The 72,089-nt window shown below is 37.6% G+C and overlaps 1 protein-coding gene across 1 annotated transcript; it reads right to left on the bottom strand.

The window, feature by feature from the left end:
- Positions 1-21,923: 21,923 nt before the first annotated feature.
- Positions 21,924-45,575, bottom strand: LOC129775539 (platelet-activating factor acetylhydrolase IB subunit beta homolog). The gene is made up of 3 exons (XM_055780388.1): positions 45,439-45,575; positions 44,944-45,363; positions 21,924-25,129 (listed from the first exon to the last, which is right to left on the bottom strand). Exons 2-3 carry the CDS (start codon positions 45,337-45,339, stop codon positions 24,848-24,850), a joined length of 678 nt encoding a protein of 225 aa, XP_055636363.1. The 5' UTR covers positions 45,340-45,363; positions 45,439-45,575; the 3' UTR covers positions 21,924-24,847.
- Between the last annotated feature and the right edge of the window lie 26,514 nt (positions 45,576-72,089).

The following is a 72,089-nucleotide window of genomic DNA, read 5'->3' as shown; positions in this document are numbered from 1 at the left end:
AGCTTATCATACGTCAAATTATGTAATATTAAGTTGGGGAAAAAGTAATCCATTATTTTTGGGTAAAATTATTTTTTTTTAATTTGCTTCGGATTGTCCGATTTTGGTCAAATATACACCGTCTTGTTGGAAAATTTGTTACCATTTCAAAGGTAGCCTCTCTGATAGAAATGCTGGTCCTTATTGGCGATAAATTCTAGCAACAGATTTTCACAAACTTCTCTTAATCCCAATTTCTTATCACTCAGGATGTTTTTCAATGGGGCAAAAGGGTGGTAATCGCTTGGTCCAGGTCCGGACTGTATATTTTTTTTCTTTCTTTATTAAAGAGATTTTCAGCCAAAGGCTGGTTCATCTCTAAGACCGGACTATATGGTGCATACATTGAAACATCCCAATCAAGCTAAAGAAAAAAAATGGGTGGGTTATATCTATGATATAACCGCAAAGTTGACGTGGGACTAGCTTAGCTTAGCTTAGCAATCATTTGTTTGTATTGATTAAATTTTTGATTGAATGAAACATTTTCCGGATTCAATCGAATTCAATATATTTGCTTTGTGAGTGAAGATTGAAGATTGAAGATTGAATGAATGCCATGTAAGGTCAATTCATGCATTGTGATAGATTATGTTCTTCGTTACGAGTAAATTTAATAACAGTCCTTTTTCGTTTTGTATGATGCCACGGACAAAATATGTGAACGGAAGAATTATCAAACGATTATTTCATTTTACATTTCCATCTGAATTTTGCATCTCTCAAGTATACGTTCTTCTCGAACCGCGAATTTACTTGATTTGATGAACTTCAGGCACTCAGTGCCAGAAATTTAGTGAGCAGAAGATATGAAGGCATATCCTTCAATGCTATCTTGAATAACCGAACCGAAACGTTGTGTTCGTACCCGTTTTTGTAATCCGTGTTAGGAAAACACTTTTCGGAGTGCACAATAACATGCGGGTGCAAAATTACCCCCGGCTTGCATGAATCAACAACTTCAACTTATACTTTTTATATTATAGGGCCTTTGAATTTGAATGTTCATTCGCCTCTAAAGTCTGCCAGATTTTCCTAGGTTCCTAAGTTTAGAAGACCATGTTGAGGAAACATATTCTAGTCTACACAAAGGCAAGCGAGTTCGAAAGTACTGGAAGTTTGAATTTATTTGCAATGTTGATTTTCCCTGACACCTTGGTTTAGAAGTCTGTTTACCTAAACACATTTCACTCGAAACAAAAATACCCCAGACGTGCATGAATTTGCAATGCCAATTCCCCAAGACACCTTGGTTCTGAAGTCTGTGTTGGGGAAACACATTTCAGTCGGAACAAAAATACCCCCGATTTGCATGAATTTGCAATGTCAATTTCCCCACGCTCCATGGATTTGAAGTCTGTGTTGGGGTAAAAACATTTCAGTCGAAACAGAAATGCACCCGACTTGCATGAATTTACAATGCCAATTTCCCCAACACTGCTTGGTTTTGAAGTCTGTGTTAGGGAAAAAATTTCGGTGAGAACAAACATCCCCACACTTTCATGTATTGACGTAGGACTACGTCTTTCATTTCTATACCGGGGTGTAAAATCAAAGTTTCGAAAACGAAAGCGTTACGCCGGAGACCGAGATTTTGAGCGTTAATAGCTCCTAAACAACTGAACGAAATGGTATGATAAACACTTCATTCGAAGGATAAAATGTCTACGCGTTATATACTTGTTACTTTTTGATCCAAAAACTTGTTTCAATAGTCTTAAAATTGCTTTCAAAACAGGCTATTGAAATCACCAATCGGTATATAAGCGAGCGGAGCTCGGAAATCCACTCAGTTCTAATTGAACAGCGATTGGAGCATGTTGTCGCTGTTGCGGTGAAGCTCTTTATTTATCATGAAAGCGCGGATGAACGGTGTCACCAAGAGCCTGTTTGTGCACCCTAGGCCAGAAGGGAATCTATCAGGAGGAGAGTGATGCCACAAACGGTTCCCTGGGAAGACATCGCTACACACACATACACGCGCGGCTATTAACAGGTGGTTATCGAGTTGGCATTAACCACTGGTGGGCTTCCAGTATCGAGGAAAATGTGGAAATAACTAATCGTTACTGAAAATAATCTGCCAGTTCCTCTGGGAATTTTCAAAATATATTCATGTGAAAGAGTTTAATTGAATGTTTTCTATCCATGTAACACTGTGACCAAATATGTTTCTATCAAGTGCTATTAACAGGTGGTTATCGAGTTGGCATTAACCACTGATGGGCTTCCAGTATCGAGGAAAATGTGGAAATATCTAATCGTTACTGAAAATAATCTGCCAGTTCCTTTGGGAATTTTCAAAATATATTCATGTTTAAGAGTTTATTTGAATGTTTTCTTTCCATGTAACACTGTGATCAAATACATTTGGTTTTGTGGTTTTTCAATCAATCGCAATTAACAGGATAGCTTCAGAAGATTATTCTTCCCCATCAGTAGGATATTTCCGTATCCAATATTGTATGCGCCCGCAATCGATTATTGCTCAGTCGCCGAAAGTTCCGAGCTCAGAGAGTTCATTCCCCTCTAGTTTGCCTTCCAAATTGCCATCGTAAACCACACCTTCTCTCGATTCAATCACACACAAAAAGCATACTTAAGCGATATTCTGGTGGTGAGACACATTCATTTTTCGTGAGGACATCGACAAGACAACATCGTTGCCTAACGTGCTGGAGGAGGTGGACGGCGAAGGATCGACACATACACGCGCAGAACTCTTTCCGTTTGGATGCCATTCAGCATCGAGAAAGTTCCGTAAAGATCTAATCATTGCTGGAAAATAATCTGCCAGTTCCTTTGGGCATTTTCAAAATATATTCATGTGAATGAGTTTATTTGAATGTTTTCTTTCCATGTAACACTGTGACCAAATATGTTTCAATCAAGTGCTATTAACAGGTGGTTATCGAGTTGGCATTAACCACTGGTGGGCTTCCAGTATCGAGGAAAATGTGGAAATAACTAATCGTTACTTAAAATAATCTGCCAGTTCCTCTGGGAATTTTCAAAATATATTCATGTGAAAGAGTTTAATTGAATGTTTTCTATCCATGTAACACTGTGACCAAATATGTTTCAATCAAGTGCTATTAACAGGTGGTTATCGAGTTGGCATTAACCACTGATGGGCTTCCAGTATCGAGGAAAATGTGGAAATATCTAATCGTTACTGAAAATAATCTGCCAGTTCCTTTGGGCATTTTCAAAATATATTCATGTGAATGAGTTTATTTGAATGTTTTCTTTCCATGTAACACTGTGATCAAATACATTTGGTTTTGTGGTTTTTCAATCAATCGCAATTAACAGGATAGCTTCAGAAGATTATTCTTCCCCATCAGTAGGATATTTCCGTATCCAATATTGTATGCGCCCGCAATCGATTATTGCTCAGTCGCCGAAAGTTCCGAGCTCAGAGAGTTCATTCCCCTCTAGTTTGCCTTCCAAATTGCCATCGTAAACCACACCTTCTCTCGATTCAATCACACACAAAAAGCATACTTAAGCGATATTCTGGTGGTGAGACACATTCATTTTTCGTGAGAACATCGACAAGACAACATCGTTGCCTAACGTGCTGGAGGAGGTGGACGGCGAAGGATCGACACATACACGCGCAGAACTCTTTCCGTTTGGATGCCATTCAGCATCGAGAAAGTTCCGGAAAGATCTAATCATTGCTGGAAAATAATCTGCCAGTTCCTTTGGGAATTTTCAAAATATATTCATGTGAAAGAGTTTAATTGAATGTTTTCTATCCATGTAACACTGTGACCAAATATGTTTCAATCAAGTGCTATTAACAGGTGGTTATCGAGTTGGCATTAACCACTGGTGGGCTTCCAGTATCGAGGAAAATGTGGAAATATCTAATCGTTACTGAAAATAATCTGCCAGTTCCTTTGGGAATTTTCAAAATATATTCATGTTAAAGAGTTTATTTGAATGTTTTCTTTCCATGTAACACTGTGATCAAATACATTTGGGTTTGTGATTTGTCAATCAAGTACAGTTAGCATGTTAGCTTCTGAAGATTATTCTTCAGAACAAGGTTTTTCGTATCCTATTTTGGATGCATAAAACCTTGTGCCTCCAACGTTACGCTCTCGTTTTCGAAGTCTCCCAAATATTCATTCATTCATTCATTCAGAATGGATTTAGATTCAACTTCACATAATGATCTCTAAATCAACGATAGTCCTACGTCACCCTTGCGATTATACCATAGATATAACCCACTTCCTGTTTTTGCATTGCCGATTTCCCCAAGGCTGCTTGATTATGATGGCTGTGTTGGGGAAACCGCAAATCGGGCCAAACAAAACGAGGCAGTTAGGGCGATCCAGTAAGAAATGTTCGAGTTATAAGCATTCGGAATCTTTAATTTTTTCCTGCATGTTCTGTGTTTAGGTTTTCATTTTGCCCCCCATATACTTCGGTTAGACGTAGTCCCACGTAAAAAGAAAAATTGTAAAATGTATCAAATTTTCTCTTTGTTGACATTCATTGTTAACACCCTGTAACTCACAACTGAATGGAACAAACGAAAAACAGCAATAGCCACTTTTTTTAGTGTGAAATGTCATCTTTACATCGATCCTAAACATGAAATTGTATGATCGATATTACGCGAGATATTGATCACTGAAGCCATCAACTGAGAAAATAATGGATTACATTTTCACCAATCTAATATTTTACCAGAAAGCGTGTTAAAATTGCAAGAAATCATCGCATCATTAAGAGGCAGCTAGTGACATTTTTATTCATCTGTGGATACCATGTCAGCAGGGTTGCCAACTATTATTTTTAAAAATCAGGAAGAAATCAGGATAGCTCATATTTGGTTGTCCGGAAAATTCGTGCCGATTTTTTTGGGAAAACAAAAACATAAATTTTATAGGCAGATATACATTTAATCAATTACATATGTACAGTTTTGTTCCACAATCTTCAAAACAGTCAAAAGCAGTTTAAAAATTCGATCCTCCCAAAACAAGTTTGTTTTCTTGTCTAAACACGTTCTAGATATTTTGAATGCCGTCCATAGAGAATTTTGCAGAGATCGATCGGAGAGAGATGAAAAATCCTTGGCCTATCTGAACAAGAAAAAATCGCAAAACCCAATCGATAGGTCCTGGAGAACTCGTATCGAACGATAGAGTTGAGTTGACTTAACACCACCAAACCAACCACACGGAATTCAGGACCCAGGCTCACCGAACAAGTTTATTCCTTCATGAATTAATTGTTCTTTGTTGTAAATAGTTTGCTAAATGTTAAATGTAAAATTAAATGTTAATGATAACAATAAATAGTTTGTAAATAAAATGTAATACTGTGTAACAATAAGTAGTGTGTGAGAATCAGTAAAAATTGCGGAGGAGTCCTATTATCAATCCCCATCTAAAGCCTCCCAACTTCTCCACAGATTCTCATGTATAAAAACGCACTTTTAAAATGCAAATATAAGTGAGATTTTAAAGGAACACAGGTTTTCGCGAATAGTGACAAATATCAATTAACCCTCCACCGCCCATGTTTTTTATTTATCTAAAAAACCTACTCCACTTTTATCTCGAATTTCCGACTTTCAACATAAAATACTCCTAGCAGAAAGCTGCCAGCATAAAAACAATTTGTATGTGTGATAGATGAAAATATTCTAAAGACGTTCTAGTGGGGGTGAACATAGAAAATAATGTCTGAATAATTTTAAAAGAGAATCCGTGAAGCCAGTCTAAAGGCGGGCTTGGGCTGTAGAGGGTTAAAGACTGTATCGGATAAGATCATGTTATATTACAACGATAAGTTTTTGAGAACATATCGGGGAATGTATAGACAAATAGATGAGTAAGAGTTAGGACTACGTGTTTCAAATTTTGAAAAACTTGAAGTTTTTTGAATGCTTAAAACTGGCTTCGGACATGCTAGTCTGATACAACATCTTTCTTTGACTTCAAGCTTTGATAAATGTCGACAGTTCTTCTATAACGTGGATCGCTTCGGAATAGATGGATAATAAACGAAAAAAAAACATAAACATTATACGAGTGCTGGCTGGAGAGCTTTTTATGTAAGTTATTATAACAATTCTCATTACTAACTACGAAAAACGTTGTACAATCACAATTTCAGATTATTTTCATTCTGGAAAAGAAAAAAATACAAACATCAGGAAAAATCAGGATCATTTCAGAAAAATCAAGCAAAACAGAGTGTTTGTAAAGACATCAGGGAACGTACCAAAAAATCTGGGAAATCCTGAAAAATCAGGAAAGCTAGCATCTCTGCATGTCAGTAAAAATATTTCGCTGTGACCCACTCATCGAACCATATTTCCACATCTTCGTACCTAAGTACTGCTCAATAAATGCATGAGCCATCGAAGCCGAAAAGTCGATTTATCTGGCGAGTAACAATATGGAATGGAGTTTACCTAATCTATGCTTCCAACTTCGTGAACTGGTTTAGTCGTATGTGATGCAGCATTTCCATGAAAAAAACGTCATAGAAGGGTTATGTCCGAGACATGACCGCATAGTTGACCGGTTGACATAGGATTACGTCAGGCTATCTGTTGCATGCTGATTTTAAATATGTTTGAAAAATTACATTGTTAAACTCTTTGATAATGTTTTTATGGCCCTGAAAAGGGCCGTGTCACGACAGAAGATTCCCACAGATAGCTTGTATCTTCAGTAACAATTGCATTTCGTGGTAACATCCATAACTATCACGCAAAGGTCATGAGATCAATTCTCACTCCCGACATTCTTCCAAAAATGGAAGTAAAGTGACGAACCAGCCAAAAGTGTTGAAATTCACCATAATAGAGGAAAAAAATTGCATTTCGTTGCCTAATTTTCAAAACACGCAAAGCGGGATGCACACGGGTACGATAAATCATATTCTTGACTTGATTTCTAAGCTTCCATTCTTTATTTTATTTTATTACTAGCTAGTTTGCCGGGTCAACTTCGTTCCGTCCAAAATTCATTTTTTTTGTTATCAATACTTTCAAACATTCACGTTTTCTTGCTAAGCGAACGTTCATTGGTGTTATCACAGAACTTTTGATTGATTGATCTTATAATTGACCCTTTACAATTTCCTTTGACTGGAAATTTCCTAGTACTTCTACCAAAACTCGTCATTGTAATATCACATTATTTTTATACAAAATTCTCGTTTAAGATTTTTCAATCACTTGCAAATAACACGTTTCTCCCTTACCTGGAATAAATTGATACAAAAAATATAATAAAATTAGGACATTTCAGATATGACGATTCCTTCCTCAAGTTTTGTGCTTACCACTTGTGTGGCGCTTCTAGATTATATTGATAACCTTGTCGATAACACCCGTTATGCTTCATTGAAGCATCCCACCTTGTAGGCACATACTTGGTGCGTCACTATCACCGGGCCCGCAGCGACATTCAGTGTCACAGAGCGCGGTGGGTGAGTCCTCGTTTTTAGGAACCACACATTTTGGCGATCCTGCCACACTGCTGATTTTATAGTAGGAAATACGTCATTTACTAAGGAATCACCCACAGCGCAAGTGAGTAAATATGTGTGTGTTATAAATGTGAAGTGTTGTGAAGAGATCGGATATAAAACATTAACGAAAGGAATGGCTGCTGACCAGCCGTGGTATGTGCATTTACAATCAATCCGAGGAAGTTGACAGTTCACTGCAGCGGCGGATAGAGACGTCGGTCAATCGTTCGATTAATTAAAATAATCGAATATTTGCAATTTTAATCGAGTAATTTTGCATCGGATAGTGAAAAATAAAAATATGAATATATCGAATAATTATCACAGTAATCGTGATGAATGAAATAAGGAATCATTTTTTCTAAAGGTACAGTGCAAAATTTGTTCAGCCGTTATCGTGTTTTGACGAAATACATCGAATATGCCAAATCATTTACGGTTGAAGCATGGAAATAATACCCTGGTGGTGAAGCAGACTGGGAAGAGTAATTCAGCGTCTACAGGAGTAAAATGCGGAATTGAAGGAGGTGATCTAAGTACCCGTACTAAAGTGATAGCATTCTAATTCAGAGTGCTATGGAAAATCTACCCTATTTATGGTCAATGATTCTATGAATATACTTCTTTTAAACTAGTAGATATAGAGAACAAGCTGAAATTTTCAAACTAATCTGCTATTTGAACAACATTCGAAGATCAGGTAATTTTGAACAGAAAAAATTGTAAATATTGTGCATCATTTTCATGATCTGCTTTTTTTTCAATCGTCCGCGATCATCATAAGGTAATTTATCAATATTTCCCGTTTGTTTCTGCTTCGCTCGCATAATCTCCAAACATTGTGGTTTTGAAGATGGTTTGGTTTTTTTTCCGAATGTCTTCCTCGAAGAAGAAACTGAGTTGGATGCTTCTCCACAGTGCCAAGTGTTGGTTCCCCCATATTTCACGTTTCTTTGTTTTTAAGAGGCTTTAAACTTTGAAGTTCATTCGCCTCCATCCCCCATATGACAGTCGTTTGTCATCGTTTAGTGGACTGAAGAGTTTGGTCTGAAAATTATTCGTTAATTAATTTTCTGAAGAGTTTGGTCGACTCGATTCCGATCCGACAAATTTTAGTAGAGTTGAAGTGTACAGTTTGAACATGCTTGTGCTTGTGAATGAAACAACATCAGCGGGGTGTAAGCAAGGTAACACGAAAATCCTGTCTGTAGCGATAGAATGACTTCATCGAATATAAGTAGTGGGGGTCAACAAAAAATGGGGAGGCATGTAATTTTTCAACAACATCCACAGCATTCAGAAATTGGTCTATCTATAACAATGAGAATGGAAGGCCAGATGTATTGGTAATCGCAAAACTCGAGGAAGGAATTGTCCGATTTGAGCTGTCTTTAACTTATAATCGAACACGTATTCCATGAAACGGAGAAAAATGTTATTTGCAAGAGATAGAAAAATCTTGAATGTCAATTGTGTCTGAAAATAATTTTATATTATAATGACGAATTTTGCTGGAAGTACTAGGAAATTTATAGTAAAAAGGAATTGAAAAGGGTCAAAAGGTCATCAATCAATTGAGAGTTCTGCGATTAGACTTATAAACGTTCACCTATTAAGAAAACGAGAATATTTGGAAGTATTTATGTTAAAAAAATTTTTGAGCGGGACGAACTTCGTCGGGTCAGCTAGTATATAATATTTTCACTGTTCAGAATTGGTTGTATGATGCCGACGTAGGATTGTCTAGGTAGCGGCTCAGGACGACCGTATAAAAAAAATATAATGATGAGGATGCGGATCGGGACGACCGTGCTGTGTAAAAATAGAAGTAAAATTATTAGCGGATCGGAACGACCGCACAGAACAGGCACGGCTCAGGAAGACCGTACAAAAAAAAGGTAATGATGAGAGTGCGGATCGAGACGACCGTGCTGTGTGAAATATTTGCGGATCGGGACGACCATGCTGTGTAAAATTGGAAGTAAAAATATTTGCGAATCGGGACGACCGTATGAAAAAAATTATAATCAAAAGAGTGCGAATCGGAACGACCATGCTGTGTAAAATTGGAAGTAAAAGTATTTGCGGATCGGGACGACCGTATGAAAAAAAATAAATGAAAAGAGTGCGGATCGAGACGACCGTGCTGTGTAAAATGAAAGTAAAAGTATTTGCGGATCGAGATGACCACATGAAAAAAAAATATAATGTAAGAGTGCGGATCGGGACGACCGTGTTGTGTAAAAATAGAAGTAAAAATATTTGCGGATCGGGACGACCGTGCTGTGTTAAAATGGAAGTAAAAATATTTGCAGATCGGGACGACCGCATGAAACAAATTATAATGAAAAGAGTGCGGATCAGGACGACCGTGCTCTGTAAAATGGAAGTAAAGTATTTGTGGATCGGGTCGACTGCATGAAAAAAATTATAATGAAAAGAGTGCGGATCGGGACGACCGTGCTGTGTAAAAATAGATGTAAAAATATTTGCGTATGAAAAAAGTTATAATGAAAAGAATGCGGTTCGGGGCGACCGTGCTGTGTAAAAATGGAAGTAAAAATATTTACGGATCGGGATGACCGTGCAAAACAAGTACGGGCTCGAGTAAACCAATGAAGAACACAACATGAAAATCCACATGCATTTGTTCTTTTCGTCTTTTCTTTTTATTCAATTCTTTCGTCAGTTTAGTGATCAAGTGAGTTGGGAACTTATTAGCAGGCAGTCACCGTTCGGCTTCGGGCGGTTTCCGATTATCCCACGGACAAACACACTTAAGTACTCTTGCAATCAAAAATGGTGCATGCTGTCAGAATGCCTGGGAACATTTTATGTGAAATCGTGATCTTCAAACGAATAATTATGGTAACTGTGTTTTACGTATGACGTCTTTCTTCTATTTTGGGAAGGAGGAGGATGTGTGGCGCTTCTAGATTATATTGATAATCTTGTCGATAACACCCGTTATGCTTCATTAAAGCATCCCACCTTGTAGACACATACTTGGTGCGTCACTATCTCCGGGCCTGCAGCGACATTCAGTGTCACAGAGCGCGGTGGGTGATTCCTCGTTTTTAGGAGAAACACACCCCTTTGCTTGATTATTTCTCGAGGTATGCAGAAATTTGTGTTTCATTTGTACCACAATGAAAACATTCCTTGCCCCTTAAATCCTCCATATACCAAATTCGGCTCCGTTTGCTTGCTTAGTTTTCGTGTTATGCAGAAACTTGTGTTTCATTTGTATGACAGCCTCCCCTTAGAGAGGGGGGAAGAAAGTCGTATCACAATAAAAACATTTCTTGTCCCCTAAAACCTCTACATGCCAAATTTAATTCCGTTTGCTTGATTCCTTCTTAGGTTATGCAAAAGTTTGTGTTTCATTTGTATGGCAACCTCATTTCCCTTAGTGAGGGGGTCGGTGTGTTAAACCACCATAGAAACATTTTGTGCCCTCTAAAACCATCACATGCTGAATTTGGTTTCGTTTGTTTGATTGATTCTCAAGGTATGCAGCCATAGAATCCCCCACCCCCTCCCCTTATAGCGGAAGTAGGAGTGTCAAACCACCATAGAAACATTTATTGCCCCCTAAAACCTCCATATACCAAATTTGGTTCCATTTGCTTGATCAATTCTTGAATTATGCAGAAATTTGTGTTTCATTTGTACCACAATGAAAACATTCCTTGCCCCTTCAAACCTCCATATACCAAATTTGGTTCCATTTGCTTAATCAGTTCTTGAATTATGCAGAAATTTGTGCTTCATTTGTATGACAGCCCCCCTTAGAAAGGGAGGAGGAGTATCGAACCACCTTAGATACGTTTAATGATCCCTAAAACGCCTATATGCTAAGTTTGATTCCATTTGCCTGATTAGCTCTCGAGCTACTCACTCCTATCCCCTTCAGAAAGGGGGGAGGAGAGACAAACCATCATAGAAACAGAAACAAACATCTTGAGTTATGCAGACATTTGTTACACTGCTAGATTTTCATGTTCGTTTATGCACAATAGATTGTACGTGAAATAATGTTATTTCATCTGAATTCAAAAGACGCCTGAGCTTCCGTTCTTCAAAATTCAAAATTTCTTTCTCGAAGCTTTATGCTTCACGGTTAGTCAAGAAATACTAAAATAATTATTTTTCATCCTTCTGCTACTTAAAAGCTGACCATTTTCGCTTAAGGAATATTGAATGATCAAAGTTTAAAAGCAAAGATTTCAGCAGATCTTCGTTTGAGTTGACTTGGGATGATTCCCTCGTAATTTAAACGGAGTTTCTGATGGTTTTATAGTTTTATAGATGGTTATTAGACTAATGTTGACACAGCGGATCGAAAGCTTGTGTACGGTCAAAGGCATGTTGTACCAGCTATCAAGAGCTAAGTGGAGTTGCCTTGTTGAGAAGTTAGCAATAAGTGCTTAACGCCTGCTCAAGTACTGATTCTTTTTGTAGACCTTGATCTGACGGACCGAAAATATATTGCGCTTTGAGAGGAGTTGAACAATTTACATAAAACTTACTACTACTTGCTACTTACTAGCTGGATTTATTCACGAAGCCTCATCAGTTCTTTACAATTAGTTCTTAAACACCAAAGATTTCGAATTGCAGTTTTTCGACTGAAAGTTTGTTTTGAAAAACACAAACTCTTTTTAAGAAATATTATTAGCCTCAAATTGAAATTTATCAAAGTATTCATCATTTCTCTGTAGATAAGTCCAAAATCCAAATCAAAACCACAACTAATCCCACTGTGGCCCACCTAAAGTCAATAAAATCACAGCGGAAATGAAAACATAAATAAAAAATCCGATCCGAAAACCTCCGCCATATCTTCGCCTGGCTTTGTTACCTAGAACAGCAACACAATGTAACACAACCAGTCCAAGTAGTAACACCCCGTGGGGCGAATGGACGACCACGGACGACCGGCAACCGACGGAGTGGAAAATAATTTACTCGTGTTTATTTCTCCAGCCGAAAGATTTATTCACTCGCTTGGGCTCACACCTGGGGAGGGGATGGAGGCTGTTGTGCCTAAGAAATATGTACTGTTAAAATACCTGTATCATTCACCACAAGACGTAACTTATTGGACCGAGAGCGGTGTTGGAGCGGGAAAACATGCTTTTATTAATTTGATAATTGGTTCACTGGCTTCGTGCGTCTAGGGTAGGCGTATGGTGAGGGCCATTTCTCAAGATGGATGACCAAAGTTGCTTATGTAATCTATTATTCGTAGTACAGAGATTAACAGTGTCTAACAGTGCGAAACGTCAATTGTTGTAATTTGATGTTATCACTCTCGACAATACGAACGCCATTCAACAGCCATCGGAATTGGGTCTAAGCCCACTAAGAGAAAATACGTTACAACAACCTGAAAAGGATAAATCGATGATAGCTCCGGTAGCCATACCTAAGATTGAAAGCCAAACATGGTTTCGTTGCAATCTCTGGGAATTAAGAGACAATATAAGTTGTGATGAATAATCTTGTTACTCTGAATAATTTTCAGTAAGTATTTGATCAAGATAGTTTAACAAGTTGAGCCCATCATCGGTCCCTTGGGGACTGATACTGAATCTTCCGTCTTTCGACGTAGATCTACGTCTTTCAGGAAGGGTGCCAAATCAAAAAACAGGTCACGTTTTTATGAAATAAAGGTAATGTTAATAACTATTTTCACTGTGAACGAATTCTCATGATTTGCATACTAATCGAATCGGAAATTCTATAAGATTTGTTTGATATGCTATACATTACAATTCACTAATCTCTAAATGGTTTAAATTCATGAAAACTGGAAGAACTTCATTTTTTCCCATATATTTGTTCTGCCTAATTGTTTGCTAACCCTATCCGTATTTCGAATGCTTATAATTCGAACATTCCTTAGCAGATCGGAAAGATGTTTGAATCAATTGATATGAAATATTTATACGCGTCTATCACAATTAATTAAATATTATTTTTCATGAGATGAACAATTGAATAACTGTAAAATATCAAGCGTTATTTAAACGCCCTAACTACCAAGTTTGATTGGCCCGATTTACGGTTTCCCCAACACAGATTTCAAAATCGATGTACCTGTGGAAATCCGATCGGCAAATATACATGCAAGTCGGGGGTATTTTTGTTTTCCACCTAGGTGTGTTTCCCTAACACGGACTTCAAAATCAATGTGACTGGGGGAATCTTCTTTGTCGAAACATGCAAGTCGGGGGTATTTTTCGTGTTGAGTAGAGATGGGCAAATCAGCTCATCATGGTGAGCGGCTCAGAGCCGTTCAGCTCATACAAGTGAGCTGCTCATTTGGAACAGCTCTTCAGCTCAGTTGAATTTTGCAGTTGTCCACACAATTGCATATGAAACGTAATAATATCTTCAAAACAAAAACCTTTTTCCTATCTGGCATCTCTGCTGAAGCTAAAGTACGAAGAGGGATACACGAAAACAAACTGACGTCATGCCATGAAGCGCGGGAGACAAAAAATCCTTTCGCGTCTCACAATTCACACTCTCTGCTGCTTTTGCGCTCCACAGCTATGCAGCTCAACAGCTCATCAGCTCATCAGATCAGCAACTCATCAGCTCATCAGCTCCAGCTCCGTAATGAGCTAATGAGCTGCGTTTTTTTGATTGCGAGCCGATCCGTATCCGCTAACTATGATGAAGCAATTCGAATGAACAGCTCATGAGAGGATGGCACATCTCTAGCGTTGAGTACTTTTGTACTCACTTGTCGTTGTGCAGACCGGAATATGTTTTTTTCTGACAAGTGTTTACTAAACAATGTTTTTATGTTTATGTCTAAAAAAATATTTGTTATAATTTTTCTTCGTGTGATATCTCTTGCATTTGTCACAAAAATAATAAGTTTTCCGTCTTTCGCCTTTTATCTTTCTGTTTAAACACACAATACCACAATGCTCTTTACTTCTACACAATGCCACAAAACATGGAGTTTTCCATTAATACTTTCCTCAAGCATGGATGACACCCTTTTTTTCTACTGAGTACTGTTAACTATTATTCATAGTGGCACTGTTTTGGTTCGCGAATAAGTTCACAACAAATCAAAATTCGTTTTAGAAAGGGTGGAATGATACATTGTTGAATAATTTTAAGTCATTATATCCGACTTTTGACGTAGGACTACGTCTAACCGGAAGATATACGGGGTGAAATGGAAATCTAGGCACTGAACAAGTAGGAAAAATGCAAGATTTGGAACGCTTATAACTCGAGCATTTCTCAATAGATCGCAAAGGTTTTTGCATCAATTGATAGGAAATATATCTACGCATCTATCATAACGAATAACATTTCATTTTTCTTGAGATAAATAATTGAATAATTGTGAATTATCAAGCATTGTCAAAATGCACTATGTGCCCATTTTTGATTGGTCCATTTTGTGCTCCTCAAATCGTACCGACCAAAACGGGCAACCAGAGCAGCAGCGAAATAGAATGAAGCACGATTGGAAAGGAAAAAGAAAGAAATTAACGAAACATTGGTCGCAGTCTCACACATGCGTAATTCTCGAGCCAGCCAGTCAGCTTAAAAATCCCCGCTCCGCTGCCGTAACGATCATTCTCATTCAAACCGTACACCACATCGGTTCGCATCACAACACATCAACAAACCAACCCAAACAGGCTTGCAAAGCTGCAGCTTCGGTTCGGCGCTCATCAAGGCAACAATTAGTTTCAGTGAGTGGCAAAGTGTTTCTCCGGCACGTCGCATTAAATGTAATTTACTGAACAACATGTCACAAGCTGGATGGGAAGAAATTTTTCAACTGTGAAAGCTTTGGCGAGTGGCAAACGCAATAGCTAAACAGGAAGGTTTAACCGAACAAGATGGGAATATCGAGTGATAACAAAAACACAACACCAAAGGTTCTTTTCAGAACCATCAACATGTTCATAAAGAGTAAACAGTAAACTAATCCATTTTTCAGGTAGATAGGTAGGTATTCACGTTGGAGAAGAAAATAAAACAATATATTTAAAATATATATTTAACAAAAGCTGTCCCCTTTGTATAGTCCTACGTCACTCCGGTTATGTCCCCGACATTACTCACCCGTCTTTTTTACATAGAATTTTTAATGAAACCAAACTTCGTTGTGTAATTACGTCATAATACGCGGTTGATCAATATGAACGGAGTAATAGTAAACGGATTCTACCGTATACTTCTTTGCTGTGGTGGCTGAGAGCAGATAAACGACCGCAAAGGGTTGATACAAATTTCGTTACAGATTTTCTTGAGCTTGAGCTTGAGCTTGGGTAGACTGTACAAGGCGTAGTTGCTCTCCGTGATTCACATGAACCAACGAAATTGCACAAAGAACACACAGAATTACGCTTGGGACTAGCAAATCATTCTCGTTGTGCAATTTTCGGTGATTCGAGCTTTAGATGGTCAATAACGATGCCGGCCACGGCCTTGCAGTCACCAGGGGAAGGGAAGGAATGTTAGTATGATAATCGCCGCCCGAAGGCCAGAAGAGTCGCCTCTATAGCGTGGTTCCCTAGCGATATTCATGGGAGGGATGATTGTTAGTGGGCAGGGGTAAGAATTAGAATTCACTGTGGTAAGTGATGTGATTATTTAAACGCGCACTGTCGACCACTCGACGAAACAAAAATCTGAAAATCTCATTTACGATAAAAAAAAATCTCAACACACGGCAAAGATTATCTTTGGGTATCCTGAGAAGGAAAACCTGTAAAATTAAAACGCGTCGACGATAAGTTAGCTGTGGGAAATCTGACAAGGTAATCGCCGGAACTCATCTAAAGGCAATCATGTCGACGAAATGTTCCGTTATTTTTTTGGTAAACCTGAGAAGGTCACCGAGAAAACTTCCCTAGAAACAATCATACTCTGTATCGAACTTCAATCGCGGCGACGGAGAACTATCTTTGGGAAACCTGAGAAGGTCACCGAAAAAAACTTCTCCGGAAACCCTCGTCCAGGTGATGCCGGTTCGATTGGTCCCAGAGGAGCTCTCTCAGCAACCCTCCCCCTGACCATCGAAAAACAACTCTGCGGCGTTGCGATTAGAAATCTAATTGCGATGACGAAAAGCCATTCTCGGGTTACCCGAGAAAGCAACCAGGAGAACCCCTCCAAAACCAATCATTCTGACGATATATTCCGTTAAATTGAACCATATGATTTGTGATTTCAAATTTTAATTTTTATTATCTATCATTGCATGGTACATCCTATGCTGTTCTTCTCTTTCTCATATTCTCTCCGGGAAAGCTACCGGTCCTTTCTCCAGAGGAAGACATCACCTCTAACATCTGGCATCATGCACTCAACACAAAAACACTTGTATATAATCTATAATTCAAAATATGAAACTAAATATGGATTCAAAATATAAAATATAAACACTGTCATAAAAACTCCAAATTTCGAATAATGAATTTAAAAATTCCTAATTTCATATGTTTTATTTGAAACTTTAAACTTTGTATTTCAAATCTTAGTTTTCATTTCGAAATGATAAATACCAATTTCCAAAATTTCAATTTCACATTTGATTCTTGCTTATCTTTCTAGTCATTCTGCACGCGAATTCTTATTGGAGCTCTGATGGAGCCGGAGGGAAGATGATAAACGGAAAAACCCGTGTGCGAGCAACCGTGGTATTCGATCCTGAATTTCAGAAAACTTATTTATGAGTAATGTAATGAGTAATGAGTTGAAAAACAGAACTTGGCCTTTAGTGTTGCCAATTTATCGTTTCTGCGATCCTTCCTAAAGTGATATCTGCACTACCGAACGCACACAATTACGTTATTCGCACTGACGATGAAGCAAAAATACACACGTCACAAAAAGCAGAAATGCTTTCTTGAGAGAAAACATACAACTTAAAAATAACTAAAACTTGAACTTATTGAACTAAATTACTTCGCATTAAATATTTTCATTACCATATAACGCACAAACTTTCCACTTGATCAACACATCGCAGCGGGCAGAAAAAAAAGATATTTGTATCGCGAAGACTGAACACTCGCAGAGACAACATGAAACTCACAGATTTTGATACAGATTTTCTGAGCCTCAGCCAAAAAAAATTGTTGAAACCAAAAACCTTGATTTTTTTGTGGCAACCCTGGCTGCCATACAAATGAAACATAAATTTCTGCATAACTCGAGAACTAATTAAGCAAATGAAACAAAATTTGGTATATGGAGGTTTTAGGGTGCAATAAATGTTTTTATGGTGGTTTGACACTACTTTCCCCTCTCTAAAGAGGGGGGAATGGTGCTGAACAACTCAAGAACTAATCAATTAAATGGAATCAAACGTAGCATATAGAGGTTTTAGGGATCGATAGATGTTTCTATGGCAGTTCGACACTCCTCCCCTCTCTAAAGGGAGGCTCCCATACAAATGAAACACAAATTTCTGCATAACTCGAGATCTAATCAAGCAAATTGAGCCATATTTGGCATTTGGAGGTTTTAGGGGGCACGAAACGATTCTATGGTGGTGAAACACAAACTTCTGCATAACTCGAGATCTAATCAAGCAAATGGAGCCAAATTTGGGATGTGAGTGTTTTTGGGTACGATAAATGTTTCTATGATGGTATGACCCCCCTTCCTCCTCTGGAAAGGAGTGGGGGTCCTATTAAAATCATGCACATATTTCAACCAAACATAAAAATTCGGAAAATTCAATTGTTCTACAATTACATATTGACAAGCGCTGTTAGTCCATTTGATGTTTGCGCTAACGAAATTGATCGTTGTTCGAAAGTGGAAATGGATTTTAATGTGATAAAACGCACTCCTATATCGTCTCCTATCTATATAAATAAAAATGAATCGCCGAATGTGTTGATAAGAGCAAAACTCGAGAAAGGAATTGTCCGATTTAGGGCTGTTTACATTTACATCATATTTCCTGTATTAAACATTTATTCCATGTAACGGAGAAACATGTTATTTGCAAGTGGATGAAAAATCTTGCACGAGAATTGTGTCTGAAAATAATCTGATATTATAATGTCGAGTTTTGGTAGAAGTACTGATTTTATAGTAAAAAATAATGTTAAAGGGTAGATTAGAAGATCAATCAATGAACAGCTCTGCGATTGGACCCATGAACGTGCGCTTAGTAAGAAAACGTGGATTTAATAAATTTTGGGCGGGACGAAGTTTGCCGGGTCAGCTAGTAGATACATAAAAATCCAACAAAGATTAAGCATTACAGAAGTGCGGGCCGAATGGATTATTTCCTGTAAGCTGTTAAGACAATTCTCAATTCCAACATTTCCAGTGTATTTATTACGGATAATGTTTTATTCTAATGAAGTAAAAACTACAAAAATCAGGAAAAATAGGGATCATTTCAGTAAAATCAGGGAAAATCGAGTGTTTGTCAGAAAATCAGGGAGTGTACCAAAAAGTCTGGGAAATCCTGAAAAATCAGGAAAGTTGGCATCTCTGGCTATAGCTTCTCCACGCTGTTTCAGCTGTATGCACAGAATGCGTTTTTATGATGCAGCTTAAGCAGTAACTGTAAAACATCGCATATCATGGAGAGGCGCCCATGCATACGAAGCGGAAAAACCAAAAGGGTATTGGTGTATTGTGATATTGGGTGTTACAATTTTGCGAAATCAAAGAAAGGTTCTAAGTTTCATATACGGACAGAAGCAATTACTCATGATGGATGTTTCTTTACTCAATTGAAAGATGAAATATAATACGGGCAAAAATAACCATAACAAAAAGGCTAGACTAAAATCCTAGGGATTGTAATTTTTCTCATTTTTTATGTCTTAAATAGCTTCCGGCATTCGGAATGATAAATTCGGCTTGCGTTTTAAAAACCGCTCTGCTGATTCGTCCATGATATGTGGTTGCACTTGCAAACGTAGTTAGTGAACATCTGTTAACAAAAGAAGGAGATAATCAAATTGATTTCAAAACAAAATGTTTGTCTTTTGTCGGTGGAGTGTCCGTCTTACCCGACTTGATTAGTATTTTATTTTCGTCAATATTTCTGGAGTAAAAATGAGAAAACTTCACCGCTGATTCGGTAAGCTGAAAGAGAAGTGACGGTAAAACATTCATGTAACTCAAAAGCTCAAAACTCAAAAAAAAGTGCGTCTCTCTCGACTCGAGGAAACCAGGATAGAATGGTCACTAGCCGGCGCAATCATCAGTTCGTGTAGAGTTGTAGAGTTGAGCGGTACAACCTTTGGCTCTTGTTGAATGATCAGTGGACTGCACAACCTTCGACCTGTGTATCTGTAAAGAGTATGTGTATGTATTGCCGCGACTAAGTAAAAGTTTATAGATCGGATAGGAGGGATATGAAACGGGGACACAACGAAGGAAACATCATTAAACGTTGACATCGGCGTTTCTGAGGAACAGGTATAGATGAAGCAGAAGATCAGGATCCCGGCTACCTAAGATATCCCGGACGGGGATATCCGATTGTCTGCCTTGTGCTCTCAGTGCTCTAGAGAGCTGAGAGCGAGCAGCATGGAACCGGATACACGACCAGACAACATGCTCGATGTCGATGTCGCCACAATCACAAAGATTGTTTGCTGCGAGCCCAATGCGATAGAGATGCGCGTTTAGGTTGTAGTGATTGGACATAAACCCAGATATCACGCGAATGAAATCACGACCTACATTCAATCCCTTGAACCATGCACTCGTCGAGACCTTAGGGATAATCGTATGTAACCAACGACCGAACTCATCTTCGCTCCACATGCGCTGCCAACTTACGAGCGTGTGCTGACGAGGAATGTGAAAAAAAATCGTTATAAGCAATTTGCCTTTCAAAAAGTGTGCCATCTGAAGCACCCACCTTAGCTAGCGAGTCCGCCTTCTCATTCCCCGGAATCGAGCAATGAGAGGGAACCCATGCTAAGGTAATCTTGAATAATTTTTCGACCAAAACACTCAATAGTTGTCTTATTCTTGTTAGGAAATAAGATGAGCGTTTATCAACTTTCATTGAGCGGATTGCCTCTATTGAGCTGAGACTGTCTGAAAAAATAAAATAGTGGTCGATGGGCAATGTTTCAATGATCCCTAATGCGTAATATATCGCACCCAGTTCAGCGACATACACGGAACAAGGATCTTTGAGTTTGAAAGAGGCACTGGAATTTTAATTGAAGATGCCGAAGCCAGTGGACCCGTTTATGAATGAACCGTCAGTAAAGAACATTTTATCAGATCTAACTTTACGTCATTTATTGACGATTATCATAACTTACGACAATAATAGAACAACAGAATATTTGATGATAAAAATAATAACATCAGAACAGATATGTTGGAGCAGTGAGTGTTCGCATACTACTGTGTAGTAGTTGAGGTGGAAACAAAATAAAAAAAAATTGCGCAAGTATCATGTCCATTATTGTTTACCATTGACTTGTAGCATTTAGCATGTTGAATAGATGGAATACCGCCTTTAGCCCACCTTCTTGTGCCTCCTTCAATTTATTTCAGAAAAATAGCCACTTCTGCTCTCTACACGATGGTTTCTATGTTTGTTCTACAAATAACCGGAATCGATATGTATATTTTCCTATGCTATACGAATAGATGTTTTCGTTGTCAACTAGCAGTTTATTCTCATACCGCGAGTAATATTAATTATCTCGCAATCAACCCCCAGCAACGAATTGGATCTAATGAATGTAATCTGACTGATTCAATTAAAACCGCATAAATGCAAAACGTATATTTACCGAATAAATTATATCTTAGCGAAAGTTCTGTGATAATGAAACAAAACATGCACAAACAAGAGTGCTTGCGTGTGCGACGAAGAACTCTACCGCTGCTCCAGATGACAATCCCCAATCAGAGGAGACAAAACAGCGCACGAGCTGCGAATCGAAATCATATGCATGCGCTTCTGTGAATTTTGAAAGGAGTACAGAGGCATCCGTTTTCCATATCATTCGCGCGGATCGCGCAAAGGATGATACAATTGTTCTTCTGTTTGGTGTCAACCGATATCTTGTGCGCATTGGGAAGCAGGAAGTGCATGCACGATTGAGACAAGCGTATCCACATGCTCCACGCAGCAAAGGCAAGGCATCATCTGCAGATCTAAAATGTGCATTTCAACGAATTAAAATGCATGAATCTCTCTACACCCCTTCCCCCTCCTCCCCCTTTGTTCTGTGTTTCAAATGCAATGAATTTCTTTGAAGCTAACAGGAAGCCGCAACACTCCCCCTTCCCCAGTTCGAAGCTTTGTCTTCTTTGTCCGATGCAATGAAGGGCTTTTTCGGATCAAACAGGAAGCGGAACGGAAGAAGCCAAGCTCGGAAGCACACACATTCGTTTCAAATGGCCTTTATTTGCCCTCGAATACGCCTCGAATAAACCGTAATTCTTGCTTATAATCCTAGCACACATTTGATTTGTTTTATTTTTTCCCGTTTCTCTGCTCCAAACCGAACCGAATGTTTAATTCGTCTTTGGAAAACTTACGCTCACACAGTTGCTGGAATGTAATGTGATGTTAATTGGAACGAGCGAAAACAGATGAAGTAAGGTTCGATTGAAGCGTTCTCCATTGGAATGCGAAAGCTATGGACGAATTTCGCGCCAACTCGACCAGATGTTGGCATGACCCTCTCAGAACTTAATGAAACTTTCTGGCCGTGAAGACCTTACCTAATTAAGCAACTTGGTATACTTAGTTTTCCGAAAATTTATCTAGACTAACATATGGAAAGGGCTGAATATTTTTGATCATTTTTTCATAAAACGATTTAAGTCGAAAATAGTAGGTCCTACAAAAAAGTGATCTACGGAAGATTTATAGAAAAATAATTGAATTTTCAGAAAAAAAACATTTTTTGAAATCCTACACTGAAAAAAACCATTTCAAAAACTTAAAGTCGATTTCAAAATGGTCATCTCAGAATTTGATGAAATGATAGATAAATATGTGCCCTACAACTCTCACATACATCGCAACTTGTGCATATTTAAGGCAAAAGAGTTTTTCTAACAAAAACTTTTTCATTATTTTTTCTCAAAAATTTTTTTTTTGGTTTACAGTTATAGAAAAAAACAATAACAGGTAAAAACTCAGCTTCTTCGATGCAGTTCAGTATTTTTTTATATTTCTGTTGATGTTAACCGACGTAGTTTATTGCGGTTACACTAGAAGTTGTTAATACCAGCACTCCATTTGTAATCCTTGCAAATCCTGGAGATCACGACTCATGTTGCTAAGTAATGTCACACTTTTCTTTGTTGAATTCTGATGATTACACAAGAACAAAAAAATGCTATTTTTTCCGCCACTTTACATTTGCTGCTGGTCACGACTGGAAATTTTCAAACCGCAGAACCATTTTATTCATCCTTTAGGCATCTATACAATCCATTTATTAGTATCATACCTACAGTGACTCTTAACAGATACCTAAATCTACAATATACCGATACCGATCAAGAGATTTTTGGCAGATGGCTATTGTTTGAGAGCTGTCGTTGCTCTCTGAAATGAAATATATTGTATTTGACTGCAAAAACAAAACAAAAACAAAAGTTCAAAACTGAAAACTTTAGCATCTTCTTTCTTCTTTAATGGCACTAACGTTCCTAGAGGAACTTCGCCGTCTCAACGTAGTATTACTTGCGTCATTTTTATTAGTACTTAGTTGAGATTTCTATGCCAAATGACACGCCTTGCAATGCATTCTGAGTGGCAAGCTCTAGAATACGCGTGATCACAGTGCAAGTCGGAGGAAATTTCTTTGACGAAAAATTCCCCCAACCAGAACGGGAATCGAACCCGAACACCCGGCATGTTAGTTATGACGCTAACCACTCGGCCACGGGAGCACAACATCAACAACTTTAGCATCTAAGGGTCACCATAAAACTATTTTGTACCTGTTATTGATTTTTTCTATAACTGTACACCCAAAAAAAAAAATAGAAAATTTTCGAGAAAAAATCTTGAAAAAGTTTTTGTTAGTAAAACTCTTTTGCATTAAATACGCACAAGTTGCAAAATCGTCGTTTAATTTTTGAAATCGATTTTTTTCAGTGTAGGATTTCAAAAACTATTATATATTTTCAGTATTTTTTTCTGAAAATTCAATTATTTTCCTGTAACCATAGATCACTTTTTTGTAGGACTTACTATTTTCGAGTAAAAAAAAAATATAAAAAAATGATCAATATTTAGCCCTTTCCATATGTTAGTCTAGATAAATTTTCGCAAAACTAAGTATGCCAAGTTGCTTAATATTAGGTAAGGTCCTCACGCCCAGAAAGTTCTGAGGGGGTCATGCCAATCCCATAGACGAGTTGGCGCGAAATCCGTCTATGTTAAAATCCGCTTCTGCACGCCTAATGTCCAATGTCCAATGGTGTAAATCGTATTTTTGTCGTTTCTCACTTGTTGGTTAATGTTAAATATTCCATTATGTGTAAGGTAAATCGTGTTTGCATTAGAAAAATATAAGTTTTTTTTGTGTTTGGGATTCGTTAATTCGCCATTGGCAATGATAGATTTCCTTTTTTTTTGTGTTTGTTCCTTTTATCGTCCAATTTGAGATCATATTAAGTCTAGTCTTTTTAGAAGACAGTATATTTAGTATATTTGTAATATACGTGAGGTAAAAGGTGAAATAGTTTATAGATCACTACTTCAGAAACATTACTACAGAATAACTCACTCTAAGTTCTAGTCTAGTACGATATTTCACAGGAAACTACGAGTGAAGTAACGCTGGAAATAATATTTGGTAATGCAAAGCGTTGGAAGAAAGGAGGCACAGCGTTTTTTAGAACCATTTCAAGGGACTTTCCAATTGACACACTGCCAAAAATATCGAAAAGGCATCCTGGGTGGCAAAAATAGAGTCAATCTCACGTTCATAATTATCAAATATACCAGGCGTAAGCTATGTTTATACTTAATAAATAATACATACTTCAAGTAATAAATAATATCAATACGAATCATAATTAACATAAATAGTATTAATCAAACCACAATCAGAACTTTATAAAATTTGTTCGTTTCACTTGCAAAAAAAAAATGGAATGTTGTATTTTTTACTTACAGCTAGATAGCAAACAAAACAAACAAGATTAATCCAATATCAAAAACTACTATCATGACGAATGTGTATGTGTATATGTACGTAAGTAAATATGAGTGACTCCAAACAAAACTTCCCCAATGGTTGGAAATGAGTGTTTGTTTGCGGAGCGCCGCTCACTCCGAGGGCGTGAGGTCACGCTCTTTCTCGTTTTCGGTCAGAATCTGATGCAGCAGATCCCAGACCGGTTCGAAGACCTTTTTGCAGCCCACGTTTGTTAGATTCAGATAGTCGAACATATCGTGATGGCTGATGCTTCCGTCGCTCTGGATCAACCCGCCGTCCACGCATACGGTCTGTACCTTGTCCTTGCCAATGCAGCGCTCCTTCAGCAGGCGGTTGACGGCGGCGTTTTTGTCGCGGAGTGCGTTCGGTTGATTGCCGCGGGGAAGAAGTGTCTAAAAGAGAAGCATAGATATATCTATAAAATAAAACTATTTAATGTAATATAGTATATTGTTGTGGTTTAAGTCATCTTGGTGTCTGTTCTATAGAGTATCGAAGGTCATGAACGCAGCTGAAAAAAAAACAAGAAGTGGGTTATATCTTTGATATAACCGCAAGGTTGACGTAGTACTAACGTTGACTTGAGCTTGAGCTTGAGCTTGGGTAGACTGTACAATTCGTAGTTGCTCTCCGTGATTGACCTGAACCAACCAAATTGCACAAAGAACACACAGAATGACGCTTGGGACTAGCAAATCATTCTCGTTGTGCAATTTTCGGTGATTCGAGATTTAAATAGTCGATAACGACGCCGGCCACGTCCTTACCGTCACCAGGGGAAGGGAAGGAATGTTAGTATGATATTCGCCGCCAGAAGGCCAGAAGGTTCGCCTCTATAGCGTGGTTCCCTAGCGTTTATCATGGAAGGGATAGAACGTAGTACTAACGTTGACTTAGCAATAAATAAGTAACAAGCATATAAATCTTAGACACTTCATCTCTCGAATAAAGTGATTATCATACCACTTATTAACGCTCAAAGGAAGAATCGATTCCTCCTCGGGAATACCCAGCGCAAATAGTACCCATTCCCCAAGCCCTGACGATTGGAATCATCGTTGATCCGGGGCAGGATTATTAACACTTGAGAAGGAATGGATTCCTCCTCGGAATTACACAGTAAAAAAGACCCCCTTCCCAACAATTCCAACTTCCCAATAACGACGATCGATTGCAGCATTCATATAAAAATATTGATATGTAATATAATATCTACTTCGATAATATCCTCTACACCATATCATATCGTGTTCTTCACTATCAAATACATAGTCAATGGCACCCATCGGTATCGAATTATCATCGACATCACGATCTCCGCTAAATGCTTCTTTCAGTTCGGCCTGCAAAAACTTTTCTTAACTCTAATCTATCAAATTTGGTGTCTCTGAAAAAGGCCGATGATTATATGCTAAGGTAATAGCACGCTCTCCTCGGATACGACGGGCCAGCTGGACAGGGATACAACGAAAGAAACATCATTATATGTTGACATCGGCGTTTCTGAGGAACAGGTATAGATGAAGCAAAAGATCAGAATCACGGCTACTTAAGATATCCCGGACGGGGATATTCGATTGTCTGCCTTGTGCTCTCAATGCTCTGGAGAGCTGGGAACGGGCAGCATGGAACCGGATACACGACCAGACAACATGCTCGATGTCGATGTCGATGTCGATGTCGCCACAATCACAAAGATTGTTTGCTGCGAGTCCAATGCGATAAAGATGTGCGTTTAGGTTGTAGTGATTGGACATAAACCCAGATATCACGCGAATGAAATCACGACCTACATTCAATCCCTTGAACCATGCACTCTTCGAGACCTTAGGGATAATCGTTTGTAACCAACGACCGAATTCATCTTCACTCCACATGCGCTGCCAACTAACGAGTGTGACTTGACGAGGAATCTGAAAAAATTCGTTATAAGCAATTTATCTTTCAAAAAGTGTGCCTTCTGAAGCGCCCACCTTAGCTAGCGAGTCCGCTTTCTCATTCCCCGGAATCGAGCAATGAGAGGGAACCCATGCTAAGGTAATCTTGAATAATTTTTCGACCAAAACACTCAATAGATGTATTATTCTTGTTAGGAAATAAGATGAGCGTTTATCAAGTTTCACTGAGCGGATTGCCTCTATTGAGCTGAAACTGTCTGACAAAATAAAATAGTGGTCGATGGGCAGTCTTTCAATGATCCCTAGAGCATAGTATATCGCACCCATTTCAGCGACATACACAGAACAAGGATCTTTGAGTTTGAAAGCGGCACTGGAATTTTCATTGATGATGTCGAAGCCAGTGGACCCGTTTATGAATGAACCGTCAGTAAAGAACATTTTATCAGATCTAACTTTCCCATATTTTTCCGAGAATATCGACCGAATAGCATTGGGTTGAAGATGATCTGGGATTCCATGGATTTTTTGTCGCATGGACAGATCAAAAATGACAGAGGAATTGCAAAAGTATGGGAAGCAAACTTGGTTGGAGATGCCTGGTGAAGGGTGCACGCCGTGGGTAAGGTACTCAGGAGTGAGTTCGAGTATATTTTCGAAGTTTTCAATCACCAATGGATTCATGATCTTGCAATGGATGAGAAATCTGTAAGATAATTCTGTGAAACGAAGAGTAAGCGGGGATCCTGTCAGGATTTCGAGACTCATCGTGTATGTCGAATGCAAACACCACATGGCTATACGCAGGCAACGATACTGTATCCTCTGCAGCTTGAGAATATGAATCTTGGCAGCTGATCGGAAGCAAAAACTGCCATATTATAACACTGATGAAATCGTTGTTTTGTACAACTTAATGAGGTCTCCTGAATGGGCACCTCACCATGTTCCGGTTATTATTTGGAGAAAATTGATTCTTTGATGGCATTTCTGTTTCAGATACGCAATGTGTCTTCCCCAGGTACATTTAGAATCAAAATATACACCCAGGTATTTGAAAAACATAGAGTGCCTGATCATTTTGCCGGATAGGCGAAGCTGGAACTGGGCGGGTTCGTGCTTCCTAGAAAATACGACCATTTCGGTTTTCTCCGTAGAGAATTCGATACCCAGCTTCAGAGCCCACGTGAACAGGTGGGCTGCGTTCAGTGTATCTTGCAAGGACTTTTGCAGGACGACGGGATTAACACCCGTTATGGAAATAACTCCATCGTCTGCAAGTTGTCTCAGCGTGCAATCTCTAGTTAGACAATCACGCATATCATTGACGTAAAAACTGTACAAGAAGCCTTGCGGTAGGCCCATAAAACTGTAACGAGAAGATTTCGAACTGCCATGAGAGAAAATCATGTGCTTTTCTGACAGTAAATTGTACAGGAAATTATTCAGAATTGGTGAAAGTCCACGATTATGAAGCTTATCTGAGAGAATTTCCATTGAAGCTGAATCAAATGCCCCTTTGATATCTAGAAAAATAGAAGTCATTCGTTATTTACGAGCAAATGCAATTTGAATTTCAGAGGATAGCAACGCGAGACAATCATTCGTCCCTTTATTCCGGTGGAAGCCAAATTGCGTATTTGACAGCAAATTGTTCGTTTCAACCCACTTGTCCAAACGTAGTAGAATCATTTTCTCTAACAATTTACAGATACGGGATAACATTGCAATCGGGCTATATGAATTATGATCGCAAGCCAGCTTGTTGGGTTTCCGTATGGCTATCACTCTCACTTGTTTCCAGTCATGCGGGACAATATTCAGCTCCAGAAACATGTTGAACAAGTTCAGCAAACGCTGTTTTGCCAAGTCGGGATAATTCTTCAACAGGTTAAATTTAATCTTTAATTTAATCTTGCTGAATTGTTACATGAGGGGAGGGCAACTCCTCCTGATGTTATTCGCCAAATCGACGCCGTCTGCCATTGTCACCAACTTCGATAAGGTTTGACAATTTGGATGACCTAGTCGTTTGTGTCAGATGTCTATGCTACTCATCATCAGTGCTTGCTCATGCTTTCGGTTCTGCATGTACAGGCCGCCTGCTTGTGAATCAAATGAAATCACGTTGCCGTCGTTCTCGCGAACTTCACACCTGTCAGCATTGAATGTCACTATGTGGTTTGTGACAAAATCAAAGTACAGTGGAACCCCGATTATCCGCGAAAGCGAATTTCATAGTAACTCTATAGAGCTTTCAAAAATGTGTCAGTGAGACGAAGGCGCTTGCTCTTTTGTTTTGGTCATAGCTTTCATATTATCTGACCACTAGTGCACACGACCTTGCAGATGGATAGTTGAATGTTTTCTGTGTTGATAAAACATTGCTTCCATGCTGAAATATCTTCATTTCGTGTTTACACCTCATTTTTAGTCGTATATCGCGTTATCCACGATTGTCGTTACACGCGATGACCTAGCCAGACTATTTCGCGGATAGTCGGGGTTCTACTGTAGCACCCTTTGTTGCTCATTTCACCCATAGCAAAAACGCTGCACAATGCTTTACCAAACGTTTTTGGAGGATTTTGCTTTTGAAGACACTTTGCTGCAAAATGCCCACGCTTCTTACGAATGTGACACGTGTCATCCTCCTTCTTCGAACTGTTATTGCCGCCACACCGTTTTGCCTTCGGATTCACGTACAATGCAACATCTCCGTTCTTGGGTCCATTCTGTAGTTTTACGCTAGGTAGTGCGGACTGAATCAAAACGGCTGTCAAAAAAGATCCAATTGAAATGTCAAAAGAGATCCAACGATCAGGAGTGTTATTTTTCTTATGATAATCAACACTATAAAAGAGGTATTGTTGTCAAGGGCAAAAATAATTAAAATTATAAAATGAACGAACTACATTTTTCCGTCAATTGTTCAATTAACCATTGCATCTCTGAAAGAGCATCTAAGCCTTTCACTGAGAAACGCATTTTTAATGTCCCCTCTCTTTGACATAACGTTTTTCCGAACGAAATAAAAACAAACGAAGTCAGAGTCACGTAAATGTTTACTCCTGCGATTTGAAAATATTCGATAAAAAGTGGAAGGAAGAGATGCCAGATGATTTTTAAAAAAAGGCTGTAAAAACATGTGAATGTCTGTTAAAAATGAGGAAAAGTCTGTAAAAGTTTGCAGATCTATAGAAATGTCTTTTAAGGTGAATTTTCACATATTCATTAATACTTTGTACATCGCGCCAAACCAATATAGTGGTTCTCAGATCTTCGTCAAAGGTTGTAATTTTGTTCTTTATCGCAAAACATTAGACTCGTATTTTTTTATTTTTCATTAGGGTGCCCATTTCCATTTTAGGGTGATCCAAACAATCATTTTTTCCACTTTTTCCCAAAATGACTTTTTCAAAAATTTATAACTTTCGAACCACTTAACCGATTTAGATGATCGACACATCAAATTGAAGCCAATGAGTTTTAATTGAGAAATATTGAACTTGCAGATAATATGGATCCTATTTTCGTAATTGTTGATTGTAGTCGTTTTTTAATGTTTTCATGGTTTTGGACTAGGGGGCACCATATTTTTTTATATTTTTTCTTGAAAGCTTTTTTTCATAAAATATCTTGATATCAGATATGCTATTTTTTCGTTTTTGAAATATGATTTTTCAAAACTAATCGATGGTTCGAAAAACAATTTTCCCCATTTTTCCCACTACAAAAAGTCATAACTTTTGAACTATTGAACCGATTCATATCATCGGTATATTAAATTGAAGCTTACGAGTAATTTTTCTTTGAAAAAATATTCCTTTGCGAAAAAATTGAATTTTTGCTTTTGTAATTATTGATTGAGTTAGTTTTTCATAGTTTTCTCGGTTAAAGATAGGAGCGCTATATTTTTTTATATTTTTTATGGAAAGCTGAGGATTATTTACCTAACATATCTCGATATCAAAGATGCTATAATTATCGTTTTTAAGTTATAATTTTGTAAATTTAACATTTAACATATTCATATGTGACTAAACTAGACCTATTGTACTAGAATCCAATCTTCCCGCAAGTGTGATATTATTGGCTTGGCTTATTGGCTTCAATTTAATATATCGATCATCTAAATCGGTGTATTCAAATTAATCAAATGTTATGATTTTTTGCAGAAAGTTATTTTTGGACAAAGGGGGAAAATGATTTTTTGAACCACCGGTTAACTTTGAAAAATCATATCTAAAAAACGAAAAAATAGCATCTCTGATATCGAGATATGTTATGTAAAAAATCCTCAGCTTTCAAGAAAAAAATATTGAAAAATATAGCGCCAAAGTCATAAAAAATAAAAAACGACTAAAATCAATAAATACTAAAATATAATTATTCTTTTCGCAAGTTAAATATTTTTTAATAAAAGGCTAGGTCATTAGTTTCAATTTTATATGTCGATCATCTAAATCGGTTCAGTGATTCAAAAGTTATTAATTTTCGTTTGTCATTTTTGGGAAAAAGTGGAAAAAATTGATTTTTCGGACCACTTAATAACTTATGTGTTGTAAGTGTATTTAAATGTTTCAACGATCTACATATACATACATACACATACATACGCGTTGTTAATTTTTATAAAATTCATTATTTCTTCGTTGATATATTGGACATCCACCAAGGCTTGCGGTCTTGTCGTTGATGAAATTTATAAGAAAATGCAGTGTATACCATCCGCCATGCAAGGCTATACAAGTTTTAGATCACCACACGGCCATGAACCATGTCTGTGGTAACAATATCGAACAGTAACCCATATTTCGTCATAAGCAGACCCGAAAGCGAATGTAAATTGTTGAAAATAGAATGAAAATTTTTATTCGATGTTGTTCAAATACTTAGAAGACATAGTCCTGACCCTAACTTAACTATTTTCAATAAATCTCCTTGCATTTCAGCAAAACAATCTTATCTAGAACAGAAAATAATTATCATAGACAATTTTCGTTCAAGATTTTTCCTTAACTGCATAGAATGCAATTTTTCATTAATTGTGTATAACCGTATGCTCTCTTTCGTCTGCAATGATGTCAGGGCAAAAGTACTTATGTGTATGAGTTCCAAACTTTATACACACCAGATGGGCCAACCAGAAAGACTGCCGGACCGCTGGTTGAGTATCGCTGGTCTAACGTCATGTGTATTGATATAAACTAAATATAATAACTTTTCTGTATTAAAACTGTGGAAAAATGTCATATGGTGAGTCAAATATCTTTGATGTGATGGATAGAGCCTCTTATTTTTCAAAAACCTGTGAAATATTGTTATATCCAAAAAGTCTAAAACAAAAATAGAAAAATAGAAATGTTTTACAGAAATGTCTGTAAATTTACAAACATATTTGTAAATCTGGCATCTCTGGTGGTCTGAGAATTTATTGCAAGAAATCGCTTGAAAACATGCATGAATTTTCTTGAAAATGAAGTAGATTGAGTCCGCACCACTTAGGTTTTACGTCTTGCAATATTTCTGCCTCCACCGTCTGGCTCTCCGGTTCCGCTATAGTAACTTGAAATCCAAAGAATTCCAATTGACTTGACCCTCTGTTCTCAATCTGCAACACACCGTATCTGTCCGTTCGTCCGGTCGATATCCACTCTCTGTTTTTCCTGCCGCTCGACCATTTTCTGTTCTGTTAGCTCATGGCACTCTTCTTCGAGCAGTGATGCCAGAGCACCAGGCACTACATCCGCTTCTAGCATCAGCATCATCTTCAAGAAAATTGTTTTCAGACCTTCTAAACTTAAAACAACTTATCTTCGATCCAGTTCTTCTGAGTCCCTAGCCTTTTGCAGAGTAAAATAATGTAGGTCTGGTAAGGTTGATAAGGCTGATAATAGTAATGGAAATTTTATTTCAATAAACAAATGAGGTGATTATGCGTTGCTTAATTCACAAAGTGCTATAATCACAACATATGATAATCTCTTCATCGAAAGACAAAATGTCCAAGAGTTATATGATTGTTAAATATTGACCCGAAAACTCGTTACATGGCTTAAAAATAGCTTTGAAATTGAAATTTTACAAAATGCTATTGAAATCAAAAATTTGTATATCTATATATATATATATATATATATATATATATATATATATATATATATATATATATATATATATATATATATATATATATATATATATATATATATATATATATATATATATATATATATATATATATATATATATATATATATATATATATATATATATATATATATATATATATATATATATATATATATATATATATATATATATATATATATATATATATATATATATACGTTACGACCAGATGTACCCCACACGACCACTTAGAGCAACAACGAATCATAACAACCGATGCAACCAGGATCAGATTGCACCCAGAGGCCTCCCATCAAGACAATCGCGAGCCATAACAACTGACGACAACGGCTGACCACGCGACATCATTCAAAGGAACCCGATCTGGAAACAACGCGACCGTACGGATAACAAGGAATCTGCTGACGCGAGATACCGACATTATAAAAAGGCAGGGAACAGAAGATAGCATGGAGTCTTAGTATGAACGTTGATGTGTAATCTTTAAATTTAGCGAAAATAAATTTATTTTTTATATTGTAATCGCCACTTCGGTCATTACTGGCGCAGTCTTTGTGAAAGTGTTGTGTAGTGCTGCTTCCTGGGAAACCATCCGCGAAAGGACATCGCTGGAGTTACGGGAGCTGCCGAACAACTCACGGAACCACGCTCATCGATAACATTAACAGACTCCGGGAATGAGGTTACTGATACTGTAAGTAATTTTCACTCTCGTTATTAATTAACCAAAAAGTGATCAAGTGCAACTAACAAGTGCAACCATTGCTTCAAGAAGAAAAAATTCTAAACACGAACGGTTTCAACAGCATAGAGACAGCATAATGTCCACGCAAGAGAACCAAACAATGCAAGAAACAGCGCAAGCGAATTACCAGTGGAAATTACAGCGGAGCAATTAATCGCTCAAATACAAGAGTTAACGAAAAACCAGGCCGCTCTTATTCATACTATAACTAAGTTAGAAAACAAAGCGAAGGATCCATTTTTAAATTTCGTCACGCCGGATCCCGTGAAAAATATTCCGCACTTTAGCGGAAATAGAAAAGAAACGCTCGCGTGGGTGGAAGACACGCAGCAAACACTAGATTTATTCAGTGACTATAAATTCGAGCCAACCTACAAGCAAATCATACGTGTTGTTAGGTCAAAAATTATCGGGGAAGCAAGAGAGGTTTTGATTTCCTCCGGTAACCCTACGGAATGGGACGAAATTAAAGAGGTTCTCTTAAACTCGTTTGGAGACAAGAGAGATATCACCTCACATATCCAATCTCTTTTTTATGTAAAACAAGGGAAAGCATCTCTCACAGAATACTATAACAAAGTTAAGACGATTGATACAGCAATCAAATCGTCTGCTGCACACATGGAAGACTATAAAAATTCCATGGAAGCAGTCATAAAATTAATAAGTTTAATGTCACTTACAAGATACATAGACGGACTGAATGGGGATCAGCTGGCTATGTACGTGCGTAGCTATAGGCCGAATTCGTTAGAAGAGGCCCATGACATAACTATGCAACATTCCAATGCCGCATTCAGGCAAAAATTGGAAAACAAACAAGGTCCTTCGACCTACAGAATTCCCGAGCAGAAGGCTCAGACAATTTCACAAAATCAAAAATCATATAATCCAAAAACCAATCAGAATAATAAACCCGTATCTGAGAGATTCAGATCTCAAAAAGTAAATAATGACGAGGACGTTTCTATGAGGACGTACCAGTCGAAAATGCAGGTTCATAATAATGAAGTGCGCGAACCGGAACCTAAAGCGGATTTGACGTCGAACGATTCAATTTTAGAATCAGAAGACGACGACTATTTTGAAGGCGACGAATTAAATTTTCAGATGGTAAGAAAGGAAAAGCAAAAAACATAAAGAATAATAATTTTATTCCTTATCTGACTATCCAAACAACTAAGGGCAATTTAAAATTTTTAATGGACACAGGTGCCAATAAAAATTATATTTCGCCCAAACATGTTAAACTCGAAAATTGCAAAGATGAAACAGGAATTCACGTCACGAATATCAATGGCAAACATGACATCAATAAATCAGCTTCATTTGACATCTTCCAAATTAGGAAGAAAGTAAAATTTTATGTATTCGATTTCCACGATTTTTTCGATGGATTAATAGGGTACGAAACACTGAGAGACCTCAATGCTCAGTTGGACATCGGCAGAAATAAATTGAAAATTGGTAGAAAAACTTTTAACCTCGAAAAGAAATTTCCAGGAAACCACAAAATCAACATTTCGGAACAAGAGTTCCAATTTGTAGAAATACCAATAAAGCAAAAAGGTAGCTTTCTTGTTGAGGAAGAAACTCCATTTGATTATTTTTCAATTCTCCCCGGTTTATACCAAAGCAAAAATGGCATAGCTATAGTGGCAATAAAAAGTCATTACCCCAAAAGAACAGTACAACTGAACTCTAATGAAATTGAAATTGGAACCGATTGTTTTAGATTGAAGGACATTCCGAAAATTTCACCAAAAGGAAAATACTGTTTTAGGAGTGAACACATGAACGATGAGGAGAAAAAAGCTTTAGAAAGGGTTATAGATGCCAACAGAGAAATACTTTATACCGACTCGGATAAATTAACTTTCACCCATAAGATAAAGCACAATATCAGGACTTCAGACAATATACCAATACATACAAAATCCTATAAATACCCACAAATTTTCGAAACAGAAATCCAACAACAAGTGGAAAAAATGCTTAGAGACGGGATAATAAGGGAATCAATATCACCTTATACATCGCCTATATGGGTTGTCCCGAAGAAAACAGACGCTTCTGGGAAGAAAAAGTTTCGTTTAGTTATCGACTATCGAAAACTAAACGAAAAGACAATTAGTGATAAATATCCCATCCCGGAAATAACGGAAATACTTGATAAACTTGGCCGAACTTGTTATTTTTCTACAATTGATTTGGTGTCCGGTTTTCACCAAATTCAACTTGCAAACGAAGATATCGAGAAAACAGCTTTCTCGATTAACTCCGGAAAATATGAATTTACACGCATGCCATTCGGGCTGAAAAATGCTCCAGCAACTTTTCAGCGTGTTATGGACTGCATCTTGAGAGAATTCTTAGGGAAGTGTTGTCTCGTCTATATGGACGATATCATAATCTTCTCAAGTTCCCTAGAGGAACATAAGAAAGATCTCATGAATGTATTGAAAAAACTAAAGGAAGCAAATTTAAAAATCCAGATAGATAAATGTGAATTTTTCAAAAAAGAAGTTCACTATCTTGGACACACTGTTTCAGAAGAAGGCGTTAAACCAAACACCGACAAAATCGAAATAATTAAGAAATGGCCGACTCCAAAAACCGAAAAGGAAATACGTCAATTTCTTGGTACCCTGGGATACTACCGCAGATTCATTAAAGATTTCGCGAAATTGGTGAAGCCTTTAACTGCTCTACTTCGTAAAGACACCGAATTCGTTATATCCCCAGAAACAGTCGAATGTTTTGAGAAATGTAAACAACTTCTTACAATGGACCCTATACTCATTTATCCCGACTTCACGAAGGAATTCATACTAACCACCGATGCCAGCGATTTTGCCATAGGGGCAGTTCTTTCACAAGGACCCATAGGCAAAGATCGACCAATCGCGTACGCATCTAGGACCCTTAACAACACCGAAGAAAACTATTCCACGACGGAGAAGGAATTTCTAGCCATCGTTTGGGCTGTGAAACATTTCCGACCATATCTTTATGGACGAAAATTTAAACTTCTTACGGATCACCAACCACTTACTTACTCCATGACAGACGCTAACAGAAGAATTATAAGGGGGAAAATAGCATTGGAGGAATTTGATTATGAACTCATTTATAAGCCTGGCAACCAAAATGTGGTAGCAGACGCTTTATCGAGGATAAAACCAGAAGAATTAAATAATAATGAACTTGATCTTGAAACTGTTCACTCAGCAGAAACCAGTGATGATTTTTTCATATGGTGTACCGAAAAACCAATCAACAGTTTTAGAACACAAATAATTTTTAAAATAAATCATTTTGATACGACTATACACGAAGAAACATTTCCAAAATACCACCGATTCACTATTGTAAAACCAGAATATACAGAAGCAGACATAGTCGAAATTCTCAAAAGTTACCTTAACCCCAGAGGAATATCTTGTCTAAAAATTCCAATATCATTAGTACAACTCGTTCAGGAAACATACTGTAAACATTTTACTAACAATAAATTCAAAGTTTTCATTTCAGAAAAGCTCCTAGAAGATGTCAGAATAGACGAGCAAAAAGATGCCATAATACGGGAAATACATGACGCAGCACACAGAGGAGCAAAAGAAAACAAAATGCAAATCCTGCAGAAATATTTTTTCCCCGAAATCGAGCGAAAACTGAAAATATTTGTTAACTCCTGTCATATTTGTAAAAGAAGCAAATACGACAGGAAGCCCCCAAAATTAATTCAGAAATCATTTTTCGGCTCAAAACAATTCGAACGGGTTCACATGGACATATTTTTCATGAAAGGCCAAAAATGGCTGACCATCGTGGACTCCTTCTCCAAATTCGCCAACGCCATACCACTGACAACAAGAACGATAATAGACATAAAACGCGCTTTTTCCGAACACATCAGGCACTTCGGTAGACCGCAAACGATAATTTGTGATCAAGAGCCCGCTTTTACATCAATAGATTTCGTCGGCTTTTTAAACGAGCTCGGAATCGAAATTCATTTCGCGAGTAGTTCTAATTCCAACGGAATAGTTGAGAGATTCCACTCAACGATAATCGAGCTTTATAGAACACTAAAAACAAAATATAATGAACTTCCGATCAACGATCGGATGAATATAATTACCGACATCTATAATAATACATTTCACTCCGTGACGAAACGAAAACCACGTGAGCTAATATTTAACACAAATAATGTTACGAACGCGGCTGACATAATTGAACAATCCAACAAAATCCACTCTGCAGTAAAATTGGAACTAGATAAACGTAAACAAGCCTTCGAAAAGAAGCATGAGAATCGTGAAGAACCCAAGCCACTCAACCCTAACGACACGAAATACATAAAAATTAGTCAAAGGTTGAATAAAGATAAAGACATTTATAAACTTTCTACCATAAAAGAAGACAACCATCTAACCTTCAAGGACACAAATAACATTAAAATCCATAAAAATCGCATAAAAAATTAACAAAGACCACTAAAATGAACACCATATTAAAGAAGCCATTTGTTTTTCTTGCAGAATAATACTCATCAAAACAATAAGCACCACCAACTATAAAGAAATAACGAACAGCAATGGATTGGTTGCGTTCAAGATCAAAACAGCAAGGATTAGAATCGGATATGACAGAATGTTGCATAGAATCAACCTAAATACATTAAATGACAATATAGAAAACATAGAAAAAATCATGAAATCGTTTGAAACTATAGAACACCTAGAGCAAACACTACTAGAAAAAACCAAACTAGCAAAAGATAAACTCAGGAGCCTCCTACCACATAGAATAAAAAGGGGACTTATGAACGCATTAGGAACAGCCATTAAACTCATCACGGGAAACCCTGATAACGATGACCTAATAGTCATGCATCAAAGTTTGGGAATATTAAAAACACAAGGAGACAAATTAGTGAACAATCAGATGAAACAAATCCAGATCAATGAACTTTTTCAAAATAAATTGAATAATATTACAGACTCTATTAGTAAAATTGAATCAAAAATTACTAAGGAATACAACACAGTACAGGGAATAAAAACAGATTTAGAATTCGTCAACCTTATCTGGAATATGGACAAAATTATCAGCATATTAGAGGACATCGAGGAGCAAGTAGAATTTTCTAGAGTAGGCTTGATAAACAAAAACATACTCTCATTGGAGGAAAAACAGTTAATTTTAGACAGACTTAAGACACAAACAATAAAGCTAAATTACTTAGACGAAATTTTCCAATATACCTCAGCGAGTGTCGGTATCAGCAACAATCAAGCAGTCATATTAATAAAGACCCCCATTTTGGATAAAAAGACGTACGATTTGTTAGAAATCCATACTTTGAGAGTTAACAATTCACGGATCGATACGAACATCAACCTGGTAACGAAATATGGCAACACAGTTTATTACCAACCAACAGAATGCGATATTTGCGATGGAAATAACCTAATTGAGGACGATTGCATCTATAAAATATTAACTCACCAAACACCCAAATGCCCGTTTGTAAAATCAAAACAAACAACACAAATCAAAGAAGTCAAGCAAGGAATCATCCTGATCGACACAACAGAAATCGTAGAAGTAAAAGACTCTTGCGGAGATTCAAGGATGGTTAGCGATGCCACAATAATCGAAACCGAAAACTGTACCGTCAAAATACGAAATTTCACATTTTTTGGACAACCTGACGTAACCTACCAGCAAGAATACCTGATCCCAATATACAGCAAGCCCCTCCAAAATGGAAATTTTACAGATCTTGACGATGAAAACGTCATGCTACGAATACAGAACTTGGAAGAACTCAATGAAGTTCAACTTTACTTGAACACCACACAACACCGGGTAACAATTGGAGGTACAACCCTCCTCATAATAACATTTATCTGTTTCTTTTCTGTATATTTCTACAAAAAAGGTAATAAAAGAAATGAAGTAACCAAAAATCCGCCAGAACCTCTCGTGGCTACTCAGGTGGACGAAACTGAAAACAACGGAAGTATTCCATTATCCCTACTTCCGGGGAAGAAGGCAGAGCAAAAATGCATCCCGAAGCCATGGATCGAGCTGCCGAAACTTCAATCGAGGACGCTTGAAACTTAGGGGGGAGACGTTACGACCAGATGTACCCCACACGACCACTTAGAGCAACAACGAATCATAACAACCGATGCAACCAGGATCAGATTGCACCCAGAGGCCTCCCATCAAGACAATCGCGAGCCATAACAACTGACGACAACGGCTGACCACGCGACATCATTCAAAGGAACCCGATCTGGAAACAACGCGACCGTACGGATAACAAGGAATCTGCTGACGCGAGATACCGACATTATAAAAAGGCAGGGAACAGAAGATAGCATGGAGTCTTAGTATGAACGTTGATGTGTAATCTTTAAATTTAGCGAAAATAAATTTATTTTTTATATTGTAATCGCCACTTCGGTCATTACTTATATATATATATATATATATATATATATATATATATATATATATATATATATATATATATATAAATGGATTTCTGTCTGTCTGTCTGATTCTTATGGACTCAGAAACTACTAGAGATGGGCGAAACAGTACACTTTGATGAACGATTCACTCACTAACCGTTCATCTAAGTGAATCAGTTCTTTTGAACCGTTCTTTCGCTCTTTAGTTCAGCGGTATAGTATATATAGAATTTTGGCTGGAACCCAACATCAATAGACAGCTATTAATTGATATCGTTGGATTGGATAGTGTACGTATTGGAATTATATTTTTGAAATTTAGTGGGGAAAGATAAGCTGCTTCATGAAAAGTCTCAAACTGTGTGTGAAAATATGTTTATCGGTCGACAAAAGTTTATGTAATAATTTGATGCGCACAAAATATGTGCAATTTTTCATATTCTCTTTTTGGACAACCCACAGGTTCCATGTAAGATCATATATCATAATGTTCATTCAGGGAAAAAATCAGCAGCGATTTTCACTAACAATCAATCATACAAACAATCACGAAAACATAATATTCATCCATTCCGTCCAGCGCAAATCAGTTCAGCTGCGCTAGTTCGCTCGCAAACACTTCGTTCTCAAACAGTTCGTTCCCAAACAGTTCACTCGCAAACCGTTCTTACGGAATCAGTTCGTTCACAAACAGTTCACTCTCCAACAGTTCACTCTCAAACAGTTCACTCGCAAACCTTTCTTACGGAATCAGTTCGTTCACAAACCGTTCGCTCGCAATCAGTTCGTGGGGAGAACTACCGTTCTTTGAAAAAGAACGACCGCTCGTTCACTCTTTTCGGCGAATGAGTTCTTTCGTGCCGTTCGTGAACGGTTTGCCCATCTCTAGAAACTACTGAACCGATCACCATGAAAATTGGTATGTAGGGGGTTTTTGGGGCCGGGGAAGGTTTTCGTGATAGTTTGAGACCACTCCCCACTCTCTGAGGGGGGGGGCTGCCATACAAATTAAACACAAATTTATACATTACTTGAGAATTAATCAAGCAAATGAAACGAAATTTAGCATGTGGAAGTTTCAGTGTGCAATAAATGATTCTATGGTGGTTAGATACTCCTCCCCCTTCTCTAAGGGGGGCTGCCATACAAATGAAACTCAAATTTTCGCATTACTCGAGAATTAATCAATAAAATGAAACCAAATTAGGCAATTGAGGTTTTAGGGTGCAATAAATGTTTTGACGTAGGATTACGTCTTTCGGGAACATATTGGGATACAAATTGAAAATCGAAAATCGAGCACATCGTGAAGATTGTCCAATTTCAAACGCTTATTGCTCAGTCATTTCATGATGGATTGATGAAATTTTTGCGTCAATCGATTTCGGTACTTCATAACAATTTTTTATATTGAAGAAAATAATATATGTGATGAAACTAATTATCGAATAATTGAAAAATCTCAACCCCTATCCTAACGGAAATACCCACTTCTGTTTGGTTGATTTGACGACGAATGCGGCGGGTCCCTAACAGAGACACCAAAACCAAACTGCCTGGGGAAATCGGCATTGCAAATACATGAAAGTAGGGGCAGCTTTTGTTCCTACCGAAATGCATTTCCTAACAGAGATATCAAAACCAAGATGCCTGGGGGAAATCGGCCTTGCAAATATATGCAAGTGGGGGGCATTTTCAAATTACAAGTAAGGTGAGTGATACGATAAATTCTAGCAAATAAAATTTAAATTTGGAACTTTAATATTGGTTGCCTCGTGAAAGTTCATATCAATGACCGATCGTGTATTGTGAAAAATTTAGCACAAGTGTAAGTGTAAAATTGTATATGGTAGCAGTTGTGTTGAAAATGACTTGATATATGAAACGATTTATTTCAATTTTTCATAAATAAAAACCAAGGTGTGTTCCCGCTCGAGAACGGGTCGTTTGCAGGGTTGCCATAATAAAATCTGTATTTTTGGTCTCAAAAAATCTTTTTATCTTAGTTTTTTCTCGGAAAATCTGTATTAAATTTCAATTAAATTTTGATGCATAATGTTAGTTTTGGTATCATTGATTGGCATAGTTATCATGAATTTGATGATTTTGGTGGTATTCATGAAGAAATTCGCATTCACTGTGCTTTTGTACATCCAAAATTAATTTTTAGCACATATTTTGACATCCTGGTTTATAACATTGAATGAGCTTAAAAATAACAAAAAATAATTTGGTACCCTACCATACTGGTACAGCATTTGTGTAATATATATACCATAGCAATATAAGAGCAATATGAGAGAGCGAAACAAGAGACACATTGCAAATAAGCACGCACCACCGACAAAAAAGGATACAGATTCACGTTTATGCTTTTCTTTTTACACTTAGAAAACATTTTTCATGCATTCTTACAAGATACAACTTCATTTCATAATGTGGTGTAATATTCTCACAATATTCGTACAACAGCACCAGTGGCTATGTGAATAGCGTAAAATAGCCTTACATTCCAGCCGACCTTGGTCCGATCCCTGCCCTGCTTGGCATTATTTGGGCCTTTTTTCAAGCTGACGCTCAGGCTGAGAGATAAGTCTGCTCCCATAAATACAAACAAACTCTTGAAAAAGATGCTTCTATTTGTTCAGTCCACCCTTCAGCACACGAAAAATTTTTTTTCTGCCAGCGCTAGTTTGGGTATAGGAAAAAGATTAACAGCGTTATTTATTGATTGTGAAGCCAACCGATGACACAGGCTTTTGCACCTTTTGCCTTAGATTGAACATGAGAACGCAGTACTTTACGCTACATTTGAAAACCAAAATGTCTCTCATTCATGCTGATTCGAATGCTACATGAAAAAAATTGGTGAGATGGGAAAAAATATTATTGAGTTCAAGCCACAACTAAAATTGGATCGTTATTTTAAAAATCTGTAAATCTGTATGAAAACCTAAAAAATCTGTAATCTGTAACTACAGATTCTTGGTTTCAAAAAATCTGAAAAATCTGTATAAATACAGATTATTCTCTAGATATGGTAACCCTGGTCGTTTGTGTTCATTTTCACCCAAGGAAAGTTTATACGGCGAGAAAAATTGGAAAAGTGAAGAAATATTAGAAAGAGATTTCCCATATGCTCTACATATAGTATTAGTTGTGGTTAGTCGAATCAAAATTCGCATTGAGTTGAATAAACACTTAGAAAGTGAAAAATTATAAAAGAAAATTACCTTTTCCATTTCAAATATGTTTTTAACATGTTTTTACTGATGAGAAAAAAATATAATTGTGTTCGGTATTGGTGATTATCTTATAATGCGTTGGTGAGTTTTTTTTTCTTTATTTCATCCATACATGACACAGGAGGCATGTCGTCTAGGTTCACAGAGGGCGGTTGTCATCATATCTCGTTCCACTTCGGTATATTTTATCTGATGCGCTCCAACCAACGACTGTTTACCATCTTTCTGTCATCATCACTCGGTAAACACTGGTGGAGTGTACAAACATTCATACCCAACAACCGAACAAAACGGCTCTTTTCAGGGCCATCAAATCATTATCAAAGAGTTTAGCGATGTAATTCTTCAAACATATCCAAAATCAACAGATAGTCTAACGGAATCCTACGTCAAATATGCAGTTGTGTCTCGGACACAACACTCCTGTGACTTTTTATGGTGGTTAGACTCTCCAGCCCCCTCTCTAATAACAAAAAACAAACGTTGGGCGGGACGAAGTTTGCCGGGTCAGCTAGTAAGCTATATAAGAATATAAGCACGCAAATCTATTTGTTTTTTATGGCGATGACAGATGGGGATGGTCACGCTTACACGCCTATGCCTTACGCTCTTCTCTCCGGATTCTTTTTCTTTTCTGCAGTCGATCTGAACGGGGAATTTAACGAAAATATCGATGATAAATCGGTACAAATTGGTGCCATTGACTTTATATTTGATAGTGAAGAATACGAAATGTTTGATATGGTGTAGTGGAAAGTCAAAATTAAATCGTGATTATTAGATGGGTCAAATATGCTCGCTCTAGCTAATCTCGTTTCTATTTTGTTAACGAGTTGAACGGGCGTGCCGAATTTTTCCACATCGGAATGCATTTGCAGAATAGCTCTATGCTTGCACTTGCTTCGACTTTTCAGAGATTTTTCAAAATATATATTCATTGAGAATTAATTCAGAACCAATTTCAAACCAAGAATTACTACAACAGTAGGTCAACCTTGCGATTGTATCCCATATGAACCTACTCCTTGTTTTTTGTAGTGAACATTCCTGCAAACGTTGCGTGCTAAATAGTGAAGCCATTTCACTATTTTTTCGAAATATCAGAACATTTTAGAGAAAATGTGAAACATTATCGCTTCGGACTGGATCTATGGTTTATCCACGTAGGTGGTGTCCAAATTCAACCCCTATTGAAATTACAGGAGCCAACATATCGAGTTTTTGCTTGAGATTGAGATTTTGCCTTTGTTTTGCCCTGGATTAAGTTCCCCACTGACAGTTTCGCTTCAGATTTTCATAGCAATCATAGCACCCGGCTGGGTTTATAACATTTGAAGTGATTTTTGATTAGATTTCGTCGCCCCCAGTATGATAATCCGGATGATGAACTTGTGGCATGTTCTCTCAAAGTAAATTCCACATGGAACAAATGTGAAGCGTGGTCCCGAATTTTGAAAAGCCCTAGAAATGTGGCACTATTCTATTTGTTTCCCTGGAAATCGAAGAAATCGCTTAGTCAGACTGTATTTGCAGACTGGGAATCCCAATCATTATATCATTATTGTCATTCACAGCAGAAAAGGAATGCCTAATTCCAATATAATCCTATCTAGAAGGAAACACTTTCCCATCTTATCAGGCTAATATCAATACCCATATTTTACTCACCGGAATAATGATATAAACCTCTGGCAATTTGCTCCTAATCGTCGCCACCAGCTCTAGCAGTCCATCGGCCACCTCCTCCGCACTGTCGCAAATATTGTTCGTCCCAACGTGCAGCACGACCGCCTTCGGCCGTACGTTCTCCAGCTCCCCGTTCTGCAACCTCCAAAGGACATTTTGGATGCGATCGTTTCGTATGCTAAAATTCAAACAGTGCATCGGCACAAAGTGGCTATTCCAAAAGTCGGTAAACTGCAGCGATTCAAGAATGCAGTCCCCAATGAACATGACATCCGGATCCTTTTCCTTGCATTCCTGCACGAAGCGTTTGTGTATGCTGAGCCACCGGTCATCGCCGTCCAGATCTTTGCAAATCATTGGTGTCGTTGTGGAACTCATTTCTGTTCGCGATTTCTCGCTCCACTGGAAGCCGGATAAATTCAACAAAAACTGAAACAACACACAGAACCGAACGGAACGGCGACGAATGAAGCACACCTGTATGACCGCGATTCCGTTCGATTTAGGTGGTGAATCTTGCTGCTCTGCCCACGGAACGGCAATAAAAACTTTTCCAACTGAAAACTGCACAACCTTTTGCTTTTCGCTGTCAATCTGGTCACGGAGCAGCGAACCATCGCGGACGAATGTCAAACCCGAAAATCTTCTCCAGGCATGGTGGCGCTTCTATATGTCAAATTTCAAAACTAGCTCATGTACACTGAAGCAAATAGTCAAAAAAAAAGGAATTGACGAATCTACGCTAGGGGCCGTCCACATACCACGTGGACAACTTTAGGGAGGGGTTGGGGTTACGGAAATGTTCATGGTTGTCCACGGTGGGGGAGGAGGGGTTTTAGATAAAATCCACGTGGACACGATAAATATTATTTCAATGATGCGCTGTATATTCCACAATTATCGAGCTTTCAGTCCGCTCTTGGTATTCTGTGTTTATGAAAAGTGCGTAGAACATCAATATTTTTTCATATTACTGAACTTTCCTGGAATGTATATTCTAAAAGTCATCCACATAAACTGGAAGCGATCGATTTATTTCCATTGCTAGGGAAAAATCATGTATTCCACTAGGATGAAGACATAATCGAAGAATCTTACAATTTTATAATACAATCGACAATGAAAATAGACGAACAGAGTATGGAGTTGGAAATTTTAAGTAATTTTTGAAATGCTGTATCTTCGTGAAAAGCAACCTAGGAAGATCATTTCAAAGCTTCAAGTTTCGGAATATACTACAGACATATTTTTCATTTTTATCTTGGTGTGTGCAAATGTAGTTAATAAAAATATAGGACCAAAACAAGGGTTGCAAAGGGTTTACGGATTTTTAGCTAACTAAGTCAACAAAAAAGTCATTTAAACTAATCAACCAGCTTCCATTCCAAGAACTTTCCTGAAGTACCTTCCAATACAAAGTTATTTTCGCTTAAATGAAAAATTTCTCCATCGTCTTCGATGATTAATAATTCAATAAATGATGAACGCACCGCTTATCGAAAGGCAGTTTGGAAAACTCCAATAAATTATGTGCAAAGTTAATTTGTTGATTTGACGAAAAAAATTTTTTTTTTTTGCATCGATTTTAAAAAAGTTTCAAAGATAGTAGAGTTTTAGAAAATCGTTTGTCATTTTGCAAATATTGTAGCAAGTTCCAATGTTAGCAGAACATTTTGAGCCTTGTATACCCTAAATGATACGTTTAGGCATTGTTTTAAGCCAATCGATGATCCATTAATTTTTTTGTCGAACGTATTAAAAGCACGACATTATTTTGTTTAGGTGCGGGTTTCGATTTAGCTTCCGCTGCTTCTCTTCTATTTATTGAGGTTTTGCGAAAATGGAAGGCGAACAACACAATCTCTGTTTCATGGGCCAAGTCTCTGGAGAGATGTTCCTGGCAGCGCTACTCTTTTTTTAATGGAGTAATTTTTGCAATACGCTTCTATTGGCTTGTCTGGGGAGCTCTTGTTACCACTGATGACAGTCGTATCGAGACACTGAACAAGAATAATCCTCGGTACATGACACATTATATAACAGATTCACTATAGATATTTAAAACAACCCGTCATGAGCACCTGGTGAAGCATGGTTGTGTAAAACGTTGCAATGGATGGGTTACATATTATTTGACAAAAAACATTTGATTGAAAAAACATATATAAACATATATTGAAAAAAAATTGAAGAATATGGAATATAACATAAAAAAATCTATTATTTTCTCTAATAAATGAAGGAATGTCCACGTGAACAACAGGGGTGAAGAGGTTTCGGATGGGAAAACACGAATAACAGCAGTAGTTGCTTCCTTAACAAGGGGGAGGGGTATCAGGAATGTCCACGGAGGGGGAGGGAGGTGTCTAAAATCGTGCTTGTTCTGCCCACGTGGTATGTGGACAGCCCCTTAGATTTATAAGCAGATGGCGCACAGTGGTCTCTCAGAAATTCTAGGTGACATTAAATAGTAAAATGAACGACAATACCCGACCGAATGAATGGTCTCGTTGTGTTCTATAACCTTCAAGGCATCTAGTATCACATATGGAAATTGGCGATCTAACGCAAAACGTAAACGATCGGTTAGACATCTGGATTTTGTTTTTGAGCTAAGAAAATGATGATAATGTAACCTAAAACTCAAAAACAAATCACGTATATTTTACTTCCGGGTTCTCCAATGTAGTTCTCACATGCAGGAACCATGCATTTTTCAACTTGTTTTTGTTTGTGCTCTCGAATTTCCTTTTTTGATTCAACAATTGTCAATATTTATACAGATTTCACTACTGAAAGAGTTTAGGAAATAACATCTTATATATAAAATGGCGCAGAATTAAATTTCTTCGAAGCTCATCGCATTCAAATAATATTGATAATTATGATTATAACATTGTAATTTATGGAAAGAACCACAAATCTTCCATAAGCTCACATTGCAAAATTCAAAACCATCATCACTTTCACCGCAGCGCCACCTAAGTGTAGATTTGTACGTTAGATCGCCAATTGACGAATTTACGTTAGAATTGCAACCAGATGGCGCAGCGAGTAAAATGATGATGTTTTGTTTTTTTTTTTATATGGAGTTGGTTTGATTTGTTTTGAAAAATCAGAAATTTTCTGCAAATTTCCCGGATTCAAGTATTCTTTTTACAATCAAAAGGTTAGAAAATCATCATTTTACATTGTTTCATTCATAACATATGACGAATGAATCGGTACAAGTATTATAATTTACATTTTTCACTAAGTAAATAATGGGTGGCATTTGTTGCGCTTCAAATATTGCAGATCCTTCTCGTATCGGTCGAAAGGAAGCCCCTGCATAATCAATGGTATCAACCAACTTGATATGATACCGATTTCATCGTCATTATTCACAGTTTGAGTTTCTGAAAAATGTCCGGAAGATAGTACTCATAACCTATATTCACTATCAAACATAAACATTTCGAAAATTATCTATGACTTTCATCCAATCGCGTGTTGAGACCATTGTAAATAGACAAAAATATAATTTTCTTACCATTTACTGATGACATTTAATGGCTAAAATGATTTTAAATAGATATTAATGAAAATAATCACGACCGAATCACGCTTTTCAGTGCGTAAAATGAACAAACACCCTCACTTTTGTAGTTCGGAACTCTAAAGGCCCATTTATACGTTGCTAGTAGCTGACTTGACAATGAGCAGCTACTGACCCGGTGGACTCGCTTGACAATTGGTTGACTCGCCTTGTCCGTTCACACAGTGTGAGCTGCTGGCGAGAAACTAGATACTACGGCACGGGTTTACCAGGGATGCCAGGCGACTTTTCAAATGTCCATCAAATAGTCAGAAACAGCAATCAGGTCCGAATTTGTCAAATGATTGGTCCAAAATCGACTTCTTTATTGGCAGTTTTCATCTTAGGTTTTCAGTTGAATGTATCATCACACAATTTTATAGCAAAACAAACGCTGATCGTGTTTAAAAATACATACTTTGTGCTGAATTTCTTTGAACTGAAGGTACTATCCGAAAAAGCAGAAAGAGAAAAGGATTCGGGCCAGGAATTAGATGCAAAGAAAAGGAGCAACAAATACAATATTGAAGGAACTCTACGAGGAGGATCCCCGAGATTACAGAGCAGTGTTGATAATAACACCTGAACAAGTGAAAAAACTGTTGGATTTAATTGCTCCACGAATACAACGCCAAGATACAGTCATGAGGGATGCTGTACCTGCAAGAGTTAAATTAGAAATGACATTGATGTGCCTTTGTTTTGGAATATCGTTGGGATTGTTGTCGATATTTTTTAGAATCTCGAAAACATCCATAGCTCAGATAATTCCGAAAGGATGTGATGTTATAAATGGTAGTCTAAAAGATTTTTTTTTTTAATTTTATTTATTTTGTGAAATGAAAATGATAGTCGATTTGCAGGTGCAATAAATACGCTTCAAAAATTTTAATAATGAATGAAAATGTACTTTTTTAAATCGAATATGTATTCTGTTTCTTAGAACAATACTTTTTTTTGTAAGTTGTGATCTGATAATGATTCTATATTAGAGATTCTCAAGAAAACTATCTCAAAAAGAAAGCGTGCCCCGCCAGCGTGCAAAACGAAATAACAATTATTTCGTTTAGAAACTATGAGGGTTTTATTTGTTTTTCCAATAATTTTCAAGTCTATAAATATCTTCACATATTTTCAAATATCTTAAAAATAGAGACATTTCATTACATTTGGCATCACTGATTCGAACGCTAAATTCTGTTTTTGACGTTGTGAAGCATGCAAGTGCGAGTAAATTCAAAAAACTTTGAAGTAGCTCGCACGCCGGATCACACATGACAATAACTGGCATGATGTGTTCACACGGTGTGAGTAGCTGCACTGCAGTAACTGACTAGACCGACTCGTATGCTTACTCGCACCGTCTGAACCCGGCTTAAGGCTAGGCGCAAATCGAGAAGCGTATAGCGCTCGTAAGCGAAAACGAGACTCAACACGACCCATACGTGCCACAAACGTAGCGTGGTGGAGCGCATATTGAGTCGCAGTTTGGTGTAAACAAAGTGCCACTCGCATACAATGTCTGATTCACACAGAGTTGTGTGATATATTGACGTAGGACTACGTCTAACCGGAAGATATAGGGGGTGAAATGGAAATCTAGGCTCTGTACAAGTAGGAAAAAATGCAAGGTTTGGAACGCTTATAACTCGAGCATTTCTCAATAGATCGCAAAGGTTTTTGCATCAATTGATAGGAAATATATCTACGCATCTATCATAACGAATAACATTTCATTTTTCTTAAGATAAATAATTGAATAATTGTGAAATATCAAGCATTGTCCAAATGCACTATGTGCTCATTTTTGATTGGTCCATTTTGTGCTCCTCAAATCGTACCGACCAAAACGGGCAACCAGAGCAGCAGCGAAATAGAATGAAGCACGATTGGAAACGAAAAAGAAAAAAAATGAGGGAAACATTGGTCGCAGTCTCACACATGCGTAATTCTCGAGCCAGCCAGTCAGCTTAAAAATCCCCGCTCCGCTGCCGTAACGATCATTCTCATTCAAACCGTACACCACATCGGTTCGCATCACAACACATCAACAAACCAACCCGAGCAGCCATGACTGGACATGGTAAAGGAGGAAAAGTGAAGGGAAAGGCAAAATCCCGCTCGAACCGTGTTGATCTGGAGTTCCCCGTAAGGGTAGCTAGGCCGAGCGCGTTAGTACCAGTGTACCAGTCCAGCTAACCGGCGTTATATAGTTTCGGCCGCCGAAGTGATCGAGTTAGCTGGCAAAGCTGCTCGCGACGATAAGAAAACCCGCATTCGGAACAGAACACATTCTGTTCGGTGGACATCAAGACAACAGGCAGTTGCAGCGAGTGTCGGGTGGCAAACGCAATCGCAAAACGGCATCAGGTTGCAGAAGAAAAAAGTTTGTTCTTTATACAAACTGCTTTGGTGGCAAATCCGGAACAAGGCGGCATCGAGGGCGTTCGAAATGGTTTTTTCCAAAACCACGAGTACTATGTTTTCTAAATTGGAACCATTCCATAAAACAAGGCGCTTTTCAGGGCCATTAAACCTTCCAGAAAAGAGTTTAGGAAATAAAGTTCAATGCTTTCTAAAACATTATCCAAAATAATAATAAAACACAAATTGATGTTTTCATAATTTGTTTGCCAGGATCTGATGAGTATGTGAATTTGGCAGTTGTTCTGAGCTTATTGTTAGTTGGGGACTTTCCTGATTATTCAATTTTCACCAATTCTTAAATTGTTTCCAGATTGAAAGTACAGTAATTTACAATTAGTTCGACAATTAGCTAATTGGACGGACATGTAATGCGACTTATTTAGTTGGACATTTTTGTAAACATAGAGATCCAAATTATGACCCCACATTGAAAGTCGACACTGTACCACTGTCATCGCAAATGTTCAATTACAGGTTAAAATTACCTCCAATCCGACACTTAGTGGTGGTAATGCGACGTGCCATTGAATGTAATTTACTGTAAATATGTCACAAGCTGGATGGGAAGAAATTTTCCAACTGTGAAACCTGTGGCGAGTGGCAAATGCAATCGCTAAACAGAAAGGCTTAGCCGAACAAGATTGGGATATCGAGTGATAACAAAACAATAAACTCTTTAGATTGAAGATAATTTTATGATCCTGAAAAGGACCCTTTTTAGCCTGCATGTGAATCCAACGAGCGAAAAAATCGTAATGAATGTATTTTTTTGCCATCGCTCCCTTTTAACGCTCATTCGTTCGTCTCGTTGGACTCGCCCCTTCGGCTGAGTCTGCCGATTTGTCTCTATCCTGTGAGTGTGTACCGCTAGAGTACAAAACGCGCGCTGATGACCACCTATACATTCCCTATCACAGCCATCATTTTGATTGTACGATACGTGCGTACGCCAAAAGTTGCCCGGCGTTGATAAGTACAGAAAAAAATCAAAAATCAATTAAAAGATAGTGAGAAAAAAATAAAACAATATATTTAAAATATATATTTAACAAAAGCTGTCCCTTTGTATAGTCCTACGTCACTCCGGTTATGTCCCCGACATTACCCACCCGTCTTTTTATTTACTAACGAGAAACTGTGGCTCAGCCACAGCGTCGAGCGAGTCGTGTCTCACGAGCGCTCCACCATCTCGCGTCGTCTGGCCAACTTGCGCCGTTCCATCTGTCTTCATTAGCCACAAAGACAGGCGCTATATCGCGCTAAGTGACACGCGCTATACGCGTCTCAATTTGCGCCTAGCCTAATGTAGATGTCGTATAAGTTGATTCAGCTTTGCGTAAATTCGTCAATAGTGTCCGTGACGATTTTCGTTGTGATAACGACGTGACAACGTAGTGTTTGATGCAGTGAACCTGTGTAGCGGTAAATACGCATATTTTTCAAATTTTGCACAAGTGCTACAAAAAACGTTAATAAACAATGTGATGGCGTTTTAGATAGAGAATTTTATGCTGTTTTCGATTTTGTATTCCTTATTTAGTTTTTAAAAAAATATGAAGCTGTGAAATGAAGTTGCGAAAAACTTGTCATAATGCCATAAATACGTAGAAATTTTGGATATGTTTTTCAAAATTTTGTAATTTCATCCCCTCCCACTGGCACCAAACGATTATCACCTTTTTCTCGCGTTGGCAAATTTCCAGAGTGATAATAAATTGGGATCAAGAGAAGATTGTAAAAATCTATTGCTATGGTTTTTCGCTAATAAGAACCAAGACCCTATCATCGAGACATTATGAAGCTACCTTTAGAATGGCAACAATTTTTCCAACGAAGCGGTGTATATTTGACCAAAATCCGAAGCATATTAAAAATAGTCTTAAATTTCACCCAAAAATAATGGATTACTTTTTCCCCAACCTTATATATGAAGAATAGCTTGGGATGAGTGCTCCACTTTTCTGAGTTTCCAGAGATATGTAAGAGGTCGGTGGAATTCAAGTATATAATGTAGGATATAATAATTGTGTCGTCTAGTTGCAAAACCAGCCAACTCCTCAAATTTGAGAAATTCTTTTTTTTTGTTTTTTAGACTTTAGATACATTGTTCCACTTATTGGTAGTGAGAAACAGCGCCAAAATTGATAAATTCCATATAAAAACGCATTTGAAAACCATGATATACTGCAAAACCGCCCAAATCCTCTCGCCAGAGTTTCAAAATCGGCCATCTCCATATCCGCTAGGGCGTGCTGCAATTTCAGAAAGTTTCAGAATGATCTTCAACACAATATTTAGCATTGGGTTCGGGTTAGCTATGTAATTTTACGATTGTTCAGGGCTCTAGCAATGACTCATTGGCAAAACATAATGTGTTCATTTACACTTGGGGATAGCACGAATACCCAAAGAGTACAAATAAAATTGCTTTAAAATTATTCCATAGGCTACATAATACCGATTTCACCGCAATTATTGTCCTCAGATGGCGGGTGTGTGGATACTATGATGATGTTTATGCTAGAATACCGGATGACGGTCATGGTGGAGGTCTTTTTTTCCATTTCCGGGCATTCATTTATCCAGATAGTGTGTTTGCACAAATTGAGAAATCTTCGTTCAGCCTTAAGGGTTCAACACCGTTCTCTCGAAAAATGGAAGGGTGGGAATAGACTACACTAATCGCGGATTGGAAGAGTGCACCCAATACACTCCTCAAACCCCTGTACAATGGCACCTAAAATTTGCCCCTACAAAGATATTTTTATTACCAAGCATAATGTTGATTCAAGGGGGTTTTCCATAGAACGGAGGTTGCGGCGAGAAAGTTTGTTGTGAAGACTAAGATATGTATTACAAACAGCAAGCTAGGGGTCCCAGGTACTGTTGTAACCCCTCTGAACTGCCCGATGTTCAAAATCTATTGAACAAACCTTTTTGCCCCTAACTGGGAGATTGACTGGGAATTGACGAATTAGGACAACAGGGAGAAATGTGTGAGCCGGTCGAAGACAATAATGCCACAAGAGTATGAGTTCCTGGATGTTTATTAGTGTCGAAATGTATTAAAACCTTTTCACTTTTCAAATTATTCTGGTCAATTTTTCGCCTTGATGTTTGGGTTCCTCAATAAAAATTCAGAATATAATTTTTTTCAAAAATCATTTACTAATTTAAGAAATTTTATTCATTTGCATCCCGAAAAACCCAATAGTTGAGTATAGAATAATAAACATAGAATTTCAACGATATTTGAGGGGCTTAGAATGAAAGGGGTGTAAGTGATTTGATCGATTTCTCTTCATCAACTTTTTCATTAGTTAATAACTTAACTGCAAAAACGTTCCATTTTGAGATTTCTATAGAATCCGATAGATGAGGTTCTGACCTATCTTCCACATTGTCAAATACAGCTGGGAATGAGTTTGCAGCTAAGTATTGCCAAAAACAGAGAGTCGATGTAGAGAAATCGATCAAATCACTTACACCCCTTTCATTCTAAGCCCCTCATTTATCAGTTCTTATTCACTGCAAAACCGGCCAACTCCAAAATGAGTTGCAAAAGCGGCCAAATCCAAAATGAAAATTTGAATAACCTTCCCCCTCCATGTGCCCTTGTCATTTAAACGACCGCAAACACCTTTGTCTAGCGTCACTTAGAACCGAAGAGATTGATGTTTCATTTCATTCTGGAACGGTGCTACAGAAAATCGTCTTTCCTGTAAATTTTTAGTTTTGGAGAATCGCCATTCAACACAAGCATTACACACGCGTCTAACGATTGCACACAGTTGCAGCGATAAAAATGAAACATCGCGGGAATGTTTATGAAAAATCGTTTCTCGACTCTCGGTCAAAACCGTCAACAAAGCTAGGAGCTTGTTGCATCAGAACAGAGCCAATGCACACGAGTGCAAATACGAATGGCAACTGAAAGTATCGAAGGTGTGCTATTCACATGTACAGGAAATGAGCAAGTTCTAAGTTTTGCGCAACGAAAACAAGCAACACACACAAATCCAAACAATGATGGCTAGAAGTGACCTATAATCATTTGCACTCTTCTCTTTTCTCGCCTGCTTTGCCATGATTCGGGTGGATGTGGTAATTGCAATGCCAGATGCCAGAAATATTCGCAAGCGTTCACAGCTCGAGGGGAAACATGAAACACAAAACGAGCAGAATAAGCGACCTTTGTTGTTTCAGATACAGAAAGATTCTGAGAATTTTCCTCAGATGATGCAATACTTATACGCTAGCGACAGCTTATATACTATGCAAGGATGGAGTTTGCTTCGCAAATATTCTTTTTTCGCTATACCCCTTCGTTGTTTCTATTCTAGCGGCTGCATAAAGCGTCGTGCACAAATTACGTAACGCTAAAAAGCCGGATTTTGGGACCCCTCCCCCCCTATGTAACGCAATTTCCTATCTCTAATACACAGAAAGTAACGCAACCTCGAACAACCTCCCTCCCTCCCTTATCGCGTTACGTAATTTGTGCACGACGCCTAAGTTGCCCGTTATTGACAGCTCTGTTCGGGAAAGCACACTGTTGTGGCAGCTCATTAGAAAACCCGTATATTGTAAACCCTACTACTGTGTCAAGTCACATTGTGGCAATAGATTGCAACATGCGAGGAAAATATTTCAATCTAATAAAAATTATAGTATTATTTCTCCTGATATAAATCGCTCATCTCAACAAGAACAAGAGAATCTTCTGAAGCAGACAACCCTTTGTAACGAGCATTCATCATCCAGTTTAATAAAAGTCACGTTTGAAACAAGACGTAGTTTGCGCAGTCAACCTTCTTTTCTTACAAGTTGGCATAATCGGCCCATTGGGAAGACTGCAAAAATTAGAGCAGAGTCTTCGCAAATTCCTCAAATTAAATCATCAAGAATACGTACAAGTTTCCTGTTTACTTCAGGATAGTTCCCTCAGCTAGGATCCGGACCCACACAAATGGACAGAACAAATGTATGGGGAAATGGAAATGCTTCCAATTTTCATCAATTATACAGACTATGGGATTGTAATGTATAGCATTTCAAACAAATCTTAGAAAATTTCCGACTCGATTGGTATGCAAAATTACATAAAAACGTTACTTGTTTTCTAATTTGGCACCCTTAATGTAAGACGTGTGTAATAATCCTGCGTACGATGACAGGAAATATATCCAAGATTACGTAAAAAAATGGTTGAAATCCGTCCACTAGAAAAACTTGTAGAACTCCCACCAGTTTACAAGGTTTTGGCTGCAAGAGTTCAACAAACCGGTTGTAGCTATTCAGAGGACAGTCAAATTGACACCATTTTTTGTTTGTTTGTTGAGTGATATATACCTTAAAAAACTATGATATCAGATTAATCATATAAATTTATTTTCTCGTTGAAAAAAATCGTCAAAATCACATGTTTTTTTTTTGGTATCTGAAATCGTACAGAAGACAGAGTACAGGAAAGTCGACCGACAGAATGTAATAAAAACTATTTTCAATTTTTGTTTCTGTTTCTAATAATAATGAACGATCATCATACAATCAATTCGGCACCGTGTTGGATGTATTATTCAATATCAATTCATTCACTTTGAAATACATGTCCAAAATTGTTTCGTAATCAATTTCGCGATCGAATGGTTATTCATTCACTAAACATGCTTTGGTTTCTCAGTTATTCCACCAAAAACCCCCGGAGTGGGCAATATAATTGGAAATATATGGTCCTCTCGTGTGTACGGTCCTAGGCGCGTTCGCGGCTATGCTCTGGAAGTCCCATTTCCTAATGGAATCGAATGTCTAAATTTCAATTACTATAAATATGAGCGACAGGCAGCGATAGGCGCAGGCTGTATTTTCGGAATGTTATTACAAAATATTCAATCAATGTAATCAGCATGCTTCCATCGCGATTTGAAGCCATCCGGTATTGATCAACATGTAGGTCGGCTGATTGGAGCTCATGAGCATTTCCCGCATCAAAGAGCGTTCGTGTATTTGAATTCAATGCGGTCGTGGGGCTGCGTCCAGGAATATTAACATTACGCTTATGAAATGAGATGTAAACGAAGCACTTGTTGATCTAATAAACACCCACTTCATAGACTCGATTAGTAATCACCAATATCGCCAGAAATAGAACAGAATGTGCGTCCTATAAACAGTATTCAACACAGCAAGGCAGAAGTTTCTTCAACAGCTTGATTGCAGTTATTCCCATCTATTTAATGCAAATAGTAAGAGCACCTCTGCTAGAGTTGGATCGAGCCTTGCCAGTGTGTATTTGAAGACTCCGAGCCGTTGGTTTGAAGGGAGGAACGGGTGGTACCAAAGAATAACGAATCAGAGATTGGGCAAACAGAATCCAAATGGAAATGGAATTATGCTCCGTGCCATTGAATTGACGCCATTGTTTGAATGGGGCAGGTCCGCCAATGTAAACTTACGGGCCAAACAGGAGACAAAGGGAAGCAGGGTGGGGGTTCCAGGAAAATGTTTTCTTACTGTTACTGTTCTTCTCCGGTAAAATACTTCATGGCTTTCGAGTAGATATTTGAAGCAGATTATATACAGATTAACCCATTGGTGATACTTTGCTATATGCGCAAATGCATTATCCTCTCCACAAGATTTCGAATCTTTGTTAGATGTAGCAAACCGTTGAACACTGTAACGAATAATCAATAATTGTGTTTATTCTACGTCAAGTTCATTGCAATAAGAATGAATTGAAGTACAAAGAAAGAAGTGTTATGACGTGTAGCATCAGTAAACTCATCCGCAATAATTCCTTCCCACCTTCCCAGTCAGCCGAAGTCTCGTTTTTACCACCTTCTTGATTTAGAAAAATGTTAAAGCTCTCATCAATATTGACGAATTTACGCAAAGCTGAATCAGCTCATGCGACACCTACATTAGAACTCAGAACTACAAAAGTGATGATGTTTGTTTATTCAGCGCACTTAAAAGCGCGATTCGGTCGTGAATATTTTCATCAATTTCTATGGGCCTGATTCTCGAATACACTACGAATACACTTCACGGTGGAAACGGAATGAAACGCATTCGCGATGACAACGGTACGGTGTCGACATCTGGATGCGAGATTAGTTTCCCACTAAATTTATCATTATAATATCAAATTATCTTCAGATGAAATTTTTGTGTGAGATTATTATATCACATGAAGAAAACAAAGTTTCCCACTCACATTGAATACCAGTTTGATACGAAAGAGTTAATTTTCATTAATGATTTTTTATTTGAAAAGTGCTCATTCTGCCTGAAAACTCATTGTTATCTTCGACACTTCACTAACTCGTAAAACTTAGTTCAATGGCGTGCCGTTTATTTCGTTTCCACCGTGAAGTGTATTCGAGAATCAGGCCCTATTTAAAACCATTTTGGCCGTTGAATGTCATCAGTAAATGGTAAGAAAATTATATTTTTGTCTATGGTCTCAACACCTGATTGGACCAAAGTCAAAGATAATTTTCGAAATGTTTATGTTTGATAGTGAATATGGGTTATGAGTTCTAACTTCCGGACATTTTTCAGAAGCTCAAACTGTGAATAATGACGATGCAATTGACGAATTTACGTTGGATTTACAACCAGATGGCGCAGCGAGTAAAATGAGGATGTTTTGTTTTTTTGGTATGAAATTCGTTTAAATTTTCTAGACAAATCAGAATTTATCTTCATATTTCCCTTTTTCATGTATTCTTTCCACGCTTAAAAGGTTAGAAAATCATCATTTTACAATGTGCCACGTATATTACGAGGAATGGCTTGTTATAAGTATTGTAACTTTAATTTTTTTCAACAAAGTAAACGGCGAATAGGGTGTTTTGCACTACAAATACTGCAAATCCTTCTCGTATCGGCCCCTACATAATCAAAGATATCAGCCAATTTGATATGATATCGATTTCATCGAAATTATCCATAGTATCAATAACCGGTATGCATCATCAAACCTAAAATTTCCGAAGATTATCTATGACATTGGTAAAATCGCTTGTTGAAACCATCGGCAATATACAAAACAATAATTTTCTAACCCTATACTGACGACATTCAAAGGCTGAAATGAATCTAAATTGAAATAAAATAAATAATCACCACCGAATCTTGCTTTTCAGTGTGTAAAATAAACAAACACCCTCACTTTTGTGGTTCTGAGCTCTAATGTAAATGTCGCATGAGCTGATTCAGCTTTGCGTAAAGTCGTCAATTGAAGGGCACATTCCAAAATTATCGACGATGGAACACGACGTTGTTAGGAGGAAAGGTCGCAAAATTACTGAAATTTCCAAAATCGACTGTTGATACCGTACTCAACCGTTACCGGGCAACCCTTACGTTGAATAGGGATAACCAATCAGGCGTAGAGGTTGAACATATGACCAGAATCTACGAGCAAAGGTGAGTCGAGCTGTCCATGCCATCCTTGCGTGATTTGGCGAAAAATATTTTTTTTTGCACAGTTAGTCACGGTATAGTTCGGGAAATTTGTATGCGAGAAGGCTTGCGGTCGTATCATCCCAGCAAACACCTGCCAAACAAATGAAACACAAATTTCTACATAACTCGAGAACTAAGCAAGCAAACGAAACCAAATTTGGCATGTGGAGGTTCTAGGGGACAAAAAATGTTTCTATGGTGGTTCGAGACCCCTCCCCTCTCTTCAAGGGGGACTACCATTTAAATGAAACACCAATTTCTGCATCATTCGAGAACTAAGCGAACAAATGGAACCAAATTTGGCAATTTTTGGTTTCAGGGACCCCTCCTCCTCCTCCAAGGGGGGGCTGCCATACAAATGGAACACAAATTTCTGCATAACTCGAGAACTAAACAAGCAAAGGGGTAAGGGTAAAACTCGACGAAGGAATCGTCCGATTTCAGATGTCATTATTTTATTATATTTTATGTATCAAATATGTTTTCCATGTAAGGGAGAAACATGTTGTTTGCAAGTGATTGAAAAATCTTGAACGAGAATTGGGTCTGAAAACAATTTGATATTATGATGACGAGTTCTGGTTGAAGTACTACGAAGTTTATAGTAATAGGAATTTGTAAAGGGTCAAAATTATTCAATGAACAGTTCTGCGATTGAACCCATGGACGTTTGCTTAGTAAGAAAACGTGAATGTTTGCAAGTATTTATAACAAAAACCCATTCTGGGCGAGACGAAGTTTGCAGGGTCAGCTAGTGACAGATTATCGAATCTGTCACTAGCTGCCAATGCAAAGAGACAAACTCCAGACCAACTGGCAACATATCTAGCTCCAATTATCCTGAGGTCCTCTTGTAGCAGCAATCAATTCTATCGTCTCGTGTTAAGCAAAATATTATTCATTTCCACCGTTTTTCCTCATCCAGAGGGCGGTAAAATATTCCAACATATCGCCTCCCTGGAGTCACTAAACATCGATTTCCATACCCTGGAATGACATTGATCAGGAAGCTGCAAAAAAAAACTCATCCACCATCATGTTCGTACTGTGGAAACATTTTCCAATTTCCTTGGTGTGTAATAATTTTCCGTCTCGCTACCACTTCTTCACCTTTCGAGCCGAGATACCTCCTCAGAACAAAGTGGATCAGAAACAACCACATGTACCAACGAAGGACGGATGTGTTGAACATTTATGAGTTTTATCTTCTCCCAGGAGGGCATCGCCTCGCCGTTGTATACTCATGTCTCTATCCGAAGAGTCATTATGGTAATCAGGGGAGAATTATCCCGTTTTACACCGCCCGACCTTTGTCACCGATGTGGGGAAGATGTTTTACATCATTAGTTGTGTGAAGAAATATATCAAGTGCATGTGCGACAATCAGGACGTGGGCGCTGTTATCCCGTTGAAAATACTAATGAATCCTTTTCAGCAGAGAGGGAGGGAATGGTTATGCTGCCGTAAAAATTAAATGTCGTCTCATCCGTTAATGGGATCCGATTCGATCAACAAGTGAATGTGGCGCCTGTCTTTATTTCGGCGTGTACCACTCGAGTCACGACTTTTTGCTTTGCTTTTGATATGAGCTGCCATGTTGCAGATTCTGATTATTGATTCTTGTGCTTCATGTGGACAACCCGAAGCGCGCAGATGTTTTTCGGGTTCTTCCAAGAAGAGGGAAACCCGAATCGATCGGGAGAGTGTGAAAAAAGTAAGAATAAATGAAATATTTTTTTATTGATTGAATTTACTGCTTTGATTAGAAAGATCTCTGAAATCGTTCAGAAAATTCAAAGTTTATTATACAAAATTGGCCCAATCCAGTTCTTATATCGTTTCTGGTACATTCCTTAATTTGTTTTTGAGTGAATTCCACACCTATAAAAGAAATCCATCATATTCTTAGTTCAAATATGTTTGAATCGAAAAGTTTTAAATTCAATTTAAAACTGTGTCCTTTGATAAAAAAAATCGTATTTCTGGTTTTAGCTTTCGTATAATAAAACAGTTATACGATGGCAAATCATAATTTATCTGTGAGCTCTTCAATGTTGCAATACGTCTGATCAAAAATCTAACACACACAGTCTACTTAACACTTTGAGCCCCGAATTTTTCTTGTGGCTCTTTTCATTCAGCCTGTATCAAGAGCGTTTGCACAATATCAGAGTCGGTTCCAGCTTCCGAAGATTCTTTTTGTATAGATAGAAAATAGTCAGAAATTCGATTAGAAAGTAGTCACATTTTGTAAAACATCCGAAAACAAACCGTAAATATTTTCATTTTCTCATTTTGTAACTGTCAGTCCCAGTCAGTCAGCGCTTTCCTATCAAAAAGCCCAACGTCGGCCCCTAGGAACCGACGCGGGGCTCAACGTGTTAATCAAATAAGACGTACAAATTTTAGTGAGTGGTATCACACGTGTGCTATTTTACCTGTTCTTATGTCACGAGCAGGGGATGGCGTAACGAAGCCATCATCGCCTCGAAGTGGCATGAATATAAAAATATACCGCCAGATGAGCTATTCGCCGGGAGCATAAAATGAAATTTCATCATATGACAATAATAATTTTGACTAATGAATGTGTGGATGTGTATTTCAATAAGGCCCCAAGCTGTCTCGTAGGATTGATATGCTGAGGGAACGATGAGGTACGGGTATGGAAATGATTCTTCTCCACCAGATGAGTATGATATGATAATGTTTGGGAAACGGCTTTAGTGTTATTATAGACAAGGAAAATTTTGCGGAATTCAACCCATCTGAAGTTTTTTTTAACGATTTGAAGAGTTCACTATAACCGCTACAATCTTTGTTTTATGAGAAAATTATAAGAATGTGTTACCGGTTCTATACCCTGAATTATTTTTTAGCACATGTTTTGACATCCCGATCAGGGTTACCATATCTACAGAATAATCTGTACTTCTACAGATTTTTTCGACTTTTTGAGACCAAGATTCTGTAGATACGGATTACAGATTTTTGGAGTTTCATACAGAATATTCTGATTTTTTAAAGTACATTCCAATAAAAATTACGGCTTGATGTTAATAATATTTTCCCATCTCGCCCATTGTATTCATATAGCTTTCGAATCTGTTCATGAGAATTATCTGTATTCGAGATTCATATGTAGCATGATTTCCTACATTCTTATGCAAACGTCTGCGCTATTGGTTAGCGTTATCTATATAAACGTAAAGAGATGAACCAGCCTAAGGCTGAAAGTCTCTATAATAAAGAATAAAAAAAATCTGTATAAATCAAAATGGAACGCCAAATGTGTTGGTAATCGCAAAACCCGAGTATGGAATGATCCGATTTGGGGCGGTTTTATTTTGTTGTATTTGTCTCTCCCCGTAGAATATTTTTAAAACTTATTACTCTCGCGGGGTCAGACGGACCTCCCTCTAACCTCAATCCCTGGTCTAAGCCTCGGGGATTGTTGGGCACTCAAGGCCTCTTTTATTGTGGCTAGCACGAGCTTGAGGCCGTATGCTCTCAGGGTCGGCTTCCCTCGTGTTTGAGGTGATTTCGCGTATCAAAGGCTCACTATCACTCGATGCAAAACAGGTAAGTATATATTTTTTCTATTTTTATTGTTACCTAGGTTACAATGCCTGTATGTGTAAGTGTGGTGTGATGCCCGGCCGGCTGCTGTTGATTCTGATGCGTTCTCTAGCGGGATCATACGGGATCTCGCGGCTGTGCTGGTACTAATCCACTCGAAGGGCTGGTTGGATTATATTGCAGAGGCTTCACTGTTGAAGAGGCTTAAGTTCACTGGTCTTAATTTGATGCTGTGCCATAAACTGAACACTTTTTCAATGTTAAAGACTTTATCTAGCCGGAAAGTTAACGGGTCCTATTGAGAAAGTAGATTTCAGGCTACTGGCGATGCTAGGATACCGATCCTGGTTCTTATTTAAAAAATCATACCTGATTCCTCCAATCTTTCCGATGAACGATTTCTATTATCCTATCACTATTAAACTAAATGATAAAAGAATACAAGTTCTCTTGATGGTTTTAATGTATGTTTTCAGCACCGAGGTCAACCAGGAAATGGTAGATTTTTCTTATGACTCCTGCCAAGTAGCAAATTCTAGATTCTTCCAAACTTTTACTCCTCCCATAGCCCACTATATTCATCTTTTCATGTTCATCGACTTACGCATCAAAGATTGCAGCTTCCAAAAGGTAAGTGTATGTGTTGTGTGTGAGTTGTACTAAATTATTATGTTGACTTACATATATAGATATAACTCGAAGCGTTCTATTTAAAATATAAAACTAGAGCCTAAATAACGAAACAGTAACAAACTTTAAGGAAAAATTCGAATGAAATTGATTATTTGTTCTTGAATGACATCGTTGTTAGTTCAACTGAATTTTGCGTTTGCGGAATTAAGCTTCGTGTTCCGTTGGTGTGGAACGAAAATAGCAATGGATTATCAGGTAGAAGAAAGCGCTTTGAAAATAAAAATTATGAATGAAAACATACTTTTCTATATTAAACATGTATTCCATGTAACGGAGAAACATGTTATTTGCAAGTGAATTAGTAATTTTGGACGAAAATTGTGTCTGAAAACAAATTTATATGAAAGTGACGATTTTTGGTAGAAGTACTAGGAAATTACTAGTAAAAGAAAAATTTTCAAAGACCAATTAGAAGACCAATCAATAAAGAGTTCTGCGATTGAACCCACAAATATTTGAAAACATAAATGTTCGATATCATTCATATAAAAAAATCTGTTTTGAGCGGAACGAAGGTCGTCGGGTCAGCTAGTAATAAATAAATAACACTGCTTAGCTTTTTCTTACTATAGCACAGAGACTATGAAATACGAAAGTGTGCTCATACTCACGTGAAATTTCATTTGCTTTCAAATTTTTTTAAATATTAAAAAAAAACTAAAAAATGATCGAGACGTTTCGACAGGATTACGCTTTCGATAATTGTCAAATTTTGTGTGTTTGATGATCGGACATTTCATGAAGGTTTTTTGATTCATGATGTATTTGTACCAATCGATTTGGATACTCCTCAACAATCTATTGCAATGCAATAATAATATCTTCTATAGCTAATATGTCAAAATAGTGTTAAGAATAAAGTTTCTATTTTCCCATATACATATCTGTGTAGACCACAAGGCGTTTCCCTAACACAGACTAGAACATCGGTAGTCCGAATTAGTAAACCATATTGCGGTCAAGACATAGTAATATTTCGCACAACTCAAAGCGAAAAGAAGGCTTAGCTCAATTCAGGAAATATTAGAGCTCAAACCATGCTGAATTCGCCCGCAACAAATTATTGAAGGTTGATACAAATTTCAACACAGATTTTTTGAGAAAAAACTGAGATAAAAAAAATTTTCAGACTAAAAACAGCTTTTATTATGGCAACCCTGATCCCGATTTGTTACATTAAATGAGCCTGGATTTTGTTTTTGAACTAAGAAAATGATGATAATATTAGAAAAAATAAATCACGTACATTTTATTTCCGGGTTTTCCAAGGTAGTTCTCACATACAGGAATCATGCATTTTTCAACTTGTTTTTGATTGTTCTTCGAATTACCTATTTTGTTTCGGCCATTGTCAATATTTATACAGTTTTCACAACTGAAAGAGGTGAGAAAATAACATGTTATATATAAAATCACGCAGAATTAAATTTCTCCAAACTCATCGCAATGAAATAATCGTTTATGACTATAACATTGTGATTTATGGAAATAACTAGAAACCTTCCATAAACTCACATTGCAAAATACAAAAATTGTTGCACATTGCAAAATTTAAACCCATCATCACTTTCGCCGCAGCGAGGCCTAGGTGTAGATTTGTACGTTAGATCGCCAATAGCCTACTGAAAATATTCTGACGCGGAAAAAACATTTTAGGTATAAATACCTCACCGGAAGAAGCTCAATGTTTTCATCAACCTAACATTTCCAAAAATAACTAAGTGTCCAAACCATAATACCAATAACTGTGGAAATTTCTCTAGATCGAGGTACAATAGTTTTGAATTGCGTTGATGAATGATATATTTAAAAACAAAAATTAACCGAGCAAACGTATGCCGTCCGACGATTGCTAAAGCTCGGTCGGACCCTACTGAAGAATCGTATCCTATGTTTTAAACTAACCGGCCAATCAGTGGAACACAGGTTTGGTTGCGAGAGACCGTCTCCCATGATATTGACTTCAAAGTAAATTTCGTAACGTAAAATATTATAATAAAAATTATGCTTTTTTCTGTATGACATTTATACCCACGATTTTTTTTTCGCGTCAGAATATTCCTGGTAGGCTGTTTTGATATTACGCTCTTTTCTCTGCGGTTATTTCTATTCCTTCAAGATTTTTTACGGTCGCAGAAGATTGGAGAATAATGAATGAATTCGGTTCCGAGATCAACCGCGGAAGATTTAGTAGACGATAGATTTTCTTTTTAATATCTGCAATTTAAATTTACAATGTAGGTGTTTGAATACGTATAACAATATAACATATTTTCAAACGGTTTTAAATCAAACAAACTTATATTTTATACCTACGAAATCTGCCAGATATCTGTAAGTATGTCATTTTTGAAGTAAGATTTTAAAATGAGAAAAAATTTAGAAGGTTGTATCCAAGATACGATCGCTCAGGACGTAGGACTACGTATTTGTTTTATCTAATTTGCCTGTTTGTCACTTCGAATATCATTTAGAAATGCAAAGAAATTTCATATTACCCTTTTTCAGATTGAAATTTCGAAATTTGTTTCTTTATTTCACGGTTTGTCTTTCACGAATTTGACTCACACACTCGGCCACCTGTGATTAAATATTTGTTCCTTAAGAACAACAAAAATGATTATTTTGCAAGTATCAAGTGTCGTGCTTCATGTTGTTCAGTGTTGCCCCAAAGTATCGCACCTATAGCCATCTTCCGTACATCACCATTGAACCAGCACCAAACAAGCGTTCCACGGAGAACGCACGTGGTAACACATAGATGTATCGATAGAAATGAATCATCGCAACGATGATTGTTTCTCGAATTATCGGTCAAAATCGTTAAGAAAACTAGGAGATTGATGTATCGAAATAGGGCAGATTTATTTTGATTACGGCTACTTTGCCATTGCTCGGCTCGATGTGTTGATTCCAATGCCAGATGCACAGCGATTGAACTGCCCATGTTTGCATAGAAGACGTAATCACCAACACCGTCAGTGCTGGGAAAATGCAGTTTTGTTGTTTTTTGGCCTACTTGCATAACCATGCAAATCCAATTAAATTATCTGTCCAGTTGAAGGGTATTATCGGCAAAAAAGGGCCTAAGAGATTTTGCGGATTCAAACATATTTTTCTCCATTTGGAAAACACTTGCGTCTATTTGTGCGGACAATCAATCGTTTAAATGAACATTTGTTTGTATAGCTAGACGTTATCACCAAATTGCTTTGTAGTGTTAGCTCCGTAAAAATAAAACAAAGACTATTGTCACTGTGTGGGACGTGAATGTGATCCTCCTGTTACATCCAATGTATTTCACCTGCAATGAGTTGCGTTGTCCCTTTTATACATACCGTGCCTATGCGATGCAGCCCTGCCGCTCATATTTCGCCGGCTATAAGGTTTGCTCCAACCCTGCATCGCCCAACCTAATTACGCAGCACGAGATCTCGTCTCGCTCGGGATTCTGGCAGCGGTAAAGGCAAGACGTGTGCTCTGCGGACAAAGGATAAAACATCTCCGAAATGGCTGGACTTTTGGTGGCTAAAATCACACAGTCACCATCCATTATATCATTATTTGTTCATCAATCTTTTAAGAATAAAACAAAAATTGAACGGAGGAAGAATATTCATAACTAGAATCGTTACAAGCTGATGAAGTGACGGGATTCAAAAAAAAGTTGTACCATGGCGTACACGATTCCAGCCCTCCTGGTTATCCGAAACGAAAAAATCGAACAGATTCTGAATCAGTAAAGATGCCGCTATCGCTCGGACAAGTCAAAAACATATTTTTTGACAAAATTGCGGTTTTAAAAACAAAATGCGGTTCAAAACGTTTATAAAAATAGTTAAATTTGAAAAATATAATTTTTTAGTGGTTCATGCGATAGAGAGACGTATGCAGATTGCATTCATATAAGTTTGACATTAATCGTTTCAGTAGAACTTGAGATATCGTGTACGCCAGTTTGAAATAACTTGTTTCGAGAAAAACGCGTTTGAAGTTCATTGTTATGGCCGTACAAGGTTAGTTACTGCATCACTGAAATAGCTCTAACTCGGTAAATAATAGGATTTTCGATAAGTTCATTGTAGAGTATACTCTTGAATACCTAAACTACAGAAATATAAAGAAAAAAAAATGATTTGTTTAATCTAGACTAGAATACTACCTTAATTCACTGGCTAGCTCTCTCACACAATTGACGATTTTCGAGCACCATTCCTTCTATTTTGTCAATGTTTGCATCAGTTGAAAAGGAGGATGGTCGTCCTTGACGTGTCAAATCGTTCATCTCTTCACAATGCAGTGAGGCCAAATGATTGAATTAATTATCTCTTAAGAGTGAGTGTTCCCCTCCCAATACATTTCGTTGATTCATATGGTCGAGGTTCTGCCAAAACGAACCAAGCGCCATTTTTTCAAAATTGAGTTACTTGCACCATTGGATGCAGAAAAAAATAATCTATCAACTGTAAGTTGACCACGTCATTCGGATAATTAACAAAAGATCCAAAACAAACATTCTGTGTAGCAGACTGTAAACAAACGAAATTGCATTCAATCAAAGCGAACCATAAACCCACAATATGGCATCGGACGATAGTGATCGTTTTGTCCAAGAAGGAAGATCCGAATCTTCAACAGATTTTTTTTTGTGCTTCGGACAGCTCCCGGAATCAAATGTCGTCGGGATCTGGTAAGTAAGACAGCCTACGGGCTGCAATGAAGTGTAGAAGCGCTGATCTGCATTTTTCAAAATTCAGTTCAATCACAGCGAACCAAGTGTAATGCATTCTTAAATCAATTTATTATCATTGATTGAGATATTATTTTGTCATACACAGCAAAAGTGAGTCAATATATATACCATTCATGAAATGAGTCAAGAGCTGTTACAAAATACCAATGTGTTATGTAATGATATCATGTTAATAGCTAGCATGAAGTTGGTTCGCTCTGGCTACAAAGAAAGCGAAGTTTTGCGTGGCTAGAAGAAACATATTTTTTTATATTTCTAAATGTTCTGAATCAGAAATTGACGAAGATGTGTGCTTACAGCATGAAAGGGAGTATTATGTTTGACATCCTTTTTGTAACACGTGGGCTTTAAAATTATAGATTTGATCCGACACAATCAATTAGTGGGAGCCCAAACTTCAAATTGAAGTATCTCAAAATAATGTTTTGGCGCTTGGTTCGTTTTGGCAGAACCCAGACCTTATAGAGGAAATGTGCTGATGAGAATGCTATGCTATGCTTGTGTTATGCTATGTGTTAGTTTGGAAACCTATAATTTTTTTCCTGTTTCAAAATACATTTTTGAAAGAAAGCTCAGAATAACAGACAAATGATCTTATCATAGTCCATCTCTAACTATAAGGTGTATCGAATTAATGATTTGGAGAGTTCTCGTCAGCCACGAACCTATGGGGAAGGATTAAACAAGACTAATCTAGCGGTATATGAAACTACATCTGCTGCTCTTAATGTTGTATGCCTGTGTTCTTCATTCGTTGCCGCAACCTCTCTGCTATTGATTTTCGTTCAATCCCCATGGATTAGACATGTCTTGGTACGATACACAAACCACAAATAAGCACTCAGACGGATGTATATCTCAATGGTCAACTGAATGAACCAACGACTGATGAATATGTTCTCGGATTGGAATCACATTATTCAAAATATGTTCTATCCGATGCCACAACGTTGGCATACGAATTCCAAGCTGGTAGAAGTCTGGTTGTTTGGAACGATATCAAGTATCAGGTCGGTTTTGAATTGGGCCGGAGCATATAGTAATCTGAGGAAGCAAAGTCTGGGAAATATGCCAGGTGAGATAGAATCTCTCAGTTTACTCTCTCTCTCTCTCTTGATAATCTCCGGCATTTCCATGAACATGTGGTCTGGCGTTGTCATGCTGAAAAATTATCTGCTTCTGAATCGTTTAAACCATTTTTCACAAATCAGTATGTGGAGAATATTCTTGATAAGCTTCGACAAGCAAATGATGATTTTTAGCTGCCCTTTCCATGGGGAAAAAATCATTGACTAATGCTTTCCACAAATGGCGTTTTCCTATACGAGATTCGACATTTTCATTGCGATAAGTATATTAGTTGTTTGCGCTTCAAACATATGTCAGTATATTTCTGTCAGTACTGAATTCAAAAGTTAAGGTACGAGTACACACTTTTCAGATACATGTGCAATGCAGTCTGTAAGTCATATATTTTTTTCATAAGTATCCAGCAATAGCGATTCTAAGAAAATTACCAATGCAACCGGGTTGGCCTTGGATAATAAGCACGTGTTTCGAAGACTTGGTTTCGAAAATAGCTGCCATTTAAACCATATTGTGAGTGGTTAGACAGTTGTGTCATATTTTTATTCTTCGACGCAAATACTTTCATAACTTCAACCGAGATTCACATTGAATTGACAATAGAAAAAGAATATGTGTCCAGGAAAAAAAACATAAATATTTCTTCATCATGGTAGAGTGAGTCACGTACTGCACTTTTCCCTTTTTTCATGAGTTGCTTTTTGCGGGTTTTCATTGTGTGTTTTTTTTATCAAAATGTGGTGATGGTACACAGTTATATGTTAGGAAGAAGGCAACGGACAATAATTCGCATGAGTGAAAATATTGTTCAATCTACCCTTATGAAACCATAAAAAAAACACATTCAGGATGAGTTCCTTCCGAGAACAATGTTAATCAGAGGGTAAAACACTAGCAATCTTGTGTAAAAAATAATTCTCAGTAGTTTCATAAGTTCATATCATAAGTTTGACAAATTGTCAGTGATAATGTGACAATCGACAGCACATTTCCACTAAAGTCCGACAGAATGGTTCACCGAATTCGTCTGGCATATTTTCCCCACTGCCCAACGAAGGACGGGAACTGGAACGAACAGTGCGGAGAAATATTGATCAAAAATCGAATCGATGACATTTATTGAGAACTGTTGAATTGGCCAACGCCGGTGTCTGGAAAAATGTGGAATGTGACCCTAAACCATACTCGTGACTCGTAATGGGAAATATTCTCCAGCTCAAATATCAAAGTTCCAAAACCGAATCTCAGTCTTAACTGCACATGACGAGGGGATTTTTCTGTCATCTGCACACCCACACTATACGAGTAGTGTAGGTGCTCCCGTGGCCGAGTGGTTAGCGTCATAACTAACATGCCGGGTGTTCGGGTTCGATTCCCGTTCTGGTCGGGGGAATTTTTCGTCAAAGAAATTTCCTCCGACTTGCACTGTGATCACGCGTATTCTAGAGCTTGCCACTCAGAATGCATTCAAGGCGTGTTATTTGGCATAGAAATCTCAACTAAGTACTAATAAAAATGACGCAAGTAATACTACGTTGAGACGGCGAAGTTCCTCTAGGAACGTTAGTGCCATTGAAGAAGAAGAAGAACTATACGAGTAGAATCAGAAACATTGTGTTGATACTTTCCCAGTCGAATAATGATGAGAAAAGTTTCATCTGAGAAAACGAATTGAATTAACCCCTTTCAATTTTTCTGATTAGTGGTGTAACTAATCGAAAAAGGGTTATTGGTGAGAGTGAGGTGAAAGGTCAACACAAGTTTAATTGAGAAATAAATATCATGGCATTGGAAGAATTTGGAGAGGAAAATTAACCCTTATCATTTCCATGACCGCAGAATATGTTGGAGTGGTCTACTCGAATGAAATGAAGGAACATAAAACAAGTTACATCAAGCATGGATCGCCAGTTGTGTTTTTGCCAACTCTGGGAATAGCGTCGAATTCTTTCAACAATGTAAACAAAATTCCGTGTCAATACCCGAAAACAAGCTTTTGTGCACTCCTGTTCTTGTTTTTTTTTCATCATAATCATTTTTTTCTTTTATCTTAACGACGAGAGCATATCGAGCCTGGATTGCTTACACTGCTTAAATCACTCTCAAACTCTGGGCAGAGATAACGCGGACAGGAAGAATCGCCCCCCCAGTACGCAACCAATGGTGTTGCTAACAAAGGGAAAAAGGTCACTAGAGATACGGTGATAAAATCAAATTATCGATGCTCCTTTCCCGTTCAAGGTTAAACCAGGCTGAAGCAGCGAATAGGACGGTGATTTGGGGTTGACTGTGTTTTTATGACCGCCGGTGATGTCATCATGGCCCACACCTCTGCCTTCCTGTCTTAAAAAGTGAACCTTTTTGTACGGTGTACCACTCCTCGGTGTTATCGGATGCTGAGGGCGACCTGAAATCACTTAACAGTGAAACCAGATTTATGGATATAGCAATTCAGGCGTCGGGAAAATACATGCTGCCGCAAGATGGGCTCTCTAGGGGATGTAATTGTTTTCGCAAGAAACATACCAGTGTTCCTGG

The sequence above is a fragment of the Toxorhynchites rutilus genome, chromosome 1 (assembly GCF_029784135.1).
Source record: "Toxorhynchites rutilus septentrionalis strain SRP chromosome 1, ASM2978413v1, whole genome shotgun sequence".
NCBI lineage: Eukaryota > Metazoa > Arthropoda > Insecta > Diptera > Culicidae > Toxorhynchites > Toxorhynchites rutilus.
This window is presented reverse-complemented; position numbering and strand designations above follow the sequence as displayed.

Coding starts and splice junctions, on each gene's coding strand:
- LOC129775539 (XM_055780388.1), bottom strand. CDS start 45,339: ATGAGTTCCACAACGACACCAATGATTTGCAAAGATCTGGACGGCGAT. Junction 25,130..44,943: donor AGGTTTATATCATTATTCCG/GTGAGTAAAATA, acceptor CTTCTCTTTTAG/ACACTTCTTCCCCGCGGCAA.